General features: G+C 30.2%; 6 protein-coding genes, 1 non-coding gene and 1 pseudogene across 10 annotated transcripts; 6 read left to right on the top strand and 2 right to left on the bottom strand.

The window, feature by feature from the left end:
* Positions 1–16,039: 16,039 nt before the first annotated feature.
* On the top strand, positions 16,040–18,857 carry LOC111301544 (putative trehalose-phosphate phosphatase D). The gene is made up of 11 exons (XM_022897317.2): positions 16,040–16,588; positions 16,699–16,839; positions 16,922–16,993; positions 17,159–17,251; positions 17,431–17,487; positions 17,586–17,687; positions 17,778–17,855; positions 18,012–18,081; positions 18,268–18,338; positions 18,437–18,529; positions 18,649–18,857. The coding sequence occupies exons 1-11, from the start codon at positions 16,334–16,336 to the stop codon at positions 18,706–18,708; spliced, it is 1,092 nt and encodes a 363-aa protein (XP_022753052.1). The 5' UTR covers positions 16,040–16,333; the 3' UTR covers positions 18,709–18,857.
* Positions 18,858–31,738: 12,881 nt separating this feature from the next.
* Positions 31,739–32,959, top strand: LOC111293511 (F-box protein AUF2 pseudogene; annotated as a pseudogene).
* A 394-nt stretch (positions 32,960–33,353) lies between these two features.
* Positions 33,354–35,012, bottom strand: LOC111293345 (uncharacterized). The gene has a single exon (XM_022886178.2). It carries the CDS (start codon positions 34,774–34,776, stop codon positions 33,634–33,636), a length of 1,143 nt encoding a protein of 380 aa, XP_022741913.2. The 5' UTR covers positions 34,777–35,012; the 3' UTR covers positions 33,354–33,633.
* A 4,566-nt stretch (positions 35,013–39,578) lies between these two features.
* On the top strand, positions 39,579–41,718 carry LOC111301537 (uncharacterized). The gene has a single exon (XM_022897297.2). It carries the CDS (start codon positions 40,596–40,598, stop codon positions 41,616–41,618), a length of 1,023 nt encoding a protein of 340 aa, XP_022753032.2. The 5' UTR covers positions 39,579–40,595; the 3' UTR covers positions 41,619–41,718.
* A 9,722-nt stretch (positions 41,719–51,440) lies between these two features.
* LOC149519579 (U6 spliceosomal RNA) lies at positions 51,441–51,541 on the top strand. The gene has a single exon (XR_016341138.1). It is a non-coding gene; the product is annotated as a U6 spliceosomal RNA (small nuclear RNA).
* A 1,093-nt stretch (positions 51,542–52,634) lies between these two features.
* On the top strand, positions 52,635–54,691 carry LOC111293245 (uncharacterized). Its single transcript, XM_022886070.2, has one exon. The coding sequence runs from the start codon at positions 53,236–53,238 to the stop codon at positions 54,550–54,552; it is 1,317 nt and encodes a 438-aa protein (XP_022741805.2). The 5' UTR covers positions 52,635–53,235; the 3' UTR covers positions 54,553–54,691.
* A 10,371-nt stretch (positions 54,692–65,062) lies between these two features.
* Positions 65,063–68,289, top strand: LOC111293049 (uncharacterized). Of its 4 annotated transcripts, none has more exons than XR_016340879.1 (4): positions 65,063–65,569; positions 66,139–66,890; positions 67,375–68,111; positions 68,160–68,289. XR_016340879.1 is itself a non-coding variant. In XM_022885797.2 (3 exons), the coding sequence occupies exons 1-3, from the start codon at positions 65,282–65,284 to the stop codon at positions 67,901–67,903; spliced, it is 1,569 nt and encodes a 522-aa protein (XP_022741532.2). In that variant the 5' UTR covers positions 65,063–65,281; the 3' UTR covers positions 67,904–68,289. The 4 variants fall into 4 exon arrangements, 2 of the variants coding, with proteins under 2 accessions (XP_022741532.2, XP_022741611.2); XR_016340880.1 differs by having other exon boundaries at positions 65,100–65,569; positions 66,117–66,890; XM_022885797.2 differs by having other exon boundaries at positions 67,375–68,289.
* Positions 68,257–71,662, bottom strand: LOC111293172 (putative methyltransferase At1g78140, chloroplastic). The gene is made up of 8 exons (XM_022885980.2): positions 71,380–71,662; positions 71,190–71,290; positions 70,964–71,104; positions 70,398–70,479; positions 69,815–70,008; positions 69,572–69,683; positions 68,815–68,922; positions 68,257–68,544 (listed from the first exon to the last, which is right to left on the bottom strand). Exons 1-8 carry the CDS (start codon positions 71,545–71,547, stop codon positions 68,404–68,406), a joined length of 1,047 nt encoding a protein of 348 aa, XP_022741715.2. The 5' UTR covers positions 71,548–71,662; the 3' UTR covers positions 68,257–68,403.
* Between the last annotated feature and the right edge of the window lie 427 nt (positions 71,663–72,089).

Below are 72,089 nucleotides of genomic sequence, written 5' to 3'. Positions count from 1 at the left end.
ACTTTGTGCTTTAAACTGCAAACCTTTGAATTTCGAAATGGTGATTATTTGCACTCAAATTATGAATCTTTGAGTTTTAACTTATATTACTAATTGTCGGATTACGAAGTTCTTAAATACTTCAAATTGTAAATCTTTGAAGTTTTGAGATTTTGTAATTGTTAATCCACGGTCGAATGTAATAGGTTGTCTATATTTTTGCACAATTTGTATTTCACAAAAAATGTATAAAGAGTGACAATTGTAGACACCTCATTTTGTCCAAAATTTAAATTTTATTTTATTTATTGTTTATTTATCATTTTAGTAAAAAATTTTTAAAAATGGCATAGACTTGGTCAAAGAAGAATTGTTTGGTTGGATAAAAGTTTTTAAAAAAATAAAATTCAATCCTACTCCAACTATTAGATAGACTCCTTAAAGAGTTTAATCATAGTTGAAGCGCTATTTGGACTTGGATTCTCATCTATAAATTGGCTCCAATATACACATAAAAGTTACAAAAATCAAAAAAGAAAATACATAAAAAAGAGACAAAAACAATAGAGGAAGTGCGAAATAGTTTTTGGTATTGGAAATTTTTGTTTTAGTTTGCATCTAAGTTTTCTAGGAAACAAAAAGACACAAAAATCAGAGGCAAAAATAGAGAAAGCAATCAAGTCCAAATTTTTACAAAAATTTCTGGCACAAGTTTTGTTTTAGTTTTGAAAGAGTTTGATTTTTTTTCCTGCAATCAAGCTGAGCCACATGCTGTAGCTCCAGTTGAGCTATTTTTTTATTTTGGTATTTTATTTTATTTATTTATTTTTGTTTCATATTATTATTTTATTTATTTATATTATGCATGACTAAATTTTAAGAAAATCATAAAAAAAAGTTCAAGAGAATTTGAAAAATAAGTAATAATTATCCAATAATGAAATTTTTTTTGAAATTACAAATGGTTAATTTCTATAAAATTTTTAAGTAAGAATTTTTTTTTTTAAATTTGACCAAAATGGAGGAGAATTTAGATAAAATTTCAATAAACAATAATTAATATTTATTTCTAATTTTAAAAAACAATAAAAAATCCAAATCCATTTTAATAAAATTTTGGATTTGAATTAATAATAATAGGATTCTTAGAAATGTCCAATAGTAAATTTTTTTAAAAATCTCTAGGTAAGAAATTTATCTAAATTTAATCTAAATGGTGGAATAGTTTAAGTGAAATTTTAATGAAAGTGATAGTATTCTTTCTCAAATAAAAATTAAAAATTAAAATATAAATTAAAAATCTAGGTGAAAATATTAGACAGTTATCCAATGATAAAATCTTAAGAAAATCACAAATGGTTGAATTTTCATAAGATTTCTTGGTGAAAAGTCTCTAAATTCATCCTAAATAAAATTTTGGATTTGAATTAATAATAATAAAATTCTTAGAAATGTCAAATAGTAAATTTTTTAAGAAAGCTCTAGGTAAAGAATTTACCTAAATTTAATCCAAATGGTGAAATAGTTTAAGTGAAAATTTAATGAAAGTGATAGTATTCTTTCTCAAATAAAAATTAAAAATTTAGGTGAAAATATTAGACAGTTATCCAAGAATGAAATCTTAAGAAAATCACAAATAGTTGAATTTTCATAAGATTTCTTGGTGAAAAGTTTTTAAATTTATCCCAAATAGTGAAAGAATTTAAATAAGACTTTAAAAGAAATACTTGTCATATTATTTTCTTTCCAAATATTGAAAAACTAACAAGAGTTTAGATTCTAAATAGACTCAAATAGTGAAAAATTTAGAAATAAAAATAAAAATAAAAAATAAATTTCGATGATTAAATTCTTAGTAATCGCAAATGGATAATTATCTAAGATATTTCTAGGTGAGAAAATATTTCTAATTCTAACCTAAATGGTGGAAGGATTAGATATATTTTCAATAAAACAAAATTTTAACAAAAAATAAATGATTAAGTTTTTCCAATTACGATTTTTTAAGAAAAACAAATAAGATTTTTGAATACTCTTGAAATGAGTAAGTTTTTTTAGGAATTTTACAAGATTGATAAAGAAAAATTAAGAGTTATCTCCAATATTTAAATATTAAAATTAAGACCATTATACCTATAAACTTAAGGATAGTTTAAAATAAAATGATATCGTCTTTTAGATGGGCATGTGGGGGTACTATAACCTTCTACATATGCAAAAGAACTCCGAAACCCTTTTTCTAATTAGTAGACCAGAACCTATTCTTTAGAGACTCTTAGTCAAGCTTAAGAGCTCATTAAAAAGATAAACTCATTATGTGGCCAATCACACCTTAAAAAAATATTGGTGGCAACTTCTTAGGTTATGTCTAGCTATAGGTCTAGAGATCTATATGTTATGACAGATTGACGACTCCACTAGAGACAGTCGAGAGTTAGGCCAATAAATGAATTTGTGTTATCCAAGCCAAATATTTTCCCTAAAAATATATTTTTCTTGATTTATTTTTTAAACTTTTAATATTCTGTCATCCATTTGCATGTGCATAACATGAGCTCTATACCTGAACTCCATCCCTTAAGAGAGAGTAAAGTACTTACATTTTTGTGAGATTTCATGTCTTTGCATGGGCTAGCAAAATACTGTCACTCAAATTGAACCTTCTCCACTTGTAGCCTATGATAGGCAAAGATTAAAGTGCCTTATTAGTTTGTGATAGATATTGATGTGAGGAACAAATTGAGAACCTTTAGAGTTAACTCAAATCACATGTAGTAAAACATAAAAAGTCAATCTTAGGTTAGAGCCACGTCTTCCTATCATTAGAATGTAACTCTAGTTAGGACATATGAATAAACTTTTTTAGCTTTATTTTATCTCTTATTTATTGTTAAGTTGTTGTATGTTGCATGTTGTATTTTGTATTTTAATCTAGAATCATTAACATATGTTTCATCCATGCATCATTATATGACAAACATCAGTACATGCATTTCTTTACCCATTCATACATTGTTGTGCATAAATCATGTGTTTATGTATCATAATTTGTTGTGTCAAGCATTCAATGCATTTATTGATTCATGCATATAGGATTCTTAAACAAGTTAAGTTAATCTTAAAAACTTTGGCATAAACATTTAGTAATATGTGTATGCTAATAGTGATACACAAGGTTAAAAGATAACTCTATAGTCTAAAAACCCCACTCATCACCAATACAACACTAGAGTCTAAGCTAGACAGATGGAGTAAAAAAACTCCAATCATTTTGATAAGATAAAGAAAGCTCAATAAGAGCATAGGGAAGAGTTGAATAAAATCTTGAGGGCTCTAAATAAGCTAAATAAAAGAAATGGGGTAAAAGAAACTCCAAGTCAACTAGACCATCCAGTACAAGATGTTATTATCTTTTTTACCTTTCAAGATTTAGCCCTTATTGAGGCCAACCTTCTCAAGGGACACAAGTAAATTTTCCTTGGGCATATCTATACACCCACCCAAGAATGCAAACTACTACTATACAAGGTTAGTTTCAAAGTTTTGTTAATCCATTCTTTAGAGAGAAAGACTTAGAACCAATCCAGGTCTTAGTCTGAACGATTCAAAAGAAAATGAGAAGTTAAAGTTAAAAGTGGTCGAGTCATTGGATGACTCAAAAGTTGATAAAAAAGGAACATGATCGAGAAAAGGTTGTGAGCAGTGAAAGAAATTAGTTTATATGGTTTCATAGATGTTGCTAGGTTCTATTTAATCCTAGATGTTATTATTCTTCCAAAATTCAAAGTTCAGACATTTGACAAGTACGTTGGTACAAAGCATCCGATAACTCATGTTACCATGCATTATAAAAAAAATAGCTACTTATACTAATGATGAAAAGCTGTTGATGCATGTATTCTCAGATAGCCTTACTGGTTTTACAATAAGATGGTATGTCCAGCTTGATCGATCCAACAATCATTCCTGAAAAAAGCTAGCCTGTGACTTCATTAGTCAGTATCGTTATATAATAGATTTAACTTCTGATCATCTATCCTTGTAAAATATAAAAAAAAAAGTGACTAAGTCATTCAAGAAATATGCCTAAAAGTAGAGAGATGTAGCTGCCAAGTTTAGCCACCCTTGACTAAAAAAACAATATAGTGCTATTTTTGAGCACTTTGAAGGCATCCTACTATGAGAGGATACTAGGGAATGCAATAAAAAATTTTACTGATATGGTACTCTTAGAAGAGATTATTGAAAATGCCATTAAAAGTGATAAGCTTAAAAAAGAATAGACCACCAATATAAAGCAATAAGGGATGTCTAAACAAAAATAAACTGAAACACAAGCTGAGGGTTTGAAGGGTAACAATTTAGAAGCTATGCTTTATATCCATCACTTGTTCATCCTGCTTACTACATCACAATTAATGATATTGTGTAGGCCTCTTACTAACCTATTCCACAACCAGATTACCCATCAACCTATTAACCAACCTTTCAAATACTTGTTTATTGGTCTAGTCATATCATTACATCAGTTTCAAGGCCTAACAACCAAGTGAGTGGTTTGAGGAGATCTGGGAATAATCAAGAAAGAGTTTACATTGATCCTATCCCTATGACTTACACTGAATTATTCCTAAAACTGGTTAAGAACGACTTGGTATCTCTAATTATTCAAGAGCCATTGAAGCCACCTTATTTTAAATGGTATGATGTTAATGCCACATGCTATTATCACAATGGGAATGTGGGTCTTTCTATTGAAACTTGCCCTATTTTCAAACATAAGATGCAAAGTTTGATCCAAAAAGGTTTAATGAGCTTCAACATAGTAGGGGGCGGGATACCAATAAAAACTTTTCGTCTGATGATACAAGGGCATAATTTTGGGAAAGAGAAGGATATTAAGGCTAGTTGAATACTGCTTGTCATTTTAAGATTTTTTTTAGAATAATGTCAAGATATTTGTTATGTAATAAGATTTCATTTTTTATCATTTTATTAAAAGGCAAGTTAATGCATTTAATTATATTTTCTCTTTCATTCAAACCATTATTCCATGCTTTGTTATTTCCCATGTCTTTTTATTCTCATTCTTAAATTCTAAATGATGAATGTTTGACAATGATAATAATAATTTTAGGATTTAATTTTAAAAACTCATTTATATTGATCTGTGGATACTATTTAAGCAAAAAGAAAATAAATAAACTGTTAGCATATATGAAATAGATATATCTTGAAGATATGTAGTCTTTTATAATAATCCATGAGTTTATCTTTGTTCAATAAATGGTTTTCAAAGAAAGTATTAACATTTGAGATGAAAAATGATCATCTATATTTTACCATTTATAAAACTTTACACAATTTACTTTCTTCTTTTTAACAGACTTTGAACAGGGAAAAATCATGTTCTCAACTAATGACTTTTATCATAAAAAATTAACTTTTTTTCTCCTAGTGCCAAACTATAAACAAACAGTGCCCTTGAAAATGGAATAAAATTGTGTAATGCTTAAATCATGTTGATCAATGTAACGATGGTTGACTTGTTTATTCCAAATGTGAACAATAATGAGTTTGAAGTATAATTTTTATCATTTGGCCAACACAACAAGTTGTTGTAAAACTTTAGAAAAAAAAAAAACTCTCACTTATTTCAATAAGGAGTGAGAAAGATTTCATCAAAAAAAAAAAAAAGAGAAGAAGGGTTACACTTAGGGGATAAAATTTGTATGAAGTTAAATAAGTGAAGTTTGTGAAATTTTTTATTAAAAAAAATAAATAAAAATTATCATAACATATAAATATGAAAATATATAGCTAGACTTAACAAGAGAAGTTGCTATTAATCTTTTATCTAGGTATGATTGGTCACCTAATGAATCTAACCTCTTAAAGATCTCTTACGCTTGACTAAGGGTCCCTAAAGAATAAGTTCTGACCTTCTGAACAAAACTAGGTTTGGGAGTTCAGTTACATATAGAGAAGGTTATAGCACCCTCACATGCCCATCGAAAGGATGGTACCATTTAATTTTAAATTATCCTAACAATCATCTTGGTGCTAATGGTCTTTATTTTAATGTTTAAATATTGAAAATGGCTTCTAAGATTTCTCCATCAATGTGGAATAATTCTTAAAAATACTTTCTCACCTCAAGAGTATTCAAGAATCTCATTTATTTTTTCGAAGAGGCTCCATCGTCAAAAAAAGATTTAATCATTTATTTTTTTTATTGAAAACATATCTAATTTTTTCACCATTTGGGTCAAAATTAAAAATATTTTATCACCTAAAAATATCTTAGATAATCATTCATTTGTAATTACTAAGAATTTCATCATCGAAATTTATTTCTATTTTACAAGTTTTATTTTTAAATGTTTCACCATTTAGGTCTATTTAGAAATATCTTTCTTCTATTTATTCATCACTTGCTTTTTAATCCTTAAAAAAATAATATGACAACTATTTCTTTTAATTCTCATCTAAATTCTTTCACTATTTAGGTTGAATTTAGAAAAAAAAATTCTCACCTAGAAATTTTATAGAAATTAGCCATTTGTAATTTCTAAAAATTTTATCATTGGATAATTATCATTTATTTTCTAAATTTTATTAAAGTTTAATTTTAATATTTTTTATAGTTTTTCCAAAAATTTAATCATGCAAAAATATTCCAAGAAAAAATGAATAAAGACAATAATAACATAAAATAAAAATAATTCATAAAAAAACCAAAACAAAAGGATCGACTCGACTTGGCTATGGCACTAACTTGGCTCCAAACACAAAAGATAGCTTTAGAGTTGCGACTTATTTGACTGGCAGCTTGACTCCACAACAACTTAAAAAGGATAGGTCCCAAGTCAAAACACTGTAGATCAGGTCGAGTGTTTAGGGTGGCACATGGATTATAAAGACTTTATGAACAAAATGACATTGTTTCTTGTGTAATATAAAAGCCTAAAAAAAACTTCTTTTTATCCAGATTTTTTCCCCTTCTCTTTCTTCAATCTTTTCTTTCTTTCTTTCCCTCTCTAAAACATATGAATGCCAGTTGAATTTTTCATCGAATTCTGAGAAACAACACCAAAAACTGGGAATATGCCAGAAAGACTTCAACCGGATTATGGGATCGATCCCTAGAATTTGGGTTGGTTGTCAAAATCTAGGTTTCTTACCGAAATCTTATCGAAAAGCTTGAAGTTGGCCTAAAAATTAAACTAAATTTTGGAATTCCCAAAACTTTCCAAAAAAAAATTCTCAAAAAAATTTCTACTATTTTTCAGACCAATTTTGACTCCCCCTGTCAACCTAAATTAGAATCTCCAGTAAAAAAAACTCTTAAAAGCACTCCAAAATCTAACAATCAACCCAAAATTAAATTTCAAAAAATTACCCCCTTTTTGAGTTTTTTTTTTTTTTCACTCTGATTATTTTTTTTGCCAAGTATTTTCTTTGTTTCATTGCTATTTCTTGTGTTCATTTGTAGGTTAATTTATAGAAATAATTAGAAGAGTTTTTTATTGACTATGATTCATCTTTGATCAAATTTTTGTATTATCATGAAACTAGAATCTATCATCTATAGATTAAATCCAACTCTAATTCTAACAACACCTTTTTTTCTCACTACAAAACATTTTTTTTAAACTGAAAAGATAAATAAATTATAAATAAAATAAAAATGAATTTTAAACCCCAAATAAAATGAGGTATCTATAGCTGTCCCTCTTTGTATATTTTCTATAAAACAAAAATTATGCAAAGATATAAACATCCATTATGTCCAGGTGTAACTTAACAACATTTATAAAATCTCGAAACTCCAAAGATTTACAATTTGAAATATTCAAGAACTTTGCAATCCAACAATTAGTAATGCAAGTTTCAACTCAAAGATTCACAATTTGAGTTCAAAGAATCACCCATTTCGAAAATCAAAGGTTCACAATTCAAAGATTCTCAAAAGTTTCAAATTCGAAAGAATTTCAGCTTCAAAAGAATTTTCATATTCGCAAGAATTAAAGATTTGCAAGAATTTCAGCTTCACAAGTATTTGATTCTTAAAATTTTATATTCACAAGAACTCAGATTTGTAATATTTTCAGTTTCACATTTGAGAGATTCACATCCAAAATTTAATTCAAGGATTCGTAAAAACTCATATTTGCAAGAACTCAGATTTGTAAGAACTCATTTTTGCATTTGAGAGATTCACATCCAAAGTTTAATTCAAGGATTCGCAAGAACTCAAATTCACAAGAACTCGATTTCACATTTGAAATATTCACATCTAAAGTTTAATTCAAAGATTTGCATCAAAATTACTAGGCTCACATCCAACATTTAAAGATTTACATTCTAAAATTCTAGAGATACGCACCAAAAAGTTTAAAGATTTTTATTTGAAAAACTTTAAGGATTCACTTCCAAGATTTCATAGATTCTCATTCAATAATTTTAGTGTTTCACATTCGATATTCCTTACTTAAAAACTTCATGATTTCATCCAAAATTTCAAAGTTTCTCATTCATGTTCAAAGATTCTCATTCAATAAATTCTAGAGTTTCACATCTAAATTCAAAGGTTCTCATTCAAAAAATTTAGGGGTTTATATTCAAAATTTCAAAGCTTCTCATTTGAACACTTTTGGTGATTCATATCCAATCCTTCAAAGATTCGGATTCAAAAAACTTTGAAGATTTAGACAAATTCTCAAGATTCTCATTTAAAACTTAAAGACAAAGATTTTCATTCAAAATTTTTTATTTAAAACTTTTTAAAGATCTTCATTTAAAACTCAAAGATTTTCATTTAAAATTAAAAGATTTTTATTTAAAACTCAAATATTCTCATTTAAAACTTCTTAAAAATTTTCATTTAAAACTTCTTAAAAATTTTCATTTAAAACTCAAAGACAAATATTCTCATTCAAAGATTATCATTTAAAACTTCTTAAAGATTTTCATTATTTTTAACATTAAAAATGCTCCTTTAAAAGGCTCCACAATTTTAGAATCCTAAATGTTTTACTTATAAAATATTTTTCCTCATTTGAGGATTCATAATTTTATTTTAAAAGACTTCATCAAAAAATTCAAAATTTTTTTTCCAAATAAGTCTCAAACTTTTATCAAAGTCCAAATTTTGTATGTAATGAATGTCATGATCATGATGCAAATGCTTTTATAATGATACAAATACAACAATCAAGATTATCATAATAATGTAGATGCCATAAATTATAATTCAAATGTTGACTACATGATGCAAATGCATGTCTAAAATAAAATTTTAAATATTCACCAAATTATGTACATGTATTGTTCAGACAACAATGCAAATGTAATGCATGTAATGCAGATGTTACTAACATTAATGTCATGAAATTTTAATTGCTTATGGTAATAAGGTTCTCAAGACTCTACCATCTCATATTTTTCCTTTTTAGCTTCTTAGCATTAACAATTTCAGAATAAATTTTAACCATTGATTCATATTATTTCCATCATTTGATCATAACTCACAAGTTATATCGACCAATCCATCACCATACTTATCATCTTTTCATCTCAAGTGTCTTTTCAAATCATTTTCTCAGGCTTTTTTATTTTTTCATTTTTTTACCCCCTGAATTTTTTTATTTCTTTTTAAAGGAATGCAAGAATCTTTTATGAATATTATCATTCATTAATTATCGTTTCAAATCATGATAAATATAATGCAATCATAAATTTTCTCGATTTATTTTGAGGATGCAAAAATAAGAGAGTACAAGGTAAATTATGATAAAGGTAATCAATACAAGAACAAGTTTGGTGTAAAAATAAATAGGCAAAGGAACAAATTCAAAGTCATTAGAGATGGTATTGAATGGTACAACATTGTCCAAATAATGAATATTCAAAAAATTTTTAACATTAATCTAGAATTTGTTTTCAAAAATTCATTCCATTTACTTTTGAAATCATTTTGAACTCATCAAATTTTGCCCCAACTTTGGATGATCTTTAGATGTCTTTGATTTTTCATGTATTGAATTGTCCATCCAATTCTCAACTCAAACTTTTTTTACCCAAATTACCTTTTTGGGTTTTTAATTTGAGTCTTCTTCTTCTTCTTTTTTTCATTTTTTTTTTATTTTTTATTTTTTACTTCATCCATTATTGATATTTCTCACACATCTATCTCTAAAGCATGAGAACATAGCACGATTCCATTGCTTTATCACAAGTATGTCTTAGCTCAACATATGATTATTTAATTCAAGCATTCACATTTAATCAAAATGGACTTTTAAATGTTGTAATGTAGGCTATGATAAGGGGTCATAAAAGAAATGAATAAAATAAGCTCAAAACATATGTTTAAAGGGTTCAAACTAAAGGATCATTATTCATTATTTGATATAACTTGGCACTTTGCTCCATTCCACATCATTTCACTACTTTTTTTTTAGTCATCTTATTCCTCACAAAAAGACTCTTATTACTTTACCCTAAATCATTTGTGGCATTCATTTTTTTTTTTTTTTACTTTTTGTAAATAGGTTATTCTTTTTTCTCTTTTTTTTTTAAACTCTCTATCATTGAGGCCTTTTACGATCTTTTGTCTTTTTTCTTTTTTCAAATAGGTTTTTTCCAAAATTTATCTCCCAATATGAAGGGTGATCATTAGTTGGGGTTCTTTAGAAAAAAAACATAATAGACTCAGCAGGAATAGCAATATACGATTTTATGAATAGTAAAAAAAGATAATGATTCATCATATCAAATGTGAATGCTTTATTTGAAGATCATTTATTGAATAAAGATAAACTTATGGATCATTATAAAAGACTGTTTATCTTCAAGATATATCTATTTCATATTTATAGCAGCTTGCTTATTTTGCTTAAATATTCTCTACATATCAATATGAAAGAGTTCTCAAAATTAAATCCTAGAATTATTATTTATCATTATTTAAACATTCATTATTGAGAATGAGAATTAAAAGACCTGGGAAAAAACTAAGCATGGAATAGTGGTTAGAATGAAAGAAAAAATATAATGAAATGCATCAACTTGCCTTTTATTAAAATAATAAAAAAATGAAATCTTATTATAAAAAAATTTTAACATCACTTTGAAAGAAATCCCAAAATAAAAAACAACATCCAACTAGCTTTAACATCCTTGTTTTTTCTAAAATTATGCTTTCGTGTGATCAGGGGAATGATTTTTATTGACAGCCACCCCCTTGATTCGTAAAAGCTCACCAAACCTTTTCAGATTAAACTTTGTACTTTGTGTTTGAAAGCAGGATAAGTTTCAATGGAATAACCCACATTTTCATTATGGTAATCGTATGTGGCAATAACATCATACCATTTGGGATAGGATGGCTTTAATACTTCTATAATAGATAGAGATACCAAGTCATTCTTGACTAGTTCTATGAATATCTCAGTGTAAGTCATGAGAATAGGATCAATGTAGGCCATTTCTTAGCTATTTCGTAATCTCCTCAAATCACTCACTCGGTTGTTAAGCCTAGACCCATATATAGGTATTTGAAAGGTTAATTGGTAGGTTGATAGGTAAGTTGGTTGTGAAATAAGTTGGTAAAGGGCTTGCACAATTTCATTAACTATGGGGTAATAAGTAAGGTGAACAGGTAATGGATACAGAACATAGCTTTCGAATTGTTTCCCATCAAAATTCATAGCTTGGGTTTCGATTTTTTTCTTTTTAGGTAATTTTTTTTTTTTGTACTGGTGGTCTCTTTTTCCTAAGCTTTACCACTTTTTATGGTATTTTTAATAATTTTTTCTAAAATCACCATATCAACAAAGTTTTTTCATTGTATTTCATATTATCTTTTCACAGTAAGGAGATTTTAAAATACTTACAAATAACACCTAGTCTCTTTCTCAGTTAAAAATGATTGAACTTGAATAATTATGTCTCTCCATCTTTGGGCATACTCCTTAAATAATTCAATCACCTTCTTCTTAATATTTTACAAGAAAATATGATCATGAGTTAGATCTATTATATATCGATACTGATTGATGAAGTCACGGGCTATCTCGCTCTAGTAGTGATTATGGATCTTGTTTAGCTAGACATATCATCTATCACTAGAGCCAGTAAGACTATCTTGAAATACGTGTATTATCAACTTTTCATTATTAGCATAGATAGCCATTTTTTGATAATATATGGTAATGTGGGTCATTGGACACTTTGTATCATCATATTTTTTAAACTCTGATACTTCAAACTTCGAGGAATAATGACATTTGGGACTAAACAAAGCTCAGTAACATCCACGAAACCATAAAAGCTAAGTCTCTCCATTGCTTGTAACCTTTCTTCAAGCATATTCATTTTTTTGTCAGCTATTTAGTCCCCTTACAACTCGATCACTTTTGTTTTTTATTTTTTTTTCCTCAAAACTATCCAAGTTGGGGACTTGGATTGGCTCTATGCCTTTTCAGTAAAGGCAAAATATACATAACTTTGGTAATGCCCTGAATTTGAAGCTAATGGTATTTCAGGGTATGTATACCCTACAGGGTATGTGAACTGCTGTAGTGGTGCATCTTATGTAGACTGAGCTTAATGTGGCCTATAACTAAGAGGATAAAAAGGATCAACAACATCCTGTGATAGATGGTTTTGTAGGCTAGTATCTTTTTCTATAGCCTTCCCTTTATTCAACTTGTTTAGGGCTTCTAAAATTTTATTCAACTCTCCTTCAAGTTTTTCTTAGGCTTTTTTATTTTTTTTAGACAATTTGTATTTTTTTTTTGTTTCATTTGTTTGGCTTTGGCTTTGATGTTGTACTTATGGTGAATGGGTTGAACTGGATTCTTAGACGATGGATCTATTTTTAAACCTTATGTCATAATTAGCATGCTCTGTTACTAAATATGTATGCAAAAAAGCTTTTTAAACTAACTTTTTTAGGAATCTTATATGTAAGAATGTATAAATGCATTGAATACTTGACATAACAAACTATGATTCATAAACACATGAATGTATGCATAGCAATGTATAAATACATGTACTGACGTGTCACATTATGATGCATAGATGAATACATATGTTAGTGATGCTAAATTAGAATACAACACACAACACATAACAACTTAACAATAAATAAAGATCAAATAACATTTGTCATGAAGATTGACAAAAATGAAGCTCAAAAGGTCCACTCATATGTCTTAACTAAGGTTACATTCTAATAATAGATAGATAGGCTCTAACCTAATGTTGGTTTCTTATGTTTTACTACATGTGGTTTGGGTTAAATCTAAAGGTTCCCAAATTATTTTCATATCATTATCCATCACAAACTAGTAAAACACTCTAATCCCTACCCCTTATAGGCAACAAACAAAAAGGATTCAATTTAAATTAGAGTATTTCATCAGCCATTACGGAGATTATCATCTCACGAGAGCATGGGTACTTTACTCTCTTCTAAGAAGGATAAAGCCTACTAATAGAGCTCATGTGATGCATATACATGTGATAGTGTGTGTGTGTGTGAAAGAATACATATATCTTAATTCATAATTTTCTCAAGCCAAGTCAAAGAATAAAAAAATAAATAATTTAAAACCAAGCAAACCAAAAATTAGGATAACACAAAATTAATTAATGACTTGACTCTCAGAGTCCTTAGTAGAGTCGCTAAATTGTCATAACATATAGATCCGAAAATCTATAGCTAGACTTAACAAGAGGAGTCTCCACTAATCTTTTTTCTATGTGTGATTGGTTACCTAATAAATCTATCCTTTTAAAAAGCTCCTAAGCTTGACTAAGGGTCTCTAAAGAATAGGTTCTGACCTTCTTAATAGAACTAGATTTGGAGTTCAGTTACATATAGAAAAGATTATAGCACCCCCACATGCCCATCCAAAGGACGATACCATTTAATTTTAAATTATTCTAGCAATCATCTTGGTTCAATGGCCTTTATTTTAATGTTTAAATATTGGAAATAGTTTCTAAGATTTCATTATCAATCTGAAAGAATATCTAAAAATTCTTTCTCATCTAAAGAGTATTTAAGAGTTTTATTTATTTTCTTAAGGAGGTTCCGTCGTCGAAAAGAGATTTAATCATTTTTTATTTTTATTTTTATTGAAAATATATTTAATTCTTCCACCATTTTGGTCAAAATTAAAAATATTTTCTCACTTAAAAGTATCTTAGATAATCATCCATTTGTGATTACTAAGAATTTCATTATCAAAATTTATTTCTATTTTGCAAGTTTTATTTCTAAATTTTTTACTATTTGGATCTATTTATAAATATGTTTCTTCTATTTATTCATCACTTGCTTCCTAATCCTTAGAAAAATAATATGATAACTATTTTTTTTTAATTCTCATCTAAATTCTTCCACTATTTAGGTTGAATTTAGAAAAAAAATTATCACCTAAAAATTTTATACAAATTAGCCATTTTTAATTTTTAAAAATTTCATCATTGGATAATTATCATTTATTTTTCAAATTTTAATTTTAATTTTTTTATAGTTTTCCTAAAAATTTAATAATGCAAAAATATTCCAAAAAAATGAATAAAGAAAATAATAACATAAAATAAAAATAAATAAAAATCATTAAAAAAAATAAAACAAAAGGACCAGCTCGACTCGGTTATGGCACTAATTCAACTCCAACATAAAGGACAATTTTATAGGCATAGCTTAGCTGACTAGCGGTTCAGCTCCATAGCAGCTTAAAAAAGATGGATCCCAAGTCAAAGCGCTATAGATCGGGTTGAGTGTTCAAGGTGGCATGCGGATTTTGAAGGCTTTATTGCTAAAACAACGTTGTTTCTTGTGTAATATAAAAGCCCAAAAATTTTTTTTTTCAGATTTTATTTTTCCTTTCTTTCTTTTTAGCCTTTTTTTTTCTTTTTTCTCTAAAAAATATAAATGTTGATTGAATCCTTTATTGAATTATGGGAAACAACACCAAGAACTGGGAATGTGCCAGAAAGACTTCAATCGACTTTTGGGTTGGATCACCGGAATCTAGGTTGGTCATCAAAAAGTCGATTTCTCACCAGAATCTTACCAGAAAACTTAAACTTGGCCAAAATTTTCAATCGGATTCTGGATTCCCAGAATATTCCAAAAAAAAATCTTTAAAAAAATTTCTACAATTTTTCAAACTAATTTTGACTTTTCAAATCAACCTAAATTAGAATCTCCAATTAAAAAAACTCTTAAAAGCACTCCAAAATCCAACAATCAACCCAAAATCGAATTTTAAAAAATTATCCCATTTTCGACTTCTTTTTTTTTCTCTCTGATTATCATTTTTTTCTAAGTATTTTTTCTATTTCACTACTGATTTCTTGTGTTGATTCGTAAGTTAATTTATAAGAACACTTAGAGGAGTTTTTAATTAACTATGATTCCATCTTTGATAAGAGTTTTGTATTATCATGAAATTAGAATTTATCCTCTACAGATTGAATCCAACTCTAATTCTAACAATATTCATTTTTCTCATGGTAAAATATTATTTTATTAAATTGAAAATATAAATAAACTATAAATAAAATAAAAACGAATTTTAAACTCTGAACAAAATCGGGTGTTTATAAAAATTTTAATAAAAAATTCAAATAGATAGATTGATAGAGTTTGATGTGTACATTAATAATATATAAAAATCTTATTAAAAATATTATTTATAATTTAAATTTAATCGATATTTATTTAACGATAAAAATTCTATCAATATTTTTATTAAAAATATCTATTTAATAAATATATCAAATTTTATTAAATTTTTTTTAATTTTACATACTTAATTTAAGTGATGAGATCTTTTAATTTATTAATTTTAATTTTGATTTATTTATTTTTGATAAAAAATTTCATAAATTTTATCTATAGATGTAAATCTTTTCCTTCGCGGTGATTGTGGAGGACGAAAAGTATAGGTGGCCAGGAAAGTTATGGCTGTTTCGTCGTTTAGTGCCGTGAAACCAAAATTTAAAATTGAATAGACCACCCCAGTTTTTTTCTGCGACTTGTTTGAGTGTTATGTTAGTGCGTCTCTGTGATTTTCACCTTTTCCTTTTAGTTTTTTTTCTCTGCATAGCTCTCTCTGTCTTTGCTTATTTAAAAACCTACCCATTGCTGTTTTTCCAGTCCTAAGATCTCACATTGCTTCCTTTGTTTCTTTCTTTATCTGTACAGTTATCGAGGCTAGTTTCATTGACAATTAATACATGCATAAGATTTTAATGTTTTTGCCTGCTTAGGTCTAATTTTTTATTTCGGGTTTTGAAATTATGCAGAGGATAAGCAAGAAGAATGACTAACCAACAAAATGTGATGGTTCTTGATGTGAAATCGCGTGGGGTTAGGAATGTGTTGCCTCCATCATCTCTGCCGGTGGCAAAGCCCTTTTTACCACAAGACCTTAAGATGCTATTGGTGAAGAGGTTTGAAACTGAGAAAGGAGGAGCTAAAATCAATGTCTGGGTAGATTCTATGAGAGCTTCTTCACCTACACGAGTCAAGTCTACGGGTTCCTTACCTGAAACTGATGAGAAAAGTGCCTGGATTGTAGGTTCCATTTCTCCATCAATATTTATTGCTTCCCGGTTCTTCAACTGTTGTTTTTGTATCGTTCTAATTGGCATTAATGGCCTTTTTTTGGTCTACTGCTGAAACAGGTTCATCATCCCTCAGCTTTGAGCATGTTCGAGCAAATAGTGGCTGTTTCAAAAGGAAAACAGATTGTGATGTTTCTTGATTACGATGGTACACTGTCTCCAATCGTCGAAGACCCGGATCAAGCTTTCATGCCAACAGAGGTTTGTTCTTACTCCACCACTGCTGATCATCAGCTGCCTCTGAGTTACTCAAAACTCCTACTAATTCATTATCTATAATCAGATGAGAGCGGCAGTAAGAGACGTCGCAAGATATTTTCCAACAGCAATAGTGACCGGAAGGTGCAGAGACAAGGTACATTTTTCTCGAAACTTACTCTCATGTTACAATTAATACTTTTTTTTTTTTGGTGTTGAGTTGTCAGGATTCAACCTAATCATTGAACGAGATTGGATTAATACATTTTTTTGTCTTTTGAAGTAAAAAACGTTGATTGATATTCATCATGAGATTCAACAGGTTTACAGCTTTGTCAAATTAGCTGACCTCTATTATGCTGGTAGCCATGGTATGGACATCAAGGGACCATCTAAACGTTGCAAAAACAAGAAAGTAAGAACATCAGTGTACTTCAGCAATTTAATCTACTGTACTCTTTTGTTTTTTTCTTTTCCCTTTTCCTTCATCGGTAATACCCCCCCTCCTTTTTTTTTCTTTCTTTGTTTTGTTTTTCTTTCCTTTGCTGCTTGCCTGCTTCTAACTTTTTTACTGTCAACTATTGTGTTATTCAGGGTAACCAGGGAGTTCTCTTCCAGCCTGCCAGTGAATTCTTGCCCATGATTGATGAGGTTTGTTGTCTCCCACCATCTGATTTCACAAAGTAAAAAAGAAACTTTCGGGAAATATCAAAATTTTGAACTTTTAAAAAAAAAAAAAAAACTTTCAGGTCTACAAAGCCTTGGGAGAGAAAACAAAATCCATTCCTGGAGCGAAGGTGGAAAATAACAAGTTTTGTGTCTCCGTACACTTTCGCTGTGTTGATGAGAATGTACAATTCAAACCCACTTTTCTCTTTTTTTTTCCTGCTGTATTCGGAAATATCAACGATTTCATAACTATTTCCTTTGTCTTTTGGCAGAGTTGGGCTGCATTAGCTGAGCAAGTTAGATCAGTTCTCAACGAGTACCCTAAGCTTAAACTAACTCAAGGGAGAAAGGTTTAATTCCTCTCTCTATTTTTTTTTTCCCTTTTCCCCATTTTTCATGGATAATAAAATTTTTCTTAAAGAAGAAAAAAAAGTTACATTATTTTGTTTTTTCCTAGATAAAGACAATTTGGTTAATAAACCATCTTTTTAATTTGATTCAAGCAGGTATTGGAGATTCGTCCGACCATCAAATGGGACAAAGGAAGAGCCCTTGAATTTTTGTTGGAAGCACTAGGTGATTAATTATTTACTGAATTTCTATATTTCTAATTATTTTTTTGGTACAAAGAAGGTTGTAGATAGAAGAAAAGATTATCAAGTGTTGGTATTCAATTCCAAACCAGTTATATGCTATTATTCTAATTATTTTATTACTACTAATAGTATTAATTTTACATTTTGTTAATTTCTATTTCTTTAGGATATGCCAATTCAAATGATGTTTTACCAGTCTACATTGGCGACGATCGAACCGATGAAGACGCATTTAAGGTATCTAATAATTAATTAGAACAAGTTGTATAAAAATCTACTTCTGAAAAATTTAGTTTGTTCTGCTCAACACAAATTTTGCCTGGCCTTATGACCAGGTTTTACGTGATAGAGGACAAGGGTTTGGGATTCTTGTTTCCAAAGTACCCAAGGAAACAAATGCTTCCTATTCTCTCCAAGAGCCATCTGAGGCAAGCAAGATTACTAATCTTTGCATGCAATTTCCAATTATTCTTATAACATTTGTTTGTTATTTTCAAACATTTTGGACCAACATAATTTTTTTCTTTTTCTTACTATAATTTTACAGGTAAAGGAGTTTTTGCGGCGTTTGGTGGACTGGAAAAAATTGTCACAAGGAGCACCATAATTTGCTAAATGTGCTTAGACATACACAAGATATTCGAATCCCACCCTAAATATCTGATTAAAGTGTGGGAATATTGAATTATGTAATTTTCTCGTTTAGAAAGAATTTCTAATTGTAATTAGCTACCATGTTCAGAGGCTATAATTGATAAAAATGAGAAAAAAAAAAAAAAAGAAGAAATCCATAATTTTGGAAATTCTTTGAACTCTCTCTCTCTCTCTCTCTCTCTCTCTCTCTCTCTCTCTTATTTCCATAGCCATTTGTTGATGAGATATTCTTGGACATCTTGACCCCAACAAAAACGAATAAGAATGGTATATGTTTCATGATGCAACCACGTGTGGACGCAGTCACCTGCATTTGGCCTGGCCAGTTGGAACTGCTAGACAAATATATAATAAAAGATTAATGCAAGCAGTTTACGTTGTTTATAATTGGCGAACCTGAGGCAGTTCTTATAAAAAAATTCACCCTGATGCCAGATTTTGATCTGCAGCAAACAAACATTCAGAAGCTACAAATCCATTGGCTATTTTCCCTTCTGTAAAAAACAATCAAGTATAATAAAAAGGTTATAAGCTTAGAAAGCTATGTATATTGTGGGAAATTATCGAGGCAACTTTATTTTTTTTTATCTTTCCTTCCAAAACAAAGAAGATTGCCTATTATGAACTCAGCTTCATTTATGTTTCAGATGAAGTTATAATTGTAATAAAATATTATATTAATATAAAAAATTATTAAATTAAATCAAACAAATAAATCATTTAACAAATCCACATATAAATAAACAAATATAACATAAAGATGGATCAAAACCCACACATGGGATTTGAACATGAAACTTCAAAATTACAAAATCTCTGCCTTATGTGTAAAACAAAACCTTGTTGACAGCTGTGCTACATTTATAACATTTCACTAGAAGGAAAAAAAAAGTACCTAAAAAGAAAACCTTGACCAATGTAACATTAACACATGTCATTTCTTAGATTTAAGTGCTTAGGAAATTAATCCCTCCTTGTATAAGGGAAAATCCTATTATTGGAGACTTATTATGGACAATAAAATAAGGTTACTATATATATATATATATATATATATACACACACTATTAAAGAAAGTTGTTTAATTGTAAATAGCTAATTAACAGATGAATTTGCATATGCATGGGACTTGCCACTATTAATCATCAGTTGAATCAGTAAATTTTAGAACTGTCAGCTTCATTTTGTAGACATCCTGTTATATCAAACCTATTTTGTGGGGCATTCGCTAGACTCATAGCTCATAGTAAGGTTCCAGGCACATGATCGTGGGCATGTTTTGTGATAAAGAAAGAGAGAGATTACCAATCTTTGGAGAATGAATGGTAAACACAAAACTTATTTCAGTTTGAACATTTGGGGCTTTCCTGAAGAAGTTCAAGCAATATTGAGAATCCAATAATTCGTGAAATTATTATACTAGTTTTATGCATTCCCTTGGGGACCACTTTCCAGGCTATGTTGCAAGACCTGAAACAGTCTGTTACTAATTTATTGTGTATTTTACTACAATCACACCAAGAAATGGAATGGACTTTGTGCAAAAATATGTATAATATGGAGTCAAACTCATCAAAGGTGAAATGTTTTTGAAGTTGGAGTTCCACATCAATTAGAACCCATGTTTGATTACTCAAAATAATGGAGAGAGCATCTCTTAACAGTTGTAAAAGATACCTTGACAGGGCCAGACAAAAATTGCTCTAAAGAGACATTAATCACGTATATTTTCTTATATTAAGGTTTGAATATTTAGGCTTATAATTGAGTAAAGAATCCAAGGAACTTTTTATAAGCACCTTGATAAAGACCTATCAAGTTTGAATTCCAAATTTAGTTCAATTAATTTATGAATTTACTCTTAAAATATAATATTTAATAGGTCTAAAATTCGAATCTCAATAAATCTGCATTAATTAACTTCTTATCTTATTCTTAAATTATGATCTCTTATATGCCAAAAAAAAAAACCATCAGTTGTCTGATGACTGATAAATAATGTATCCAAGTGGTTGATGTTTACACTCTTCTAATATGTAGACTACATAGTTCAAAACATGCATCAATCAATGGCTCTACTCATTTTCTTCAGGAGGGATATTTTTCCTTTTTTGGCAGAGAAAACACCATGCAAATTATATATTTATATATATACACATATATATTTTCAACTTGTGGAATTTTAAAAGAACCTCAAATCTTTTTCTCAGTTTCATGTGCAAAATTTTTCCCATTTTTGGAAGGAATTTATCTTTATATACAAAGCAATTGTAATTTTTATGACAAATTGTACATATTGCACCGATCTTTGTAATTATTCTCATTTGTGACTTAGTTGGATTCTAAATTATGGGACCCCTTGATGAATGATCACATAGATTGATGGTAAAATGACCACAAACAAACATAACTTTGATGGGCCTATTGAAAACTTGATGAAAAAGGCAATTGCTTCTTGTTTGAATATTACTAATTTTAATCCGATTTAACCTTTTTATCCAAGTTTCACCTATCCATTATCTAGCCAATAATTGGATATTAAGCACAACTACTCAAAGCATTAATTCAAACCTCAATCATGAGGTGATAATACCTATGGAAAAATCTTTATCTCCCTGGCCAATATATCTATCCTGTACTTTGTCATGTTTCAGAATAACAGATTCCAAATGACGATAGTAGATTCATCTGGTAACAATCTTATCCACATTTTCACAGTAATAATTAAGCATATGCTTGTAATTGTTGAAAATAATAAATCCGATGTTTAAGTTAAATTAATTAATATATATTCTGACATCCCAAAGCTTCTAACCTCCAACCCCATATAATATTACTGCAGCCACCTGTCATGAATATTATATATCTTAAAACCCTTGTGTTGGACAACAAACTAATAATAACACTGGCAATTATTAAAAAAATAAAACAAAAAATTAAGCTAGCAGAATTGTCACCATTACAGGGTACAATGAGATGTATAACATACAATTGTTATATCTTTAAGCAGATATGTTAAAGCACAGATAAAAGCTGAGAGTTTTTGCTTTTAAACCATAAACATAGGCTAATTGGTTGATGGACCATATATAAATGAACCTTGAAACACAAAAAAAAAAAAAAAAAGGAGAGGAGATCTGTGTATGTTTAAGATTTTAGGGAGTTAAGAAGTGGGAAAGAAGGCCATTGCTCACGAACAGAAGTAAAGACCTACACCATTGGGCACTTGGATTTGAGAGAGCCCACCTCAAAAGACTAAAAGGAATCTTAAAGTTGTTTTTATAATGGATCTAATTTTTATATTTAATGGTTATATTTTTCACAAGGTTAGGTGGTGAAAAGGATGCCCACTACTAGGTGAAGTGGAATCCATAGTTGAAGAGGAGCCCACTTGAAGTGCTTGATATATTTAATGGGGACATCCAACATATGCTTTCAACTTCAAGCCATGAAATCTCTCCCCCTGGCTCTTCGTACGTGTAAAGAAAGGTACCACTAGATTCAGCATATCATTGGGTCCTTAAATAAACTAAGTTGCAGAAGCTCCAATTATTGGAGGAAAAGTGCCACTTACCTTCCACAACCAACCAAGCCCCTCACTTAGTGATGCCATTTGATTAAACAGCTTTCAACTCAGATCATTTCAGGACTAGCTGTTGTATGTGTCTCGAAAATAAAACATGTTAGATCTATAAAATGGTTTTTCGAGGAAATTCATTTAAATACTAAGTACATTTTTTTTTTAGGTTGAATCCTTCCTGCTCCCAACAAAATATATATATAAGCTTTACCACATTAATGAATTGCTCTTGCATGCCAGTTGCCAGAGTTACAGGCTTACAGCCTCAAACCCATGATTTGGAACCGTTGAATCCCATTCCCATAATTAAAAAAGGGACAACCCCATTCTTCTTCTCTGTTTAATACCTTAAATAAAATTATAACAGGCATCTGGTTTTGAGATGTGAGTGCTCTCTAGAAAATGGTCCTAAGCCTGTAGCATTATTATTTATTTATTTATTTATTTATTTATTTTGTTTTGGGGAGATACTGGAATAATGGATTCTTTCATAGACGTGTCGCCGTGGGCGGATGGTCCCCGCATCGAGGGCCGATCGAGCAAAGGGGCTGCATTCGGATATGAATAATCGAGTTTTTCTTCGTCCGGATTTGGTCAATTTTGGGAGGATGATGATTTAACATTGGAGATATAATAATATGATTCCCATGTGAACCAGGTGACCTTGCTAGAGGGAACAAATTTATCAGGTGTTCGCATATCAGGTTGTTGCTTGGATCTTACCCATCATCATTACTGTAAAATGATTACCCCCCCCCCCCCACCCTTCTGACAGAAAAGGACACCAATGACCAATCACAGAATGAAAGGCAACTTAAAATTTTGCTTTGACCATATAGGCTGGAACCAAATAAACTCAAAAATCCCAGATTTTAATTAAAAAAAAAAAAAAAGCATTAGGTTTTTGAACTTGGTCTCAAAGTCTTAAAAAGAGAGAAGCCAATGTGCATAGAAACTGGCATTGAATTTGAATCAGCTTACCATATTTTAGTTGTATTTTGGACTTATTTAAACGAGCGAGGGGGTCGGGCGGCCCCTTTTCTACCATTTCCTAATTGATCTATTATGAGCGAACAGGTTCCCACCTTTATTTAAAGTAGTTTATCTTTACTATTATATAAAATATACATACGGGCACCTGGACTTAGATAAGGTGATAATTGGTAGATGAAGATCGAGATGTTTCTGTTTAAAAGCTTCAAATGTAATGCTTTTTTTTTTTAATCTTAAAAGAGATCAGAGAGAGAGAGAAATCGATCCTACACCTTTATAAATATAAAAAAAATATATATATATATATAGTATTAATATAATTAGACGGCGAAGCACCTCACAGGGTGTATATTTGAAGCAAATGAAGCTGTAATATGAATCTGGAAGGACTTGTTTCGTCACCTTGTTTGGGTTGTTTAAGTTATTGCCACGAGTCATGCTCACCCTAGCAATGCAGGCTTTGGTTAACAGAGAATGAGCATGCGTTTATCATCAAAAACAAATTTCAAGTCGTAACTTTTGAAAACAATACTTAACGTTGAAGTATTGTACTAAGGTTGTAATTAGGGAATATTCTTGTATTTTGAGTTGCGTATGTTTCAAAGATGATCACGTAATATGATTTTTGTTGATTCTAAGTATATTTGCATCAATATTTAAACTTTTTATACGTTAAAACACTTAGAATATCATTTTAATCAATAATTAAGAAATTCAATGACATTATGCATACAGAAAATTTCTTTTGTGCATGTGTTTAGGGAAGCTAACTATTTCGTTGACTCCCATACTAATTAGGAGTTTAGATAAGCTTTGACTTTGTGACCTAGATATAACATTGTATCCTGTCTTTTTAATAAAATTCTTTAATTTTACTGTTCAAAAAAATTAATAATTTGGAAGTCCCTCAACAAAAAAAATGAAGAAAATGCACACATTTATTATTTGCTGCTGACGAGTTTATGATAAAATTGTTTGCCCTTTTGATAGCTCAACTTAATTTGTTAAACATAAAATTAAAGGTTGAATTATCTATAAAAAAACTAGCATAATTAATTATACGTTTCTAATAAGTAATGTTGAATTGAAAACAATAGTAACGATTGAAAATTGACAATCGTACTGATTATTGCTAAAGTAAAATTATCAACGAATTAAGTATTAGCAACCCTGCAATCAACTCAAAAATCCAATTTTGAGACTTGCCAATGACAATCTTCTGATGATCAATATATATGTTGGGAAAAAATGTGCATGTTGTGAAAGACTAAAAGAGAAAGAAAATAAAATCTAAAATGCTGGATTAGACTAGAAAGATAAACACGCACGGCAGGATCAAAAGCAGAACCTTGAAAAGTTTCCTCAGATCATCTCAAGAGTAAGCGATCAAAATCAAAAAAGTGTAAACCAAATTATGGGATTGAAATTCTTTATAGAAATTGTCATTCATCACCTCCGATGTTGCGGCTAACTCATTGCTACTTTCGGCCACTTCTTTGCTAGCCTTTTGGCTTTGAATTGGACAGTTTCAAGAATGGATTTTGGTAACTTTTTTCCAGTGTATACATTTACTGTCAAATTAAGGGAACTATATACAGCAATATGATCTGTGAAATTAAGAAGGAGAGCAGCTCCATATATACAAAATTGCCGCTAATTTCCCGTATGGATTTCTGACTTTTTACAGACATATGTGCACGTTATCGACAAGGGCATGATTTAAATGCTTTGGCTTAACGCTTTATAAGGTACATATAAACAAACAATGCAATCATGCCGAGCACCAGGACAAGTATGGCGAGGGAGAGAAGCCAACTCCGGGTACAAGAACAACACCGTCAATTATTATTATTAATATTACCTTGATTGTTTCGGTGGGGTTCAGCTATCAATGCATTTTCAGGGGGGGCACACGATAAATTTGATCTTTAGGGACCTGAACAATGTACGTTCCTGGCCTAAACGCTGGCTGAGGTTGTTGTACCTGTACAATTTCTTGACGAGGGTTAGGGTTATTTGGGTTGGTAGGTATCGTGACCCGCTCCTCCATAGAATGATGGGGAGCGGTGAAGACAAAAGGAGGAGGAGGAGGAGGAGCAGGAAGAGGGTGGAGAAGGAGCAATAGGAGAATATTGAAGGTGGCGTTGACTTTGCATGGGAGGTGATGGCAGCTCAACTACATGCATGGGACAACCATAATGGGAGGCTGAGAGGGAGGAAAGGGTTGACAATTTTTGTTGATTGAAATCCAATCATGAACTATTTTTAGATGGTATTTGCTGGTTCAACTAATCAAGGGGCTAAATAAAGGGTTTTCTCCCCATGCATTTTTCTTTGCTTGATAAGCGATTCAAGTCTAGAGCAACAGCATAGTCCCGAAAATAAGACAGCTACAACACCGAGAAATTAATGCAGGATGCCAAGACCTTCTCAGTGACAGGAGCGGATTTGGGTTTCCACCCAAGTGTGTGCCAGACCAATGGGTTTTCTATTGTGCAGTACGGTTGTGCTTTGCTACCAAGTTGGATACTTCGGAAACCCAACTCAGCTCCCCGTTTTTTCAGTCTTTGCTTCTTTATCTATTAGAGGTATAGTGGGCTTTACATAGTTTACTATTTTATTGAGATATATTGCGCTTTGTTGGTTACAAACAACAAGCCCCATTTTAATGTTTCTACTCCGTAAAGCCCAAAGTAAAAAGAAACCCTCTAGCTGTCATCATCAGTTAGAATTAACAATTATTGTGTGTATTTATTGTGTTTATTTTACGTTAAATATATAAAAATATATATTTTTTATTCTTATTAGAATTATATTTTTTTTTTAATTTTAATCTGTAATCTTATCGTATTATTTTTATATCATTATCATGTCATATTATAATATTGTATTTAAAATTTTAATATTTACCACCTACTTGAATTTTCTCATCTCAAAACAAACTTTGCTTGTCTATTAGAGTTTTATACTTTCTAAATTTTTAGTAGTCTTTGATGGAATAAAATTATGAAACCTAATAATTAAAGCAGAAAATATTCTGTAAGTTGGTATTAGTGTATCACTAACTTAGCAATTAACAATAATATTTACTATGCCAAAACCACGTTAAATTTTTTGTTTGATTGTTTGAATGACTCAATCATATATATGTACATATGTATACATATATATATACATATATATATATGTATATATACATATATATTATACTATAACATATATAATTATCAAATAATATTTGTTGACATGAACGCTTAAGTAGATAGTTTTTTTTTTTTTTGACACGTAAGATCATTTTTAAAATTTTTTTATTATGATGACATATAATATATTTATTAATTTTAAATTATTTATAAAAAATATATTTTAAAATTTTTAAAATTATCTAAAATTTTAAAATTTAATTAAAAACTAATTTAAATTCTAATGAAATTTGTTCTCTTGTACATTACTTCATCTCATTTTAAAATCAATTTTAAAGTTATTTATCTTTTTCAATTTATCTACACTTAACATGATTATTTAAATTTATCAAAATTTTTAAAAATATTATTTAATATCTTTAATCTTTTTTATAAATAGTTATTGCATTATCTCCAACTTTTAAATATACTAGTTATAGATAAAGATAATTTTAATAAACAATCCACTAGCTTTAAAAAATAGATTTAGATATATTTGAATTAAAATAAATTTTAAATTTAAATCACTATTTGTCATAGACTTTTAATATTAATATTTTAAAAAAATATGAAAAAAAAAAAATATATATATATATATATATATATAAATACCATAACAACTTTAAAAAAGTTTTCATTGTTGCTAGTTTTTAGTTCTATAGCTTTCCTAATATCACACAAAGCATATAAGCTAAACACATTTTTTTACTATTAAATTAATCTCTCTTTTTACTAGTCTATTCTTGCTATAAGAACTAACATGTTTTTTTTCTGATGATAGGTACTATTTCAATAAATATACTATTCACTTTATCAGGTAGGATTTCTTTTAAATCAACTGTAACATTTTTTCCATTTCTTAATTCATAATAAATTTAATTAGAACCCACTTAAGCTAATATTTTTTTATTATAATTTAAAAACAAATAAGAAAATAAACTCAATAAATTTGTTTCATTTATTTATGTAGATAAAATTACAGTACACAACTAAATAACATTAAGAAGAAAATCTATATTAGATAACTTTTAAACTCTAATAAGCATGTTGGTCACTTCAATGAAATTTCTTAAGTCTACAGTTATCAAGTAATTATCTAATTAAATATTTTTTTGGATGATAAAGGCATAAAATATCAAATTTTAAATATTATTATCTGATTAAATATTATTTATAAAATAAAATTATTATTTAAATATATTTATGGATTAAAGTTTATCAAGATTTAAATGAAAAATCAATCATGTAAAATATTATATTAAACATACAAGAATATCTTATAAGATTTGCTCACATGTAATCTTATGTGTATAATCTATCTTGATGACATATAAAATAATTTTAAATATACAACCAAATAAGCATTTTTGCATAATCACTTATATGTACAATCCATACATACGGAATTTCTTTAATTTTAATTATTTATCAAATAGTTTTAAAATTTTAAAAATTAAGTTTATCCAATATTTCAATTTTATATAAACTTTAACTTAATTTAAATAACAAAAAATCTCAACTAACTCTTATCATCAATATATATCAAATCCAAAATTCAAATGCTAACTTTTAAATATCAAATATTTTTTTTATTAAATCATTATAGTTTTACTAATTTTTTGACTTTTTCGTATGTATAGTAATTTAAATATTTGGATTAATTATATGTAAAGCATACAAAATTAAATATAATTTAGATATATTTCTTTTCAAATAAAATTTTCTAATAGCATACATATATCTCTTTTAAATTTGAAAATTTCAATATATTCATAGATTTCCTCATAATCTTTTAATATTTGGTATTTTTTAAAACAATACAAACAAATTAAAATCATTTATTATATCCTTTATACTTTCAAAATCTTTTAATATTTCCTCAATTGAACTTGCATTGATTATAGGTTAAATATGAAGTATGTATTTTCACATCTAATAATCCTACAAGTATATTAATTTTATTCAAATTCTTTTTTTAATGCAAATTTCTTAATTTTTTTTAATGGTTTGATCAATATTACAATTAAGTTAAGATATGCCAACTCCTTTTTGAGTTAATTTTATTTTCTAATATTATTGTTTATTTTTAACTCTTTTTTTATTTGCTTCACATTCTCTAATTATTGTAATTACTTTTTTTTTTTTTATCAAGATCATAGTTTCAAATACTAAAACAAAATTTAGAGGTATTTTTTTTTTTTGTTGTGCCAAGAAAAAAAATAATTGAATAAAGAAATTGATTTTATATAATTTATAGATAATATATATGTATTTCATTCGTTAGATTTTTTGTATTATGTATTGAGTTTAACTTTGTAAAAATCTTACTCTATGCAAAGATCCTACTTAGGTGTCAAATAATTGGTTAATCATTAATCTTACTAATTATTTTGTGGACATATGAAACTTTTAGATAATAGTCTTTAGCATGCAAGGTTATGTTTATTATAATATTTTATTAAATGAAAAGTGAAAAACAAAAATAGAGTAAATAGAATAATAATTATTATTAGTACTTTATTTAAAATTTAAAAATATTTATCTTTTTAACTTTTATATTAATGTATTTTTTTTCAAGTAAAAAAAAAATGATAACATGAATTATGCGTATGAATATTAAGTTACAAAATATTATTTTTCGTAAAGATAATGATAATAAATTTTGCTTAGTCAATAAATATTTTTCAATTCATGAATATTTAGATTATTTTTTATTGTTTTGTAACTTAAATAAATTTTTATATATTTTTGTAATTTGAGTAGGTCTCTTTCATTAATTATTAGTTTTGGAATCATGTAAAATTAAAAGTGAAAATCAATTATATTTTCAAAAAATTTCTTTTAGATCCAAAGTAATTTTTTTGTCTATCTATTATATAGATATTTTATGATGAATTAATGTTTAATGGTTAATAGATTTTTTAATATAATTTTTTTAATTTATTTGAAATAATAAATTTAAAATATTTTAATTAATAAATAAATTTGATCCGTGCGGTGCACGGATCACAAACTAGTTAATAACATAATTCTTCAACAGTACATGCATTTTCCTGTTGCTAAGGAATTTTTTTTTTCTTTTGGAACAACGGAAGTTCATTAAACTATTCTTTTGTCGCAAATTCTTCAACTCCCTTTTTAAATTTAAAAGTGATCTTTAGCGACAATAGAAGTAGCGATGATAATTGATTGAGTTGGAACGAGTTTTATTTATCTTAAATTTTATCTTATTTTATATATATAAAATTTGAATTTGATCTGATTCGATAATTTTTTTATATTCGAATTTGATATTATATAAAATTATTTCGATTCGAAATTAATAAAATATTATTTTTTAAATATAAAATATTATTTTTAATATAAATATAAAATTAAATATATATAAATAAATATAAAATTAAATAATTAATTAAAATAATTTTTATATATCAAATTGAATAAGATTAAATTTATCTAAAATATGATCTTGATTCGATTTTAAAATTTTTTTATATTATCCAACTTAATATTTAATTTAAAGATAATTAATTTTAAAAAATTAAATCAAATTAAAATTTATCGAAAATTAAATTATCTTCTCTAAATAGAAGTTTTACTCGTGGTAAAAAGCCCAAGTCTCTTCAAACTCTTATGCTTTTCATGAAAAGATTTTTGGAAGAAAAGTACTTCGTTTAAATGAATTTTGCCAAACGACCTAGTCAAAAGTTATGATTGTTTAAATTTTAATGATCTTCATAGTGTAAGATTCGGACTTAAGCTCTTAAACTAACCCATAAGATAGCATCTACCATATAAAATATCTTCTATATCTCTAGACAAATTTGGCCAAGCAATATTTTTTTGATTGGACATTCTTAACCACTTGGTGGGTAACCTTTAAATTTTTTTTTATTTCAACGGTATACTTGAAAATAAAGAATAGATAAAAATAATTTATTAAATGATATTGAAATCAAATTTTAAAAGTTTTGAATTCTAATTATAATCTAAAAAATTTAAAAAACATTTTATTAATTATTTTGGCAGCATTTATTAAAATCATTTAATAAAAAAAAATAATACTTCCACTTGTATTGCTAAAGTTTATTAATATTCATTGGTACCAAATCATCAAAATGGGTGTACATTATTTGGAAAATATATATTCTACTTTAAATTCAAATAAAATTTCCAAACGCAATCCTTTTTTGGATTATATTTTCAGATATTGCCACTTCAATAATAAAGCAAAGGACTGATTTGGTCATTATTTCAGAAATTTCTAAGCCAAATATTGTTTTTAAATACCCTCAGGCCAATGTGTAATTAATAAAGTTTTTATATTGAATGTTAATTGAACTTTGAAATAGGAAATCAATACCACTCCGCCATATGATCTGATGTGACGCATTACCTGCCAACATGAATTAGGGGGCCACGCTTCACAGGTCCAGGGTCAAACATACATTTTAGGCTACACACCTCCTTAATGTCTCCTTATTTTTACTTTTAGCATTCAAATGTAACTTCCAATTTTAGTAAAAAAATAAAATAAAAAAATTATTTTTTATTATGAATAAATAAAATTATAATTAATTATTTTTAATAATAATAATTATATATAAAAAATTAATATTTGATAAATTGATAATATATAAATATTATACATTATATAAATATTATAAATTATCAATCAATCAAACGATAATTTCATTAATGAATAAAATAAAAAATAATTATATTCTTAAAAATAAATATAAATGAAATTATAATGTAATTTATTAATATTTATTTTAAAGAATTAACTATTTTTTATTTTATTCATTAACAAAGTACAATCATATAATTATTTGATAGTATATAATACTTATAAAATGTCAATACATTAAATATTAAACCACTTTTAAACTTAATAAAAAATTTAATTAAAATAAATAATATTAACATTTAATATTTAATAAATCCAGATTTTAACTTAATTTGTTCTTCCAATTATTTTAACAAATCTAAAAATCAAATATCAAGATTTATAATCTTATAATCTTTTTTCCTATTCACAAACTACCATCTTCTTTATTTAAAAAAAATTATTTAATAGTAAAAGTAAATATATAACAAATAATAACTAATATTTTGTTATTTTAGTTAGATTTTTATAAGATAATTTAAATTATAAAACAATTAAAATCTTTAATTAATTTTGAGAATTAAAAAAATGTAATAAAAAATTATACTTAATTCTATTTTTCACTAAAATTTTTAAGAAATCTTTGGTATTTAACCTTCATTTTTCTTTTATTATCTTTAGAGCCTAAAAACACTTCGAAGTTCGAAGCTTGAAAACCACAAGAATAAAAACAAAAAATGGACGGCTTCGATCGGCTACCGGATTCTCTGATCCTCCTGATCTTCAGCTCAGTCTCCGACGTCAAAACCCTGATACGTTGCCTTCAATCTCCAAGCGATTCAACTCACTCGTTCAGCAAACCGAGTCGCTCCTCTTAAAGATAGACCGCGTCATCTCGTCCGAATCATACTCCGACTCGCTGTTCCTCACCAACCTCAAGTCCTTCCTTTACCTCATCTTTCCCAATCCTACCCTGGCCCAACTCCCGAAGCGGACGCTCACTTACCCGGCCCAAATCCTCTCTCGGTTCCAACGAATCAGGAAACTCCACGTGGAACTACCCGCCGTTGATCTTCACTTAGAGAAAGGCATGGTCGTTAAGTGGAGGGCTGAGTTTGGCGAAACGTTGACAACCTGCGTGATTTTCGCGTTTGGTGTGGGAAATAGTAATAATGGAAAGTACGAAGTAGAATTCACGGGTGGGTTGAAGACGCGCGTGATGTGGACGATAAGCGCGTTGATCTCGGCGTCCATTAGGCATTTCTTGTTACGAGAAGTCGTCAGAGATCATAACGGAATGGAAGAGCTGGTTTTAACGGACAGGGAAGGGGAAGGGGTGGTGGTGGTGGAGAAACAATGGTTGAAGGAGTGGAGAAAGGCGCGGCAGAGTGAGGTGATGGATGAGGTTGAGGAGGGGAGAGGGAGGACGGTGGTCCCCAGTGTGAGGATGAGGACGAGGCATGAGCCTAGGTTGGGTGCCACGTTGGTCGTGGTGAGGGCTGTGAAAGATGGAGCCCACACTGGCAAGGAAGCTGACGTCGAGGATGCTGGTTTGGCTTTGGAGGCTTACGGGAGTGGAGTATACGGGGACGCTGTCAGGGAATTGCTCAAGGTTAGGAGTTATATTCTTGAAAAGAACTCCTTTTGATCTATAATAATTACATTTGGATGTGTTTTCTTGCTCTCTTGTTTTAATATTTTTGTATATAATTGTGTAAATTTGAAGGTTAGAGTAAGATAAATTTATTTACATCAAATTCAATAATCTTTGTTTACATTATTTACCTGTACATCAACATCCAAATGCATATTTCTTTGTCCACTATGACCCGTGATTAAATCACATTGCATCAAATGTTATGGTGGGCTTGTTTTGTACATAGATAGATTGTGATGTAACTGGTCTGAAATTCCAGGATCATAAATCAAAACAATAACAACGTGTGTAAGTTACATGAACTTTCATGCTATGTTTGGGAAGAATGGAGGATGGATGAAGCAGCCTCCTACGCCTAATTCATTTTACTTATGCTGTTTTATATACAAATGCCGTGGGCAATTTGCCACTCCTATGTGATGTTATAACTATTGTTGCCATCCTTGTTCCAACCGTAAGCCTAGCATGTTAGTTATCACATTTCAAAAACAGTTCAAAAACAGTTCATGGTTAGAAGATAATGAAATACAACTTTGCTGTTCAAGATACACTTTGAGCAAGGACATGGACAGCAAGCTAAACTAGGAATGCATGAGGAAATATAGTCCTCTGTTAAGCGTTAACCAAAACAACATCAATTATGCAGAGGTTACAATCATATAATAACATCTGATACATGTTAAACTCGGTACAGTCTTTGATGCTTTTCTATTCAAAACAATCTTAAATATATTTATGCTGCTATCCTATTTGATTAACAGATAGATTCCTGCAATTTCCTTGTTAAGAATATTTCAGCATCAGCGAATAAGGGTTCTGCCTATGAATTCATTTGAATATGTAATATTGATCAACAATTATATGCCCACTATAGCCATGGCTACTTTCTCGAGCTCTCTTAAATAAGGACGAACATATTTCTCTCTGAACCGCTTTTCAGACATCATAAAAAGTGTGTTCAAACGAACTTTCCGGCTTAGCAAATTCTTTCTTTCTAGAATCTCAAAGACCGGTAGCCGAGGCTTCAACCTATGCTCAATGCTAAAAAAAAGCACCGTCGGGTGGTTTATTATAAAAGAAATATCTATATTCTTTCTGCTAAGCAAAAACTCTGTGACCTCCTTAATCTTCCTTTCTGATACAGCGAACACCTGAGGTGTCCTCCTAAAAGTGGACATGATATCCTCTTCAGAAAACCCCAAACTCCTAAAAAGCTTCAGCTTGAGTTCCCAATTCTCTTCACTCATTGAACTCAACATCCTAATAGCAGCAAGAAACATAGTTGAGTTTCTATTAAATCCCATGTCGTCAGCCCTTTGAACAAACTGCTCAATGCTCTCGGGTTTATGCAAGAAAATTCTAGGAAAGCTAAACACATATCTAACAATTTGCGATGAACTAATCCCGCAACTTCTCATGAACTCTATATTAGGCATCATAGTCTTTTGGAGATCAGATTTCAAAAACCAAGCTGAAGTTTTTAGTAACTTAACAACACTGGCATTCGATCCTACAACACTCTTTAAAACTGAAATTGAAGGTGCAATTCCATCATCTACGCTTCTAGACAAAACCCATGGATCACCAGATACAATATCAGCAACATCATTGCTCGAAAATCCTATGTCCCGGAATATCTTGAATTTGGGTTTAATGGATTTCTCAAGACTAGGAGATAGAAGGCTAGGCCTTCTTTTGACCGCTTCTTCAATATGGGATTTTGAGAAACCGCTTTCTTTAAGAAATGAAATTATACTATCACACTTACCAGGATCCCTCAGATAGATTAAGGAAGATGCAACTTTCAAGGCAAGTTCAGGGGAAAAGTTGTGTTTTTTAATAAAATGATCAGCTACATAAAGGGAGGGTTTCGGTGCCTGGGTGGTTGTAGAAGATGAAAAGAAAAGAACAGAGATGGAGTAACAGGAAAAGGACTTTTGGAAATGGGAAGATTTCTTGAGGGAGAGTGAGAATAGAGCTCTGATTATAGGGGGTGTCATTGTTTCTACTGGGGTTTTGTTGAGGTTTTACTGTTAGCTGATTTTCTTTTAGCATAACAAAGAGAGTTTACAAGATTCAAACCTGTTACAGATTGAGGATCTCGCCCGTAACATCTGCTTTTGCCTTCTGTCCTCTGATTTCTTGACGATATATCTGGGTTTTCGATTTCAACACGCACAAAATGCTGGAGTCTAAACGCTGGTTCTTAGGGTTTTCGGCACAAATTCAGATTCGGATGTTCGATTTGATTTATGCCCTCGTCCAGCCCAACGATAGGACCGCGCCAGGTTTGCTTAGTATGCCCAATAGCCCAACCCATTAGTCTTTTGTCACAATAAGGATTGGGATTTTGTCTTTGCCTAAAAAATGCCATTAACAACCTTTTTCCAAGTTCTTTGTTCTATAAGATTTTTTTTTTTTTTACAAAAAGGTCGATAAAGTTTTTAATTAAAATTTAATAATTATTTAAATTCTTATTTTTAATAAATTAAATCCATAAATATCAACTTTTACTAATTGAACTCTTGTTGGAGAAAAAATGATTAACTATTTTTATCAAATTTGTGTATTAATTAAAAAATAGATACTTAAAAGTTTAATTAGATGAAAATAAATGTTTATGAGTTCAACTGATTCAAAATAAAATCTTAAAAATTTAATTTATAAAAATAAAATATATAAGATTTAAATGATTATTAAATTTTTCTTTAAAAATTTTTTTGATCCTTTTTATAATTTTACTTTTTTTACCTATGTGGTCCTTTCTTTAATAGAAATTACATATAGAAAATGTTATACATATATATATATATATATATATTGGATTCCCTTATTAGAGTAATAGTATTAAGAATTTAAAATAATATTAAAGTTTTATATTATATATATATATATATGCACACACACACACACCACCATTACAGTGAGAGAGGCCTTGGCCCCCAAAAATTTCAAAATCCTTTAGCATATACTATATATATAAATATATATATATTATATTATCTATTATAATTGTTTTATATATTTTTATTAAATTAAATTGGTTCTTATATTAAAATTTGGTATTTGTTAATTTAATTTTATCTTTAATATAACTTTATGCATTGCAATTTTAAAAAAATTAATTATATTATTATTTATCATTTATCGTATCTATAATCATTATCATACATCTTTAAAAAATAATAAATTTGTCATAAATATAAAATCACACTTACATATCACACATATGTATACTTAAAAAAATAAATTTTCTTCTTTTTTCAACAAGATTCTAATATTCAATCAAATGTTAAAAGTGTATTTTTTCAATCTATTGTAATTGTTTTTTTAAATATTTTTATGACCATTTTCAAATTTTTTGTTCAATAAAACTTTAAATGAATTATGTTAATTGTTTGAATTTTTTAAAAAAATTATATGATAAACATGGACATGGAACTCAAAAAATTCAAACATATGAAAAAATTAAAAAAATACCTGTATTAAATACGTGCCCGTATTTGATACTCATTCCATATTTTAAATAGTATAATAAATGAAAAAGTATATTAAATTTTAATTGATTCCCTCAAAATTAAATATCAAGATTAGTCATATTATATATATATATATATATAATTATACTTTAGCCGTATAAACAACGAACACCTTCAATTTGCTTATATCTTCTTAAAACGACAATTTTTCGGCTGATGGTATAGGGCAAATCTTAAAATTTAAAATCTAAATTTTTGAAGTTTTATGGTAAAAGTTTCTTTCTTTCTGTATGATATTAAATTGAATAATGTAAAAAACAAAGCGAAGGCATCATTATGCTCAAGTTTGAATATAGTGTATTTCCTGGAGTCTAACTCAAAGTTTATATGAACAACAATAATATTAGACACATTAAATTTTTTTTTAAATATAAACCAATCGTAGCCAATAATTTTTAAAAATTTGAAATTAATGGTACAAAACTAAGTAATCATGTGTGTATAACTTGAAAATTAGCATAGCATTACTAATGAACTAACAAGTTATCATGGAAACTTCAAGGTATTGTTCCTTTCTTTTAAAAAAAAAAAATTTCAAGCTTTATCCAAAGTAAATAAAATTTAGTATTTATATTATTTTTAACTTTAAATATTTAAAAACTAAATAAAAAAGCCCCCAATTACAACATGAATACATAGTTTAAAATTTTCTTCAAAGACATACTTTGAGATATCGATTGTGAACTCATGATTATTATAGTGAAGCAGCTTTCTCTGAATCTAAAATGACCACTGTTTCACTGAATTACTTGAGTCTTGCCTCATACGATGATCTGTAAGAGTGAAACAATGGATTTTTTACTACCAACATTTTTTGCCCCAATGATTTTTCTAGCAGGCAATGATCATCGCTAGCAAATCAGTAAAAGAGGACTGTTCATCGTATTTGTTAGTATGACAAATGATGTGTGAATTCAACTGTTTCAAAAAGGAGAGGAAAAAAAAATCATTGATGAATTTAAAGACCCTCCAAAATGGATTAGAAATCTCTCTCTCTCTCTCTCTCTCTATATATATATATATATATATATCTTGTTTTTATTCCTTCTCAATCCATTTAACCTAATTGGGGGTCTTAACTAACATGATTGTTTTATTTAATTCCAACAAGCTGCCACTATTATAATTAGGGTCTTAATTAAACTGATTGTTTCAGGGGTAAAGTAGACTAAGCCAAGTGTCTTGTTGTTGAAGGAGTCTTATACATAGAAAAGAAGAATCACAATCATTTGTCCAAACTACTTGTTAATTGTTAATGCGAATTAAAACGATAAGAATCCATATTACAGAAAAAAAAAATAACGATAAAAATGATTGATCAGAGCCGTCTTCTCACCTTGGTAATCATGTCTTAACTATGGTTTGCATTATGAAATAAAGGGCCACGCAGTAGTTCTATATATATATATATATATATATATATATATATATATATATATATAAAACCTACACCACTTTCTTTAAAGCACAATCGATTAGTTCAAAAGCATTAATGTATGGGAATAAAGATTTGTTCATCAAACAAAAATGCAGAACCTCCCAAAGGGTGGCTAATGGCCAATGAAAGAAAATTTTTCTGCTTAGAAGCTTCAATAATGTTTATTTTATGATGTAGAAGGAACCTCACAGTAGTACGTGTATTAGGAGAATTTTATACCAATCATCAAAGGATCTTAAACGAGTACCATTCCATGTTTACAAATTACAAAAAGCTAAATGCAACTTCTTTGCTTAATTAGATTTGATCATCAATCTATGAATATATCACTGATTTTATAAGATTTGATCATCAATCCATGACTCAAATGATTTCAACCAAATAGTGCCTTTCGGCTTCGGAAGTCTGAGTGCCATGGATTAATTGGATGGGATGGTCAATAAGAGCTGCTAATCATTTTTAAATAGTGCTGGTGATTGATGATCTTCTCTTTATAAGAATTTTTGAAATCTTGACTCTTTAAACATGAAGACTCTCAGATTCTTTATTTTTTTTTCAATGCATTGAGTAGTTGAATAGAAAAAAGTTACCTCTTACAACTATATATATAACTTATAAGGCTACCAATTTCAAAAATAACATCTAGTTTGTGTAATTTGGAAATGTGTCTTATCTCAAATAATGTCATCAATTTCTCTGTAGCCTTTGCTATTACACCAAATCTCCAGCTTTTGGCTATAATCCACGGAGCTAATTATTAGGCTGAACCTAATTTCTCTCAAGTTTATGACAAAATGCTCTCGTTAGTTGGTACTGTAAAACCATAGAAAAGGAGAGGGCCGGCCATGGAAAACTAGGGGTGTTTGCTATGTTGATAGAAAGGAAGGAATCCTGGTGTTTGTTTTGACATCATCTAGTCACCTACACCTAGGTAGCTTCTTTTTGAAAACTCAACCCCTCCATTGCATTCTCTGCCATCCTCCAAACCCTACATGTCTCAACTCTCAATGATAAACATAGGAATAGGAGTACTAAATAATGTATTATAAAATCAAGAAGACAATTTTTTTAAGTTAGTGGTTTGAATTCATTGATTGTAGTTACCTAACTTTAGGCTTTGCTTGCTCGGCCCGCATGCTTTCTGAGCGTGTCCTTTAAGCTGCACGTATCAGAACAGAAAATAGAAAAATTGATCAGGCAACCGAACTTGGGAAGCTAGCTTGGGGTGGACAAATTGTAAAAATCTGTTTGAATCTGCATTCCCTTTCAGCATTTTGAAAGCATTACCAAGGGATTTTTTTATATTTACCTGAGTTGACAAAAGTTTGCACATAAATCATAGACTCAATAAAATTTTAACCTATTGAGCACATATACTCAATAAAAGTTTGCGTACTTGTATCTATATCTGATACTTTGCTATTTGTGACACGTCAAAATTTATGTCAAATTTGATTGGAAATGATAAAAAAAAAGGAAAAATAATTTTTGTGTAAATAATGATATTATATATTCTTTTATTGTTGTGTCTATTATTAGTTTTTTTTTCACAAAAATAATTATTTTTTAAAAATAAACTGAATATTTATCATATATTTTTAATTAATAATTATAATATATATAAAAAAGTTTTATTGTCGTGTCTTGCTGAATACATGTTTTCCTTTTTTAAAAATTATTATATCATTATGTTTATATTATATTATATTCATATTATATGTTCATATTTATACTGTATGTATTTTAATCATAAAGTAAAAAAATGTATCTTTGGGTGCACTTTCGATTATTTCATCACATTTGACAGGTTCAGGACAGCCAGCACAGGTTGACAACCTTAGATCCAGAGCTTGATCTCAAAGCCCAACATTTGGGGTTATTGAAACATTCTAGAATATTACTTGAGCCACGGTTTGCAAAGAACCAAAGTAATTAAACACTAATATCTCTCTCTCTCTCTCATGATGGTACTGATAACTATAAATCATAAAGAAGAAGAAGAATAGACTTCTATACTTCGTGGAAAGTTACAAAAAAGCAAAGAAAGTCTAATCCTAAAGCAAGTTGTTAGTGGATGGAGGAGGGCCATTCTTTCCCCCGTGCTCTCAAGTGCATTCCACCCTTCATTATAGCCTCCTAACTTTTTTTTTTTTTTACCCCAGTTTTCCCTCAAAAAACTTTCGGTTACCCCTCCTAAAACAACAAGTTTAGTACATTTCTTGGCTTTAAAACAATGTCTTCCCCTTCTTTCTCCAACCATATAAAAGCCTTTTATTTCCCAATTGAAGAGTCTTAAAAGACTATGGAAATTAATTAGACCAGTATATTTTTGTTGGCGGAGGTTTCGTAGTTGTTGGAGACACATATTTCTGTGGGCAACAATGGCAAATAGGGCATGGACTAACTGGCATGGGCTCACAAGTTGAAGGTATGATTGGATCACGAAACAAAGCTCGTGGGCTTTAACTTTTTTCCATTTTGATTTTTTAATGTGTTTAGGTGAAAAAAAAGTAAAGGCCAAGAATGAAGCTCACTTGTGAGCCGTGAACCCATTTTCAAGTGGAGCAAAAAGGAATAGCTGGAAAATTTAACATAGAGGCAGTAAAGAGAGACACAAATAAAAAAAGGCAAAGAAAAGCAAAGAAAGCTGTCGGTCCTCTCCTTCCTTTTCTTTAAAAAACAACATCCGAAGCCCAAACACACCTCATAAACATTAAAAAAAAACCATGGACAAAGTTCTATAGTCCCCATTGCCCAAGATCTAAAAAGAAACAACTGAACCGAACTGAACTAAGCAAAGAGAATAAGAGGGAAACAAAGAGAGAAACAAAACAAAGCTGCCATGAAAGGAAGAGAAACCAAAGGAGCTCCTTCAGCAGATTTGCTAGTATGTTTCCCATCTCAAACCCGTCTAAGTCTAATGCCAAAGCCCATTTGTAGTCCAGCGAGGCTATCAGAACCCAACAAGCGCCACAATCATCACCATCACCACCACAAACGTCTCCTTAAAAAATCAAGCACAAGAAAGGGTGGTGGAGCTGGCGGCCAAGCTAGCCCTCTTCTATGGGCTAAAAACAAGCAAATGGAATCCGAGGTCACGGAACCAACCTCCCCGAAAGTCACCTGTGCAGGCCAGATCAAAATCAGGTCCAAAACAAGCTCATGCAAAAGCTGGCAATCAGTCATGGAAGAGATTGAAAGAATTCACAACAGCAGGCAAAACAAAAAGAGGCCGAGTTGGGTAGAGTCACTTGGTTTTAAGAAAGAAGTCATGCAGTTCTTAACATGTTTGCGGAGCATTCATTTCGATTTTCGATGTTTCGGGTCTTTCCCTCGATCTGATATCACTACTGATGATGAAGATAAAGATGAAGAATACCAAGAAAACCACAGTCATATAGAAGGCAACGAGACATCAAGAACCATCTTTTCCAAATGGTTCATGGTGCTGCAAGAGAATCGAAACAACGGGTTTTATAAAGAAGAAAAGAAAGAAAAAGAGAGGTCCCATGACGTTGATGATGATCAAGCTGCAATTCCACCTCCAAATGCTCTCTTGCTAATGCGTTGTAGGTCTGCTCCTGCTAAGAGCTGGTTGGAAGAGAACAGGGTAGAAGAGAACGAAGGGGATGAGGAAAACATAGAAAATGACGAAGAGGAAGAAGAATGTAAGAGGAAAGATGAGAAGAAAGCTAAGAATTTGAGGTCATTAATGGAAGAAGAAAACAGAAAGACGAAAGAGAGTTTGGTGGTGATGAGATACGACCCTGATTCCTACAAAATTTCATCTGATATAGCCAAAGAGAAATGGCTTGTTGGTGGAATGAAAGATCCATTATCCCGAAGTCGAAGTTGGAAGAGATGATTATCCTAGTCACTTTTTTATTTTTTTTTGTTCACTTCATAAATATTTCTGTTTTATTTTGAAAGTTTTTCCCTCCTTTTAATCCGAGCTCTTTTCTGAGAACTGGGAATTTCAAACCTAATCACCACCTATAGTTTACCTTTTGAATTTTGATATATGGTCATTGCTATGTATAATTTGAAAGTTGTATTTATGTTACATAATTGGTACAGCTTTCCTTTTCGTTCAATTGGAAAAGATTTTGCTGCCATGTACATTCCTGAGTTGTTCTTGCATCCCCTGTATTCAGAACCTTGTTTTAGTTCCTTTTGATTAGTGAATTGCTTGGCAGTTGTTTTCTCTCAACTTTCCTGAGATTCATAGAAGTTTATGCTATCCAATCTCAAAAAAAAAAAAAAAAAAAGGAAACCAAAGCAAAGTCAAAACTTGAGTTTGACGAAAATTCGAATGCCTAATGTGATTTTTTTATATAGGTATCAAATCATGAAGTTTTCCTATTCACATGCATATTCACGTCTTCTCTTTACCCCTTCCCTCTGATGTTGTCTAATTTATCTTCAACTGATGTACAATTTGACTGATCTTTCTAACAATTCAGGTTTATTTCCTGGAATTTCTTTGACCCTTGATCCTTTCTTGTATATTTTGAAGGCTGGAATGGGCTTACTGCCTCTGACTTAGATAAGTAAGGATTATCTTCTGCCTCCACCTGACAAAGTCAACCAGTAAATTCAAACTGGAGATATTTCAGTGTTCCATTATTTTTGTATCAATTACTATAAGGTAAGATTCTGCTGAAAAAAAAACCTTCAGGAAGTTGACAGATGGGAATCTCTTGCACACTTGCTCCGTAAGCTGCAGAACTTGCTTGTGTTCTGCTTTGTCGTAGAAAAGCACCAGCCATCCCTTTCAAAGAAAAAGAAGTGAAAGTTGCAACAAGGATTCCATTTAGTTTCTTATATTTTAGCCTGGGGATCCTATTAGTTGACTAACAAACACCTTATCCCAAAGGCAAGAATTGAACCAGTTCTTCCATCCATTGTATGGTCCGGCAGCTGCCATGTGAAGAATTCGAAACCTATGGCAGCACTTGATGATCGAAAATTAAGTTCCAAGCAAATACAAGCACGTCGAAATCTTCAAATCATGGCACAATAAGCCCGTGATTTCAGGTAGGCTCTGCTCCCAACACGTATTTCATAGCATATATACATAACCAATGAGGGTTAAAGATGCCAAGTCAATTGATTAGATGCCAATGGTTGCCTATATCAGGTAACTAAGAAGCGGAGTTGAAGTGCATGATGGTAAAAACAAGTATAAACTCAACCTGTTAAGCCAGCACTTAATGGTTTTTAACACATAAAGGATTTGGCCACTTTATGACCAGACATTCACATCAACATGATATATAATTTTCTGATACATTGATGAAGAATACTAATTAAAAAAAGACATGTGATGAATTACTGATAAAAGAAACAGACAATGCAAAAAATAAAGCTACTGATTTGAAACACTTAAACAAAATTGATTTCACCAGCAAGGAGTCCACAGGGAACCAACAGAAATATTAATTTTTAGAAACTTTAATTACCTATAAATCACTAAAATGTACCACCTTCTCATAACTCATTTAAGCTCGTTTAACCGATCTCTTTCAACTCAATCAACACTAAGTTACTTCGTTTCAACTCCTAACTTTACATCAATCATAAACTCAGTACTCAAAAGGTCAAACCAACCTTGTGCCTTCATCCTTTGAGACTTCTTCAGCTACAGTTCAACACAAGATAGTGAATGAACAAAGCAGAAGAGTAAAATGGATATGGGATTAGTCAATTGTTAATTGTCATCCCTTCAGGAAAAAGAAAAAGATGTCATCTAAGCATCATTTTCAATAAAAAGACCATCAATTAATTCAAAACTGCTTCTAATTATGAATCATAATGATGAAAGGGAAAATGCCCTGTTACCACTAAACTTAACAGTAACTGCTACTTTTCTATTTATTAAAACATCTAATCACTGATATGACAGCAGGAACTTGCAATAAGCATAGCAAAACTGGGTAAAACTTCAAAATTATGTTTAAAAAAACATAAGAATTTTCCCATTGTTGAAAGAACAACTTATTGCAGGAATGATAGGACAATAACCTGGTCATATAATGGATTCATATAACATGATATAGGACAATAAAATGAGCAAATAATGCTCGATCAAGTTTAATAACAAATAAACAATAGCAATATCATTAATAATTATTAATCAATTTTTTACAATATTATTATATTATGATTTTTCTTAGGGGTTTCTAAAGTAATACTATGGGACTATGGGAAAATATAATACTACTTGTTTAAAGAAAAAGTTACTTGGATGCAACTGCAAATGACACGAAGGACATGGTTGCTCCCGCAACTAAAACTCACGGCGACAGTAAAAATTCAGAAAGATAACATGGCGGTTTAATATTCTACATTGGTAAACTGAAGAAAAGGATTCAAAGCAAGCAGAAAATATTGAATTTGAAGATTGCTTCCCCTTCGGCCCAAAAAAAAGACTGGCTTCCCCATTTGTGGAAGTTTCTTGCCGGCACCCACGGCCCAAAAAAATGATTGACAAACTGACTTTATTTATTTATTTATTTGGATATTTAAAATTTTCTTTTAAATGAATAAATTTTTGGTTTTTTGTTTAATTTTTAATGGATGAATAATCGAAAGAATTCATGCTTTTTTTTTTCTTTTGTGTGTGTAAATTTTATTAACGTTCAAAAGATAATACATGAAATTGTTCAAAAACGTCATAATCAAAATTCCAGAACATTTTACTCTTGTTTAAAAAGATCGGGCTTTGGTATATTTTTCTTTGGCGTACTACATTACTTATTTATCTCAGAGTTCCAAATTTAATTATATAATTTAATATCTATTTTGTCTTTGGACATACTTAATCCATTGCTCCATAATTAATCAAAAACTACATGCTGTTAAATAAATCCAAATCATGTTATCTACATGATGGCGATTTGAGACCAACCTTAATTTCTAGGGCTGAGAGGCTAGTTCTATAGGCAAATAGGGAAATTATCCTCACCTTCACTAAAACTTGGTAAAAATGTCATACACTGGGGTGTTTGTACAGAATCTACAAGCTACATAATAAAATATAAACATAAAAAAAATGTTAAGAAAATTACTCTTAATGATTCAATAATTGATTTATATTTTTTTTTTCATAAAAAGTAAGTTCGATCTTAACTCTCTTAAATTAATAATTAACAAAACAAAATAACTAATGGGAATTATTAAAAAGCATTTGGTTTAGAAGAATTCACATATTTTTCTTTGAAATCTTATTGTTGAGTATTTGATTTTAATATTTGGTTTAAAGTAATCTAATTTTTAAAAAAAATTGATAGATTTTCAACAATATCAAAAGTTTTTGAATAAAAAATTCATATCTTCCTTTGATATTATAGGATTTTGAAGGAAAAAGTAACATTTTTAAAAAATTTAATCTTACTAAAAAATTGTAAAATAGCCGTTACCATTTTAAAAATTATGTATGTAAACGAATGCAAGTCAATTGTAGATTTTTGCTGATAAAAAAATTGGTTCATATATGGCATTTAACATGAAAAACACCTTCAATAATCTCTTAAAAAAATTGAATGGAGTTATTTAAAGTATTTTTTGTCAAAAATACCTTAAATAGTCCCAAAAATTTTTTATAAGGGGATTATTAAAGGTATTTTTTGACAGAAATACCTCAAATAACTTTCATTATTCAAAGTATTTTTTATCAGAAATGCCTTGAATAATCTCTTACAAAAAATTTAATTAAGTTATTCGAAGCATTTTTGACTAAAAACTCTTTTAATAATTCATTTCAATTTTTATGAGGTGATTATTCAAGGTATTTTTGACAAAAACGCCTTGAATAATCCCTTTTAATTTTTTTATTTAGGATTATTTAATGTATTTTTACTTATAACATGCCTTAAATAATCTCTTACAAAATAATTTAATAGGGTTATTAAAGGCGTTTCTGACTAAAAATGCATTTAATAATCCCTTTTAATTTTTATGAGGTGATTATTCAAGGCATTTTTGACCAAAAATGTCTTGAATAATTCTTAAACCCTAAATCCTAAACTTATAAAAATTTAAAAAGATTATTCAAGGTATTTTTTATTAGAAACGCCTTCAATAACCCTATTTAATTTTTTGTAAAAGATTATTCAAGAAGTTTTCTGGGCAAAAATGCAGTGAATAATCTCTTTAAATTTTTATGAGCTTAAAGTTTAAGGTTTAGGATTTAAGAATTATTCAAGGTGTTTTTGTCAAAAACGCCTTCAATAACTCCATTAAATTTTTTGTAAAGGATTATTCAAGGTATTTTCAGGGCAAAAATGCCTTGAATAATCCCCTTAAATCTTTACGAGTTTAGAGTTTAAGGTTTAGGAATTATTCAAGGTATTTTTGGCCACAAACGCCTTTAATAATCTATTCATAAAAATTGAAAAAGATTATTCAAAGCGTTTTTTTGCCACAAATGCCTTGAATAATCCCATTCAATTTTTTGTAAAGATTATTCAAGGCATTTTTTTGGCAAAAGATACCTTTAATAATCCCCTTTAATTAAAAATTAGATTATTTAAGTTATCATTGTATATGTAAAGGAGATTATAGTAATTATTTAAGATTTACTATATGTGTATTTCCTCCAACCAAACGAGTGAATCTAAACACAGGATGCCTTGAAAATAAAAGAAAATCTCGAGTATCACATTTTTTCGAGGATCACACTTTTCTCTGGAATCTATGATTCCGCTAACCAAACACTCCCTAAGAGATTAGTCAATATTATTGGGAGGTAGAATCATATTATAAATGTATTTTGCAATGAATTCTATGATCCTAAAACTTGTTCCTAATTGCATGGGCTATCTAGGCAACATCATAGCTGCGATGGAAGCATATTACTCTCTCTGTTTTCTTTTTATTTTTCATTTTTATTTTTTTAGATGTCTCAAAATTATATTTTTTTAATATTTAAAATTCTTTTGTTTAATATTTTAAAATTACTTTTTATCATTTTTTTTTACTTTTTAACATTAAAAATCATAAAATTTTAATTTTATAAAAAAATTTAATTTTAATATTAAAAATATTAAAGTGAATTTTTTTCTTAAACTCCGTAAAAGTTAATACAATCCAAACATTTTGAGATAGAGAGAGTACTTACAATGATTGTACTATAACTAATTAATCATAGTTCATAATTGTGTAGGAATTATCAAAATTTTATATAAAATTTTATACTTATAAGTAATTAACCTTTACATAATTTTTTTTGTATTTGAATAATTATAGTATTGTAATAAAAAATTATAGTTGAAATATTTTTTATTGCAATTCAAGCTTTGTCAACAGCTAATGGATAGTGATAGAATTTGTAATCTCAAAGCACTTTTAGACAATAAATTAAATTAAGGCTTGATTTGAATTCAATCGTGTTTACTGTTTGATACAATGAAACATTTTTTTGATAGAAATACACCATAGTTTTTCATTTGGATAACAAAATTATGGCACGATTGTGCTAACATAGCAACGGTGGAGGGCTGATTTGTCCATTGCTGAGGAAAGGGTGTGGTGAACCACTATACCTTTAGCTTTTTTGTGCACTAAATGCTCAATTTAGAATTAAACGTTTGGATAATTACTCAATTCATGACTAAACGTTTTAATTTATACAAATAAGTATTAAATGTTATCGACTTATAATAATATAGGACAATTTTTAATGAAAACTTGAATATGAAAGGTACATGCCATTATCGTGTATAAAAAAATAAATTCCAATTAAGATGGCTTTTTCACATTGAGACCCACTTTCTTACTTAACTTTAGGAATTAGTTCTTTTTTTCCTCTTTTAAAAAGAGCAATAAGTTTTTCCTTTCTCTTTTTAAAAATTCATTTTTTGCCCATCTTTAAAACTCATATTCTCATTAGTGTGCTACTATTCATCTACATCTTTTCAACCTAAAATTTCATTATTTTTTACTCTTAAAACCTTCATTACATCTATCCAATTAAATTTTTTTATAGTTGTCTAAAAATTCATCGATCTAAATCGCCTCTATTTCATTCTTTTCTTTTCTTTTTTACTTTGACTTCCAAAAAAGATGAAAGGTGAAGAAATTCATGCTACTTCCAATAACCATCCCTTCAAAGTCGACGATAAGAACTACTCTAATTACAACTCTTACTCCAACTTCATCGACAACCAACAATTCCATATGATTGTTGTTTTCAATAACCATCCCTTCCAACGATTTATTTTCAACTTTAAACGTTAAAGAAGGCAAGCAAGCCAAAGGATCCTTAAAAAAATCTAAGCTTGACATTTACCTAGTCAAAATGTCGATAACCTAAGCTTAACATTGCTATATTTGTCCCACATCCGGATTACTATAAATACTACTTGAACTCCAAATGATTTATTAAACCAATGTCAGGTTTTGATCTTACTTTTAAATAATTTTTAAACAATTTTGCATGAATCTGAAAATTAATCTTCAACAAGTGAAAAAGTCTGATAGATATATTCATATATTGTAGTGCTCTTCCTCTAACATCGGTTAATGGAGAGCAATGTCTTGTCAATGAGCTTTTTTGGGACAAAAAGTGTACGAGTTTATACGTATTGTTCTAAATAATCTATAAGTGAATCTTTCACTTAGATTTAGTATCAAAGCAATTTTTTTCTATACTCAGCTAATATATGAGATTTTCCTTTTTAACAGCAAGGAATCACACTGCCTCTCATCAACTTAAATGCTAGCATTATAGTTCAAGTTCGAGTTTTGACTGAAAGTTCAATAGCCATGGACGCTTGACTTTGCAATAAGAAGAACAAGTCCTAAGAATATACTTTACAACAATGTCTAGAAATTTTAAACTTAATGGGAATAGTTGATAATAATACCATTTGGTAGCCAAATACGGGGGATTTACACAGCCAAAATGTGGTTTTGAATGAGAAAATACTCACTTTAACTTCATCTAGGTGTATCCCTTTTTTAGAACCAGTAAATTTGAGAGGGGATGACGTTGACTTTCTTTTTGTGTGAAAAAAAAAAAGAAAAATAGTAGAGAAAAAAAAAGCATAAGATTTAAACAGAATAAAAAGATAGAGGAAATCGTGATGTAAATTTTACAGACTTGCAATTCGTAAAGAAGAAATGAAATGAAATGAAATGGCTTAGAAGAAAAGGCAAAAGCCTTTCCATTTGTCATTCAAGGATTAGTAGCTTAGTTTCACGTCATTTTTATTTGTAATGATTTTTAAACTTAATGGCACATATCTTTTATAGCAAAATTTTTATTGAAAAATTTTTTATATTATTACAAATTGATAACGTTTAATCTTTATTTGTATAAATTAAAATATTTAGTCTTAAATTAAATAATCACCTAAACGTTTAATCTCAAATTGAGCTTGTAACCATTTTTTGTGCTTCTAGTATCTTTTTATTACCACTTTACCTATATATTTAAAAGTTTAAAACTAAAGGCTAAGAATCCAGATGACCAGCAAGTTGATTGAATCGAAATGTGAAATACTTTGAGCTTTATTTATATAATAAATAAATAAGTTGAGAATTTACTATACATTTAAAAAATCATTTGACATATTATTATTTTTATTAATTTTTAATTACTTATTAAAAAATTTGTTATTTGACATAAAAATAATTTTAGTATTTTAAAATTATTTTTATAAATATCAAATAATTAAATTTTTTATTACATATAAATTTTAATATAATATTTTTAATAATTATTTTTTTTATTATAATTCATCTCACCACCAATGTTACATTTCATTTAAATGCATATTCTCACTATTGATTTTAATTTTATCGTTGTAGTAATTAATATTACTATTATAATAATTAATATTACCTCTATTACTGTTTTTAATTTCATCAAAATCAATTAAATTGGCCATTTAAATGTAACATAAGTGCTTTAAAATATCAAACTGATTGGCAATAGACATAGAGTCTAAAAGTTGTTTTCTCCCCTTTGATGTGCCTTTGTAGCTTCTTATTAACCAGATATGTGAAATATATAGTACAAGAAAATAAAGCATTTTAGTGTACACGTTTTGACATTGATCCACTTTTTCACAAAGTTATAAACCCGATGACATAGAAAAAAAAGAGTTTCAAGAACACTCAAGCATTGTCATTTTCAATTTGATTCTTTTTAATATGATTAAAGATATTTTTATTTTTCAATAGTATCAAAATTTCATTTTTCAATTTAATAAATTCAAATTTTTATTCTCGAAATATTAGTTATAATAACTAAAATATTGGCAATGAATATCTGAAATTAAAGTAATTAAATGGTTTTAAAGGAGAAGGCAAAATATTGTGGCCATGCAATGTGGGTAGAAAAAGATAAAGAAATTGAAGAATTGGCAGTGTAGAGGGTGATAAAGGCGGAGTTCAGAGTTTGAAACTTTGGATAGCAGAGGTCAAAAGAGTCGGTCTCTATTATATGATCTTCTGACATTGTAACGTGGTTGGAGGCGATGCTTGGCATTATCGTGACGATAAGACAACAGCACGAGAGGTGTAATTAACGTTAGAAATTGCTGGTTAATTTTTCCAATGGGTCATTTTGTGGTATTCACAGAATATTGGAAAAGCTATTTTCGCTGAATCAGCAATGGCTGCCTGGCATGCAGGGCCAGGTCAAGAGAACTCTCGTACGTAGGTGGTGTTGGTGGTGGTGGGAAATGAGAATATGCTTGTGGCTTAGGTGAGCCAAAAATTTTCAAAGATGGGGAGCAAACTTGCGTGTAACAAACTGTGAATTGTGTGGGGGGCAGTTGGATGCCAACCTAAGATCAAAATCTCAAATTAAGATAAGAACCCAAATCATCTTTTTTTTTCTTTCTTTTTGGTAATAAAATCAAAAGCAATTATCTATTTTATCGATTATTAAATCTTAAGTTTTCTATAATTTTACATTTAAATTCAATTTTTTCGTTTGTTATCTTTTTTTAATTTGCTACATTATATTTTAGCATATCAAAACAGAAAAATTATTCTTAACATGTTCAAAATTTGTATCTCTATGTGGATTGATCTCTATTCTCTACGCTTCCTCACTGGAAATTGTAATTATCTGCTACTACATCTTTCGACATGTTATAAAACAAAGAAATTAAAGGAAAAAAAAAAAAGGAAAGGCAAAGATATGTGGGAGAATTGATGAGAATATAATATGGGGAGATGATAACCACAAATCAAGTAGTAAAAACCCTTGTCTCCCAGCAAAGGCCCAATAGTCACGTGTTAGTACAAGGGTATGAATAAGAAAGTGAGAAAGATCGATGTGAAAGAAAGAAAGGCAGCGTATGATATCGGTACAAACGATAGAGACCCAAATTTTTATATTTTCCGTGTAACCACAGAAGACTTGAGAGATTTCAATTTGGATCCTTTAGGGTTTGATATGGGATCTAGTTGGGTAGGACAAGCCAATACCCATTTCTCAGAAAAATAAGTAAAGATAAAATGTAGTACAATATCTGACAAGGACCTTAGCTTAGTTGTAGCCTCTCAAATTTATTGTATTTTTGTAATTTTTTTATTTAGATTTAACAGTTATACATATCAAGTAATCATGTGTCAACTTTTGTTCAAACAATATATGCAAGGAGAAGTATTATATCAAAACTTAGTGTATTATTGAATTCATCTATCCAAACTTGTCAAAGTGATCACTGTTCTTATTGGACATCGGATAAAATTGAAACAATAGTGAAAATATTAGTATGGTCCCGGCACAAAGATGATATGCACAATAAAAAAAAAAATTTGTTTTAAAATTTTGAATTTAAAATTTAATTAAATTGATTCATATAACATCTTTAATAAATGATATTAAATAAATATAAGATTAAGTTAAAAGCACTTTTAACTTTTAAATTAAGATCTTTTCATGTAAAAAAAAAAGTATGACTTTTTTAAAAATTATTCATCAAATATTAAACTTCCCTTATTAATGCTATTAAAAGAAATGAAAATTTTAATTAATGTATTTTCTTTTAAGTACAATACAAAAGGAAAAAAAAAAAAAACAGGGTGTGATATGGAAATAAAAGAACATTTAACCTGTAGTCAATAACAATCTCATATGATGAAAATGGTAAAAGATTCTCTGATGTTTCTCAATTATGGCTTGGATTTTGTTTCTGAATTCTGACTTGGTCAAAGGCTGAGGTTTGGTAGAGCATTGCTGATATGCAATTATAATGCTACTCCTCCATACACTTATAAAATTCATAGAAATTTCCATCTATAATTGTTTACTCCTTTAGATGTGTGCCTCTGGAGTATTACATAACCAACCGTATCCTCCATTAACCAAATTCATGAAGGCTGAATTTTTCTTAATAATATTTTTCCCTAATCAAAACCACAAAAAAATAAAAAAGAAAGAAAAGAAAAATACCCATTAATTAATTGATCTGCTTCATATGAAAAGATACTTTAAAGATTAATCTCACGGACTAAAATCTCAAATCTAGAATGTTGGAATTTTAGTTTGTAAAGAATAAAAAAATCATGAAAAGTATATATAAAAATAAAATCATTGATAGAAAAAAAGCTTTTAAATTAATAAAGTGAACATTAGTGAGAAATTTTAATAGTGATCCCTTGTGGTGGAAGTAATGGTTTTGTTCTCTTCATATTGCTATCGCTACTTTATATTATACTCCTTTTTCTATTTATTTTTTTTTCTTTTTCATATTCTCTTTATTTAAGTATATTATCCTTTTGTTAAATTAAAAAAAAAGTATTATCCTTTAAATTCTTTTATTACTTGCCTGGTCTTTCTTGTAGGCTGTACAATTTAAATTAACCTCATATCGTTTTCTTGCTTTCACATTCATACCATATTAAGCCAACCTCTCTCTTTCTCATTCACTTTGAGTTTGACCCGTTGCCAGCCACCGCCAACTCTTTCTCTACTCCAATGGCTACCCCACCTCGCACTCTATAGAGAGGATCTTCTTGGTGGAAACATATGTTTGATGAGAGACACCCCCTCTCTCTCTCTCTCCCCCTCTTTTTTAGAGCTAAAAGCTTAAATAACCTTTCGTCTCCTTTCATTTCTCTCTTTTTCTGCTCCAAAAACCCTGATTCTGATCAGATAGTGTGACAGAGGAAGAAGAAGAAGAACAAGAGAAAACCCTTTCTTCTTTGCTTGTCGTGTTTGACAAACTGTAATAGTTTTCTTCTTCGGGTGAAAGACAAGAGGAAAGAGGAGCGATATCAGGGGGGGCTTTAAGGGTATGACAACTTTCTCGAAGCTGTTTTAGAAGGATGTATTTTCTTTTTCATTCATATTTTGGGTCCTTTTGCAGTGTCTTCATAACTGCTTTTTTGAGCTAAGGCTATATCTTTGTTTCTGTTTTTGCGACTGTGCAACTATCACCATCTACATATACCCCAGCCCTCTGTAGGTTTTGAGCTCTTTATTTCTGTTGCACTTTTAAATAATCAAAGCTTTTGCCATGGATTCTGGTAACAGTAGTAGTATGCAATCTTCGAGTGGTGGTGATGAAGAGTATGACTCACGGCCTGAGTCAATCCCAGCTTTTTTGAACACCTCAGGCCACTTTAGTCCCTTATCAAATCCACATCCGTCACTTGTCTCGCACCACCAAGACCACCCACCCACTTTCTTTGATGTTTCGTCAACTTATCTCAACCCTTTCGCTCAATCCCAACCAAACAATTCACCGCTAAATCTTGATGGGGTTAGGCCTCGGAGCCTAAGATCTGAACCCAACTGCACTGACCTTGGTAACCTACCAGGCTCATCTTCATCAGGACAGTCTATCCTAGGTGTACAAGGACTTAGTCAAGGTTCATTTCCAAGCTTATCATCGATGCAATCAAGGCCAGCTCATGACAATGGTGTAAGATCTTTAACAAATTCTGATCAGACAAGTGTTGTCAAGAACCCCAAGAAGCGAACAAGAGCTTCAAGGAGAGCACCCACTACAGTTCTCACCACCGACACAACGAATTTTAGAGCAATGGTGCAAGAATTCACTGGAATCCCTGCACCACCATTTTCGGGCTCATCATATTCTCGAAGGCTTGATCTTTTTGGCTCTGGCTCAGGTATTCGGTCCAGTCATTTGGAACCTTTAGGTTCGCTGTACCCTCTACGTCCCTCAGCTAAAAGGGTTCAGCCAACTCCATTTGTATCCTCACCTTCTCCTTCGTTATTAAATAATCCTTTAGCTGATGCTGCCAATATTACCAATACTTCATGCAATAGCTCCATTCCCACTTCTATGGCTGCCGCATCCAGTGCTTTCAATCCAACTTCTAGTAACTATCAGCTTCCTTCTGATTTAGGCCTACTAAAGCAGCCTCAGAATATGTTAAACTTGCAAAACCAGAGTCCCGTCCTAACTTTCCAGTCCTTCCTCCAGCCTCCTCCTTTTCACCCTTCTCTTAATTTGCCTGGCTTCGGTGTGAAGTCCCAGGAAAGTTCAGCCATGCCTTCCCTTGATGAATTGGGCTTGAGTCATAGTCATGTCAATGCAAACCTCGGTAGCTTACAAAGTCATGTAACATCGCACGGGGCACGTCATGGAAACTGGAGAGATGGGATTGGATTGAACGATGAGAATCAAGATCATTTGAGGCCTTTAGAAGGGAATTATGGTAATGATCATAGTAATTCACAAAGAATTAACAGCTGCAAGTTGAACTACTCAGCTTCCTCATCAGATTTTCACCATGACAAGGGGTTGGAGAACGTTTCTTCTAGAGCTGAAGGTACAGTTGATTCATGGATATGTCCTGCAGACTAGAATTGCTTTAATGTGCAGAAAATTTGTCATTCAGAAGAACTCGAAATTTTAATGTGAAGAGGGTTTTGCTGCATTAATATCATATTCTCTCTCTTTTTCTTTTTGTTCATTTTAGAAATAAATAATTTTAATTAACATATGTTCAATTTCCATCATTATTCTTTTTCTATCAGATACATGCTGCGGATATATAGTGTCCTTCTTATTTATTGGGATTAAACAACTACAGTAGTACAATTTCATTTCAAGAACTCTCAATTTATTTATTTTTTTCTTTTACACTACTTAATTAATTAACAAATTCTCTTTATTATGTTTCCAATGATTCGGGGTTGGGAAACTTAACTGCAAAATCTATGATAAGAAACAAAGAAACCGCAATGCAAAGCTTGTCTTCCTCGTACCATGTCTAGTAGGGGATAATAAATAGGTTTGGTGCTGTTAACAGAAGGCCCGTTCTATACCTTAAATCCCCATGGTCTTTGTCTACCGATTTCCCAAGTGGTCCTAAATCTCGTTTCTCTTGGGAACTGCTTGTATGTGTATAGGATGAAGGACCGTTCCTGGCCCTGCTCAGTACAGGCTTTAATTTTAACCTATTTATTCAACTTATAGTAATTGAAAAAAAAGTATAAAAGAAAATTAATGACAGATTTTTTAATTAATTAATCTTATGTATAATCCCAATAATTCCTTGAATTTTCTCTTTTGGGTATTTTAATTTCTAGGATACATGTTACAAATAATTTTATTCAAATCTACTTATCAATTCAACATTATTAATGGTAATATAATTAATAAGATTAATTATTTTTTTCTCTTCCTGCATGATGGATATCACCTTTTTTAACTATAGAGAGTAGAAAGATGGTGCGGAGCAATCGGTGGCAAGATTGAAGGAATCCTTACCTGCCGCAATCATAAACTACAAGTTAAAAATGGCTCCTATTATTTCAATAATTGTTATTATTTTCCTTTCTTGTCCTTCATTTTGATTTTAAGTTTGATTAATAACCTAGACTATTTGTTCCAAAGACGGGTTCCGTTGACACTAAGATATAATTATGATCAAAGTTGTTCGGCTGCGTATTAGCTAGGGCAATTTTTGTACCTAAGGTAATTTTTTCCGAGGATAATTCCATTTTTTATAAGAAAATCAAGGGTAAAAGTTAAAAAAAAAATTACAAAATTTAAACTCAATCCAACTTATTATCATTTTTTAAAAATAAATATATAAATCAATAGAATTAAGCATGAGAAAAATTAAATCTTTTTTTATCTAGAAAGTCAAAAAACCAAAAGTCCATTATTTCTTTCTTATACACTCCATTATTTTCCTTTTGAATTCTAGTGATAGAATCTCAAGAAATGGCGAAACGACTTTTATATATGCATACATATAGGACTAACTTTGCTTTTTAAGAAAAAAAAGAGAGAAATTTTTATAAAGTTATTCCATTTTAATTAAAAAAAAAAAAGAACTAATTAACGACCAGCATATGAGAGCTATACCCAAAGACAAAATCTCATTTTCTTAAAAAATTAGGATATCTTCCGGCATTATCATAGCTTTCATTATTATAGAATCAGAAAATAATACTATGAAAAAAAATACTCCGAATGCACATATAAATGGACATATATATTATATACTAATAAGCTTGTGATCCACACATGCCATTTGCTGATCAATTAGATAAAAGAAAGATTCTTTACGTGGATGGTTTATATATAATTTGTGAAATATAGGGTGGTGTGAGCATTTAATTATCAAAAAAAAAAATCTCAAACCGGTCTAGATGTGTTTAGGGAATAATTAGAAACGGATTACATTAATCACTACTTGATGAAATAAAGCAATGAGAGATGCTATCTGCCCAAAAGTCAATGATCATTGATTCTTTTTCGTATGTTTATTGGTTGTCCTAGATTTTACTTCACATGGTAGATCCTTTAGCCTACTCATTAGAATATACGGAGATAATGTATATGAATGCCCATATGAATGTGAGAGAGAGATTTTGGGGTTTACAAATCTTTGTGAATCATTTTGAAAGCTTGGGGAAATGATTAAACATGAGAATTAGGGAGATGGGTAGGAAAAGGAGGATGCAAATAATAACCCTATCAGGAAAAACATGATAATGATGAAATATTTGGAAAGCAAGTAACAGGGGCGGGGGGTGATTAGCTAGCTATATGGCAATTTGGAGGAAGAAGACATGTTTTGAGAGGGAGATGTGGGTAATGAATGACATGTGATCTTTCTGTTTTGGAATCATGGTGGCCCATGCCAGAGAATAATCTGGTTTTTAGCAATGATGATTGTTTTCTGATCACTATCCTCCATCCACCAGCTCTCAATCACTCTCTTTCACTTGTCCTCCGAGTCATGTGAGAGAGACTGCACTGCCCTCCTCAGCCCTCATTAGTTTTTAAATGAACTGAAACAGCACTCCTTTCTTTTTCTTTTTTTTTTGGTTCGTCTCCCTCTCTCCTAATTTCTGTCTCTCTCACCATTCAATTTCGAACCAGCTGCTTCAAAAGACAGAAACCTTTTCACTAGATGATCACAGTCCTTTCTTTGAGGAAACATATATTCACATATTCTATATGTATAGCAATTTTATAATCTTGGTGGCAAAGCAAAGATCAGTTGAATTATAAAAACATGCTAAAAGAGGAATTAAGCAAGAATCTTGCCTTGTATATACAATAAAGTACAGAAATATTTTATATATGCAAAAGGCTCCTCTCAAGTTTCAGCTCTGATCAGGCTGTTGAAGCGTCTTTTCCCACTTAATCTTTGTTTACTTTGATTGTGCTTTAGCTGTGTAAGTTAGAGTACGTAAGCAGTGATGAAAGCAGCTTGCAACCTGACGTAATTTGGTCAGCTTTGAAGACCGGAGACAAAAATACTACCCCTCCTCGGTTAGACTGCCAATGCCAATGCTGCAACATTAGACCGTTTGGGTCTTTTTCCCCCCTTTTCCCTTCCAACAGAGAAGAATTAACATTTCCCTCATTTTCCATTCCTTTGACACTTCTCTTGGGTTTTGTAGACTGAAGAATTTTTTATGGGATGATTCAAGCATGTGACTTTACAGTTGGGAGGGAGTACTAGAACTAGAGTTAAGGCTAGAATGCAGGGAGAGATGAGTCTGGTCCTTACAGAAGCCAAAACGTGAGGTAAGATTAATAAATCTAAGAACCCAAAGGGCTAGGGGTGAGCAGTGACCACACTGGAAGAAAGTCTGTTGGCTAATTGTGAAGAGGTTGGCGTCCTAGCCAGAGTCTCTATCGTAGTGTAGTTAGGTAGCCCACCAGAGAATAAAAGTCGTTGCTTACAACACCCAAAAACCCCTGTTTACTTTGCAAATAAAATTAAATACTTACACCATGTTGGTTTAGTTGATAAAACTTAAATATTTTATTTGTAAAATATTAATTTGAACTCAGTTATTAACAGTTTTCTTTGAGGAGCGATCTTTAAATTTAATATAAATCCTCTTCCTATGCTTGTAATGATCTGCTGTCATCCTAAAAAGAGGAAGCTTACCTTCACTCTAATTTTTTTTACACAAAAAAAAAAATTATATACTTTCTGGTATATATATATTTTGTTTAAGGTAGGTCATGTTGATCCACCTAGCCCATTTTAGACTCACCCAGGCTTTGCACTCGTCTCTGCTGGGTCTGGGATTTCAAGATTCAAACCTGATAGATAAATATATTCATTCTTGAAAAGTACCGACAGGCGACAGCTTCCATGCAGTGCCGAAATATAGTCTAATTAATTAGAGGTTTCTCCTAAACAAACCGTTCTGCTGATCTTTGTTCAAATGCATGCCAAGGTTATGGACAATTTACTGGTCTATGGTTATGATGATCAACAGTTTCAACCTGTTAAGCATACTTAGGAATTACATATATATATGGAACATGACTTTTCACAAATTTGTGCACGATATAAGGTACCAAGGGAAATCATAAACAAGTATAATTTGAAATTATAGTGGTCCAAGCTAACAATTTGAATAAAATGTTATAAGATTTTGTTTATTAACGTCAGTACGATTTTATAACGTACAGCGCATTTTATCTTTACATGAGGGTGAAAGACTAAACCTATATTTGCCCGTATATTTCATGTAAAAGAAAAAGCATTTGCCATTTAATTATAAAGTTTCCTAAACAAATTTATATCCCAACTGCGCCAATAGCATTGCATCTATTTTAAAAATTGACTTCGCCATTCATCTATTTATCTAATATCAGAACATAAATTAAGGCATTTATTAAATTAAGACCAAGATGATGAATTTTGGAAGGGAAGAACAGAATGCAAATTACAGACACCTAAAAAATTAGATAGTTTTTCTACCTAAGCTCAAGGTATTGTCAAAAAGAAAAAAAAATAATAAATTGTGGTTCCTTCTTGCATACATGGAGACATTATCTTTGTCTGCCTCAGCAGTTCTTAAGTGATTTTCATGAACCCCACATGTTTCCCACTAAAAAGCTTTCCTCCCTTTCTATTGAGCATCAGAAAGATAAATGTCTTAACAGCAACCACTGCAAACTGTCATGTTGTTTTTAGTATGCTCTATTTATCAACCAGCTAAGTAGAAAAAAATGTAAGAAAGAAAAAGAAAAAAAAACTTTTGGCTTTGGCCCTTTTTCACAGGCGTAGTAAAATCAATGGAGGATGGAAATTGTACGAATATTCTACTTTGGAAATTGTTGTTAGAATCCCATTTAAATGATTATACCCCCAGTGGTGTGGGGTTTTGGGATTTTTTTTTTTTATTTCTCTCCTTGGCTGGCAAAACAAGTATCCTTCCTGGAACTCACCAACAGAAGGCTGCGTCTAGAATATTTTCCATTGTATCAACACAGGCAAAGAAAACATAGCTAGAAATTAGAATTATATAAGAAGAGAATAAAATGCATTTCATTTCTTGTTCATTCCACAATTTGTTTTGTTTTGATTCTCCTGACAGTTAAGTGCATGAACTGAGTTTTCTGTCAAAGAATATTTTTTTCCACTATTTATTTTCTTTATCTTAGATTAAAAAAAAAGTTGATGATTTGATAAAAAAATAATAATTAATCCCTATTTTCTAGTTACGCTTTTATCAACAAAGTTTACAGTAAGGAAGCAAAGCATATGAAACTGAGGCCGAAGGAGTAAAAAGCAAAGTAGTTAACAAACGGAGCCGTTTGTTTAGGCAGGTGCCTGACGCAAAAAGGGACGTCAGGGGGAGCTCATGCTGGCATAAGAGAAAGGACACGTGTCAATAGTGAGAAGGAATAACAGACATACACGTGTATGGTAGGATGGGAAGTATCACGTGGGCGATAAGTAGAGAATGATTTTCTTTGTTTTCTTTATTTCAATCTGTGGTGGGTGGGGTGTTAATAACCAAGTTGGGGCGCCGCTGCTCCCTGCTCCTTCCATTTGTACATTTTTGCAATCATCCTAGTACATCATCATATATATATATATATATATATATATATTTATGCATTTTATTGTAATTAATATTAATCATGAATATTATTTATCGATCCAAGAGAGTATCATACGTATAAGTTAATAAATTTAATTTTTAGATATAATTAAAAAAATCATTATTAATTTTTTTATTTAAATATATCGATTATTTAATTAAATTTATTTCTTTTTGAAATGAGATTTTAAACTTGATTTAAATTTTTTTAAATGATAAATTCTAATTTATGAAACTAAATAAGATTTAGAAGGATGGTAATTTCATGTTGTCTAAAGTCTTAAAATATTTTTTAAATTTGTTAGATAATTAAATATTAAAAATTATTCTTAAAATTATTCTAATAATTTGATAACAAATTAATAACATTTTCTCGTCTTAGGAATATTAAAAAAAAAACTACTATCACTCTTTGAAGAAACTTCATCGAATTCGTTAAGATGTTTTAAATTTTATTTTTTGAATTTAATAAAATCTTTTAATAATTTAAAAAAAATTTATTATGAGATATATCCTCTAATAATTTGATAAGATTATAAATATTTTATAATTTTTTTAAAGATCATTAAACTTTCCTATGGTTTAATAAGATTTAACTTCAAAATATTTTCTCTATTAGTTTGATAGGATTAAAACAAATTTATTTTTAATTCATAAAAATTTTCAATAATTTGATAAAATCTTATTTCAAGTAAAATATTTCAATAGTTTGATAGCATAAATTTTAAAAATTATATATTTTTATTAAATTTTCTTTTAAAAAATCTCTAACAGTTTGATAGAATTCATAAAAAATTTTAAATTCATGAAAATTCTTCAATAATTTAATAAAATTATGAGTTTAATTTGAAAAATATTATATTTTTTAAAAAATAATTACTTTAAATAAATAAATGAAATGAAATGAAATAATATGGTAAAACACAAAAAAAATAAAAATAAAACAAAAAAGGAGATACTCTAGCTCAAGAGGAATGTGGCTTAGCTCAGCTCAAGGCACAGATGTTGGCTCAGCTTCAATGTAGTACGGCTCGACTTCGGCTCAATTGCCAAGGCCTCACACACGGGCTGTCGAGTCAAGGGTCGGATCCTCCCTAAGTCTATTAATGTCAAAATGACATCGTTTTAGACAAATAAAAAAAGGACCAATTTTATTTTCCCACCAAATTTCTTTTCTCTTCGTCTGTCTGTCTGTCTCTTTTCTCTCTGTCTCTCCCTCTCTCTCTCTGCTCTTCTCATTCTATCTTTTTAGAATTCTTTGAATGCCAATCGGATTTTGGGCAGTACCATCGGAAACCTTAAGGGCTCATTGGGATGTTGCCGAGAACTTTAACGGATGATTAGGAAATTGAACAAGATCTGAGAACTCACTGGAAAACGATGCCAAAAGGACGTCGGATACAGGGAATCCTACTAGAAAGCTAAAAAAATATTCAACTTTCACCGGAAAAACATCAAAACTAAGTTTCTCGTTGGAAAATTCAAAAATTTTTCAAAAAAATTCCAAAAAATTTTAGCAAACTCCTCATTGGACCACTTAAGATATTTATCACCATATCTTCCTAAAATTCGAACAATAATAATTCCAAATCACCAAAATATTTAGAATCAGGTTACGCTGCTTTCATAAAAAAATTTTGGTTTTGAATTTTGTGTGATTGTTGTGTGTTTGCTGTCAATCAAGTTTGGGTATTTATTGTAGAAAATCCTACTATCTTTAGATCATTTAGGATTAAAATTATTAAACTTTGTATTATCACAAAGAAATTGAATTTATCTCCAACAAGTTCTAATTCCAATCCAATTATGATAAAACTTGTATTATCACCAAGAAACAAAATTCCCTTTTTCTTTTAATCTTCGTCACCTAATCCATCTGCCTAATTTTTTTTATTTTCGACCCTTTTTTTTTAATCATCCAAGAAACAATAATTAAAGATAAATAAAAACTAAAATAGATAAAAACAAATAAAATAAAAGAGATAAATACAAAAGAGCAATAATACATATAAAATAAAAGATAAATGGAAACAAAATAAGATAAAGATAAAAAATGAAAAATAAAAATAAAAATAAATAATACTAGAAAATTAGCTCGACTATGATCAGGCTATAATTTTTTTTTTTTTTTTCATTTTGATGAAATATAAATTATTTAAAATTTTAACTTAATAATATGTATATAGCAGAAAAAGCAATCAAATTTGAAACTATCAACTTAATTACATTGTCACAACCAAAAAAATTAAAAACAAAAGCTTTGTACAATCAAATTTATTGACTACTTAAATTTTATTTCCATAGCAAACATCCAACACATATTTATCTATAGAGAGATGTTATGAAAATTCTATACATGTAAGTTGTAGATATGAGTAGAAGTTTAGTAATACTATTAAAAAAAAACAAAATTTCTTTTTATAAGAAGATTGAAGTAAAAACAAAAAAACACTAGTTAGATGGTTTAAGAAACCTTTAGTTTCTAATATGACACTCCCATTTGGATTTTTCTTTTCTTTGCTCAAGCTACTTCATGTCTTTTATTTATTTGAGATAAAAATAGTTTTTAATTTTTATTTATAGTAATTTTTAATCTCATGAGTGGTAGATTTTAAAAATGTTCAATCTATTAATCGATACAAAATTTTTATTATAAATTACTTTTAAATTATTATATATTAAATGTCATTTTTAATTTTTATTTAATTGTAAAAAAATAATAATAAGTACAATTCTAATATACTAAAAAATTTAACAACAATATAAATGCCATAACAAAAAATACTATTTCAAATACAAAATTATAAATTAATAAATAATAAAATCAATATATAATTATTTAACTTTAATTATTTTTCATATAACTTAAACAAAAAATTTATCCCTTCAATTTTCATCAAATTTTTCCTCTAAAATTTTTCTATTTATGATATACTAATTCTTAAATTTGTAACTTTAAATTTTCTCTAATAAAGTTTTACCCTTAATTTTTTTCGTATTAAAAATTTTAAAATTTTTTTGAATTAATATTAAAAAAATATGCACAATAATAAAGCACCTCCCCACCCCATACATATCTCCATTTGTCAAATACTCCACGGATGTTTAGTCCCTTTATGCCTTTCCCGATCTCGAGTCTTGAGGATGTTGTTCTCTTCTCTTCTCTTCTCTTTCATAATCTCCTCTATCTCTCACATCTCATTTCTTTCAAACTCAGTTCTCTGCCTCCTCTTTCTTAACTCACAAATTCAACTTTCAAAAGTCTAAAATATCACCCTCCCCCTCCCCTGAAGTAACCTGCTTGTCTATTTTTCCGCCTTCCTTGACCTTACCAGCGATTTTATTCAAAATTTGTCCCACCCACCCATGCAGCTATAGAAGTTGGACGATGGAAAGGAGCCTTCATCGCTTAAGTCAGCTTTCGAACCCATTCAAAGTTCAACAGAAAATTACAAAAAAAAAAAAAAAGGTAATTATTGGTGCTCATTTGCTGATTGTATTAGATTGAGCTTGAATTTGTATTTGATTGAGGTTGAATTGATCTGAGTTAGATATGAAGGCTATTTGTTTTTGGGGACTTTTCTTTTGTTGAGTGTTGGCACTGACTTTGGTAGCCACAGGTTTGGACCTTCAAAATTTTTGTTGTTTTTTCTTAACTTTTTAGGAGATGAATGTATCAATCTAATTGAATTTTAATTTGATCTTATAATGAGGTGGCTAATTAATAAAGCTTGTAGGGCAATAAGTAGCCAACCAATTAACGTGATGTGGCAATTATTTTGTGATTTGATATTCAAATGAATAATGTAATTGCTGACTTGGTCAACAATAAATTGAGAATTGGGGAATAAATTAATAAATATAATGATAAAAATAAAAATGGGGCACAATAAACTATAAAAAAAATTAGAGATTCAAACTTTAGATAAAACAGAATTTAATTGGTTTAGATCCCACGTTAAATGAGGCGATTGCACAACTCAACCCAATTTGTTATTTACATAACATTATATTATAAAATATTACTGCATACCGTCACTTCATTATACTTGAGAGGATATTGGATTTGAACCGGAGGACATCTTGCTTTCCCCAATTATCCAATTTTTACAAAGAAAACAAGAAAAAAAAATGTTATCATCATCACATTTGACACGAACCATCAGACCAGGCTGGGCATTTGACGTTTTGAGAAAAGAAATTGTTAGTTAGCTTATAAAATGGAAGCCAATTCATGTTTCACCGCTTTTAGTTTGAAACTTCGACATCAATTCAATAGGTGCAATTTTCTTTAAAGAAAAAAGAAAAAGGTAAAATGGCATGACAAATGAATCAGCTGGACTTAAAACTTTATAGTGTGGAGAAAATTTCTTGTAAGCGGACCAGGCCTGCATGTTTGACTATTAGTCTTCAGACCCACAACAACTCCCATAGTAATCACCGAAATAAATAAAAATGGGCAAAGTTTCGATTATAATGGCTGCAGCCCGTCTTCTCCAGCCAGCCTGAAAGTATAATCCACTATGGGCTTTCAGCCTAGGCCAATGTTTTTGCCAATTGTTATGTCTTTCTAATATAAAAATAAAATAACCCCAATATATTTACGTTGAAGTTAAAAACAATCCATTTGATGCCGAGAAAGAAATGGAAAGACCAAATTCCGTAGATCATTTTTTTTTTTTGAGTTATAAATAATAGATAGATTGATTTACGTAATTATTTTTAAATATATATTAAATAAATTTAAAATTTGAATCCTATTTTCTGCCATTTGTTTAATTTAAATTGCTCTTTGATTTAAAAAAAAAAACAAATCTGTTGGCAGAATAAATCATTAATAAGGAATCAGATTTTGATTGCTTTAATTTTCTCAGATTCTTTACCAAAAAAAAAAAAAAAAATTTCCCAGATTGACTATAGCTGACTGCCTTCCTAATCAAGCAAACTGCACTGTTTTGCATGTGTTTTAGTACACCTATCCCACACGGCGTCCATTTGTCCAATCATATCCCCTCAAACACGGCCTTCTGTCTCAACTACCAAAACCAAAAATATGGTAAAACTCTAAATTCTAAAGCATCTGTATCTTCCAAACTAACAGAGCCTGACAGCCAGGGACAAGTCTTCTTTACTTTCAAAAGAAGAAAACCCAAATCTCCGAGGCCAAGAAGAAGAACTCAGTAAAGCGAGTGAGAGGAGAAACAGAGGAAAGAAAAATGAAGGCAGAGACTTTGACTCTGGTCCTGGTTAACCTAGCCGGGATCATGGAGAGAGCAGATGAGTCATTGTTACCAGGCGTTTACAAGGAAGTTGGTGCGGCCCTTCACACCGACCCGACTGGACTTGGTTCTCTTACCTTGTTCAGGTCTATTGTACAATCCTCTTGTTATCCAATTGCTGCATACCTGGCTGTGCGCCACAATCGAGCTCATGTGATAGCTCTTGGTGCTTTTTTATGGGCTGCTGCCACCTTTCTTGTTGCCTTCTCCTCCACTTTCTTCCAGGTACACAGCATCTACCCCACTTGCTTTTCTCTTTTGTTAATCTAGTAATCTTTAATTTGTCTTTTTTGTTTGATTGGTGAGAAATGCTTGGAATGAGGGGTTTTGTGTTTTGTGTTTTGTATACGTTGTTTCAAGTAAAGTCAACCAAGTTGTTGAAATGGGTGTTGTTTGATAGAGGATTGGAGTGGATTGCGTATGTTTTGGTTGTTGTAGACTGGATTTGTAGATTAAACAGATTTGAACAAGTTGTGCTTGCTTTTACAAAAAGAAAAGAATGGGCTTCTGGTGGGTTCATCACTGGGTGCCTCTGAAGGAATTAAGGGTGAAAAAGATTCACAATTTTTGGCAAGCATTAATTAATGATGTTGTTATTTTTAAATTCGACATGTAGATATCCTGAAAGACTGGAAAATAAAACATTAATATGTAAAGTTCTGCATTTGGAAGGAATTTTCATTTTGCTACTATGCAAATGGGTTAGAGTGCTATAAAAGAGTAGTGCTAGCCACAACAGTCAGCAAACCAACTGATCAAATTAAGTTTTTAGTCATTTGGCATCTTTTGAGCAGGTGGCAATGTCTAGAGCTTTGAATGGAATTGGCCTTGCCATAGTTGGACCTGCAATTCAGTCCCTTGTTGCTGACTCTACAGATGACAGTAACCGTGGTATGGCTTTTGGGTGGTTACAACTCACAAGCAATCTTGGTTCAGTTATTGGTGGATTCCTTGCAGTACTAATAGCTCCGATAACATTCATTGGTATCCCTGGTTGGAGAATTGCCTTCCATCTGGTCGGACTAATCAGCATTATAGTTGGTATTTTAGTCTACCTTTTTGCCAATGATCCACACTTTTCAGATAGTGGTAAAAAATCTAGCAATGAAATTTCAAATAGATCCTTATCGTCTGAAGTGAAGGACCTAGTTCAGGAAGCCAAAACAGTTATAAAGATTCCATCATTCCAAATTATTGTGGCTCAGGGTGTTACTGGTTCATTCCCTTGGTCTGCATTGTCATTTGCACCAATGTGGCTGGAGTTAATTGGATTCTCCCACGAGAAAACTGCATTCCTGATAGCCATGTTTGTCATTGCTACTTCTGTGGGGGGCCTATTTGGGGGTAGGATGGGGGATTTCCTTTCCACGCGTCTGCCGAATTCTGGTAGGATCATTCTAGCTCAGATAAGCTCAGCATCAGCCATTCCTCTGGCAGCAATACTCTTGCTTGTTTTACCTGATGATCCATCCACAGGTGTGATCCATGGTTTGGTTTTAATCATTTTAGGTTTCTGCATTTCCTGGAATGCTCCAGCTACAAACAAGTAAGATTCTCAAAATCACTCTTTTCACCCTCTGTATTGTTTAATATTATTTATTAGATGAGATTACATTCTACATTTTCAAAGGGTTGCATTTACCAATGCAGTTGAGTCATAAGTTACAACGTATTTAGCATTTTGATACACCCAGATTTGGAGAAACAAGTTCATGATACAGGCTAGAGTATTGCTGAAGTAAGCAAATCAGGAAAAGAGAACCAAAGAATTGTTTAAAATATGGGACAAAGTCATTTACATGAATCCTCTATCAGTACTGGCAAAATAAATGTATTTTGAAATGTTCCATAAAATATTGAATCATGAAATGCAAGTGTCTAGATCATAACGTTGAAAGTTCCCTAATAGAAAACACGTGAAGAGCCAAAAAAAAAACATGACAATCTTGTTCATGAATAGTTGAGGCTTCAAGGGACTTTTCTTATTCTATATTTGTAACATGTAATTTAAACGTTTTCTATGCATGCAGTCCCATATTTGCAGAGATAGTTCCAGAGAAATCTCGAACAAGTGTCTATGCTTTGGACCGATCTTTTGAATCCATCTTGTCATCATTTTCTCCCCCGTTAGTTGGGATACTGGCTCAGCACGTTTACGGTTACAAACCTATATTGAAAGGATCTAGTGAATCTGAAAAGATTGCAACAGATAGAGAGAATGCTGCATCGTTGGCAAAAGCACTTTATACAGCAGTAGGAATTCCAATGGCTCTCTGTTGTTTCATCTATTCTTTCCTCTACTGTAACTACCCAAGAGATAGAAATCGAGCTCAGATGGAAGCACTAATAGAAACAGAGATGCGAGAGCTATTGTCAGATACCATGCCTGAAGGTGGAGAACATTCTCAAGCTCAAAAATCTGAACTAGACGAACCATGTGTCAAGGAAAGAAGCGTTATTGAATTGGATTATGAAGTTGAGGATGACTTTGATCCTGATGAAAATGATGAGAAGACTTACCTGTACCGCCAATTGAGATTCTCTAATTCAGGTGTATAACGCTTAAGTTACACAATGAGGAGATATTGCTTTCTTTCAGTTAAAATTCTGGACAGCTGAAGCCAACTTTGGTATTGCTGTGAGGCTGCTTTACATTGAGGTTTTGTCCACTCTTTCAAGGACCACGGTTGTGTTATAACCTGCTCTGGACTTCTCAGCCACACATACTCCTAAAACGGAAGCGTAGCAAACATAGATAAATTTAAAGGTCTAATCATTCAAAAACTCTTGAGGTTAAAGGTCTAATCATTCAAAGACTCTTGAGGTCAGTTAATGGCTGCGGCCAGAAACATTCATGTTTGATGTGACAACATCCGAACAGCTAAATTTGATCACATCCGGACTAGCATCAATGAAAAGTTATACTAAAAATTTTTTCCTTGCCATTTTTATTGCATGTCATGAATGTTACAAGCCTCTTTCAAACTAATAATCATCCCTATAAACGAAAGAACTGAGACTACAGAACAATAAGCAACTGTAATTGGTAAGATGGATGCTTAGCTGCGTTTTCTAGCTGAGATCATCGCAAAAAGTCCATTTCTCATACATGTAAAACCAACTAGTCCACAAGTTCGGCAGAGATCTTCGAGTTCACGTTCAGAGAGGAAGGTATGGCTGCCTGCTATTCCCATTATATTCTATTCAGAACAATAACCCACCATCAGCCATAAAAAAAAAAAATACAACAAGTTTTGTGATGCAAGAAAGTTTTAGATAAAGCTCATTCAATTAATTCAATAAAATTGACGAATCATATACACAACCCTCTAAGAACAATTATAGACATAAAATTCTCCTTATTCAAAAAACAATATCAAGTTTCAAATTCAGCATTCTAATACTGCATAATGCACTTAAGTCTAAACTTGTGAAGTAGTCAACGCAATTACCAAGGTGAAATAGTATACCTGGCGGAAAGTCCTCAAAAATGGCACAAACGCAAAAGGCCCATCAAGTATGCATGTGGTAGCAACAAAAACACCTCCTGGTCGAAGAACTCGACTTATTTCAGCCACCTAGGCAAACCGTTTCAAAATCATTTAAAACTTGGACTATAAAAGGTTAAAGCTCAAGCAACAAGGACCAGGATCTTACGCCACAAAGTAAGCATCAGCAGCAGGAAGAAAAGAACAGCATCTCAGATTTTTATGCAAATCCATACATATTGGAAAGCTAGTTCGACGATATACACTATTAACCCCAAGTTTAACATACCTCTCACTATCCTTCAAAAAGTATCTTTACCATAAACAATTTTGCTCTTTTCAAAATATTTGACTTACCTATATTCTCACTGGAACCAATATTTAGTCTGGAGAATATTACCAACTTTGGTCAGATAATTTCCTTACTAGAGTTTTCTCCAAGATACAGAAATTTTTATCTGGACATAGTCTAATGTCAAAACTTCCAGTTTCCCAGTGAAGTCTATTTTTCATACTCCACAGAGTTTACTATTGCCATAAAGAACTCATTTCCAACAAAAAGATGCAAAAGTCTAAGGCATGAAAGCTTATCATCCTTGCAGCCACCATTTTGAGAAATGAGCCTTAAGATTTCCCCTTTGAGTGTCAGTCTATGATGTAAGCCCTTGTATGCCAGTAATTAGGGACAATGAGAAACTGGAATGATTAGTTAATCACCACATTTAAAAGAAATGCTTACAGCTGTTGATGGTGAAGGCCAACAGTGCAAAGCAGCACCAGCATGCACAGCATCGACTGAACTTGACATGAAGGGAAGTCTAGAGATATCAGCTCTAACCAAGGTTACTTTCCTTTGAGAAAAATAAAGAAAGAAAATCAGATATAAAATCTCAAATCATATATAAATAAGATCATCAATATTCAAAATTAAATACTTTCACATATCTAATGAGATGAGCTAAGACAAAAGGTGAACTTATACTCTTTGGGGAAGTTTTCCTCCTCCTTGATGAATTCATAGCATTGTTGCAGCATGTTTTCTGAGTAGTCCAGAGCAACAACCAGTGAAAATAATCCACTCTTGGCAAAAAGTCTGGAGAACAACCCGCTACCACAACTAGCATCAACAATGTTTCCACCTAGCACTGGCTTTAGGTAATTCTTAGCCATATCAAACTGAAACGTAAATCAGCAGTTACTTAGTGACTCCATCAAGTGAAAAGACTATAAAACAACAATGGCATGAATTGAGAAAACTATTCCATGCATATTATACCAATTCAATTGAGCAAATTGTAGGACGATTAGAAATTGATGTTTATATTCGTTAGCATTTAAAGTGTTGTTATTTTCAAAGAGAGTTCCTTTAATATAAATGACAGATATACAGATTTCACTCCCAAGGAAAATCCACACCACACATGGTTAAGATAAACCCTGCAAGCTTCAACCTTTTAGGATGTTGGGATGATGCTTTGCATAAAACTAAGTTATGATCAATTTTCAGAAATAACCACTTCATAGTCCCTTCTTTATGAACAAGATTATAGAAATTGCCATCTTACCTCTTTCTCTGGACCTGGAAAGCCACCAAATATAGCACTTTGACGCCAACCCCTCTCATAGAGAAACGACACCACTGGAGTCCTGATTAAGAAAATGACCAACAGGCAATAAACAAGTAAGATAAAAGCAAAACAATCTTAGGACATAGCATCAAGCACATGTACTAACTTATTGAGGGCATAAGCAGTGAGAGCAACATTGAAAATGATTCATGCTGCATTAGTTAAACAACATATCCAGATTTTTTTTAAATTGCAACAAAAGATGTGGTTGGCAGAGCCAGATTCACTACAGCATATTTATTTACAATTGCTAGAACTAGAGGAAATAGAAAATAACGGAGACAAAGGAGAGAAATCATGCGCCACAACAAAGACCACAGGAAAAAACAGTATAGTTATACTGTATAAACCGACTGGAATATCTGAAACTAGTAAAACTCTAATTTTCAATCTTCAATGACCAATTGACCTGTACATATTTTTATTTAATTTAACTCTTAAATGCAAAGGTTTAGAACGCTACCCAAAACCATAAAAATAGAAAAGGAATAACAGGGACAGACCTGAACAATTCGGTGACTAGTGGCATGGATTCATCATACTGCTTGGACCCACTTGAGGCAACGAGGTCGAGATGGGTTTCGTTACCGAAATAAGTCTTTTTGCAAGTGTTACATTGCAAACTAGACCCAGCTGTTGATCCTCTGTTCCATTCCTAATTCAAACCAACTCAAACACAAGTTGAAATTGAAGAACATCATTTAAAAAAAAAAAAACACAGCAACTCACACGTATAAAGGGGAGTCACTGAGCCTGGTTAATGGGTCATAACAAATGGGACAAGCTAAACCGTTGTCACCGCCACTGCCTTCTGTCTCCACCACAGGTTCCTAAAACAAATAAAAAATTTCTCAAAAAAGTTAGTATAAAAAAAAGTCAGAACCATTAACCCATTTTTCTGGGTGCTGCTGTTTCATACCGTAGGCTTGGTTTCAACAAAGGCAGTAGAAAAGGCGCGAACTTTAGCGGTTAAACTTCTTCTGAAGATGTGAGTAGTGAAGGGTCTGAACAAGCAATGACCCGAGTTTCTATTGAGTTGACACGGAAAAAACGCGGGTCTGAAATTACTGGCAATAACTGTCTTCATGGTTTTGGTTTTTCTTTTATTGTTTTACTCTCTTCGTAGTAATCGGAGAGGCCTTGTTCTTTCCCGGAAAGAAATGGGTAGCTTTTGAGGAGAAAAGAAGATCCGAGATGACGACGTGGATTTAACAATTACCTGAAATTAAAAAAAAAAAAATGGGGGAGAGAAAATATTTTTTATTTTTTATTTTTAAAAAATGAATTCGATAAATAAAAATAAAAATTATTTTTTAAAATGTAAAAATTAAGAAATAAATAAAATATTTAATAATATTATTATTAATGTCATTTAATTATAAATATAACATATATTTATTAATTAATGACATTAAAAAAATTTTAAATATAATAATTTACAAAATTTAACGAAAAAAATAACGTACATTCATTGTTTTCATAATTGAAAATATTTTTTTATTTTCGTATATTTATCCATTTTTATTTTTATTTTAAAATTTTTTTTTTATTTTCAATTACCAAATAAATTTTAAATAATATTTTTTATTTTCTTGAAAAATGAAAACGGAAAATTACTATTTTCTGAAA

Source organism: Durio zibethinus, chromosome 3 (assembly GCF_047325235.1).
Source record: "Durio zibethinus cultivar Kanyao isolate XHJ-2024 chromosome 3, ASM4732523v1, whole genome shotgun sequence".
Classification (NCBI taxonomy): domain Eukaryota; kingdom Viridiplantae; phylum Streptophyta; class Magnoliopsida; order Malvales; family Malvaceae; genus Durio; species Durio zibethinus.
Note: the sequence above shows the minus strand (reverse complement) of the source record. Positions and strands in the feature narration are given on the sequence as shown.

Bases quoted from the DNA above. Each gene is read 5' to 3' on its own strand.
- LOC111293245 (XM_022886070.2), top strand. From the start codon at position 53,236: ATGGATTCTGGTAACAGTAGTAGTATGCAATCTTCGAGTGGTGGTGAT.
- LOC111293345 (XM_022886178.2), bottom strand. From the start codon at position 34,776: ATGACACCCCCTATAATCAGAGCTCTATTCTCACTCTCCCTCAAGAAA.
- LOC111301544 (XM_022897317.2), top strand. From the start codon at position 16,334: ATGACTAACCAACAAAATGTGATGGTTCTTGATGTGAAATCGCGTGGG. The intron at 17,488-17,585 runs GTTTGTTGTCTC...AAAAACTTTCAG, and splicing joins TCTTGCCCATGATTGATGAG to GTCTACAAAGCCTTGGGAGA. The intron at 18,530-18,648 runs GCAAGCAAGATT...ATAATTTTACAG, and splicing joins CTCTCCAAGAGCCATCTGAG to GTAAAGGAGTTTTTGCGGCG.
- LOC111301537 (XM_022897297.2), top strand. From the start codon at position 40,596: ATGAAAGGAAGAGAAACCAAAGGAGCTCCTTCAGCAGATTTGCTAGTA.
- LOC111293049 (XM_022885797.2), top strand. From the start codon at position 65,282: ATGAAGGCAGAGACTTTGACTCTGGTCCTGGTTAACCTAGCCGGGATC. The intron at 65,570-66,138 runs GTACACAGCATC...TCTTTTGAGCAG, and splicing joins TCTCCTCCACTTTCTTCCAG to GTGGCAATGTCTAGAGCTTT. The intron at 66,891-67,374 runs GTAAGATTCTCA...CTATGCATGCAG, and splicing joins AATGCTCCAGCTACAAACAA to TCCCATATTTGCAGAGATAG.
- LOC111293172 (XM_022885980.2), bottom strand. From the start codon at position 71,547: ATGAAGACAGTTATTGCCAGTAATTTCAGACCCGCGTTTTTTCCGTGT. The intron at 70,009-70,397 runs GTAAGATGGCAA...TTTACGTTTCAG, and splicing joins TTCCAGGTCCAGAGAAAGAG to TTTGATATGGCTAAGAATTA. The intron at 69,684-69,814 runs GTATAAGTTCAC...TTTTTCTCAAAG, and splicing joins GAGGAAAACTTCCCCAAAGA to GAAAGTAACCTTGGTTAGAG.